The 62,806-nt window shown below is 42.7% G+C and overlaps 1 pseudogene; it reads left to right on the top strand.

Annotated features, from left to right (window-relative positions):
• Positions 1 to 26,925: 26,925 nt before the first annotated feature.
• On the top strand, positions 26,926 to 28,826 carry LOC128590687 (YTH domain-containing family protein 2-like; annotated as a pseudogene).
• Positions 28,827 to 62,806: the final 33,980 nt, after the last annotated feature.

The following is a 62,806-nucleotide window of genomic DNA, read 5'->3' as shown; positions in this document are numbered from 1 at the left end:
CACTCACAGCAGCAAGGGATGAAGGGTCTGGGAGTGCATCTTCTTGTTCATCTCAACAGAGGGCAGAACCTTGAGAAAATGCAACCGTTCCTAGAAAGACACCTGAGAAGGAGCCCAGGAAACATTCTCTTATAGATAGAGGTACTGGACATCGAGGGACCCCCCTGCCTCAGTGGAACTGGGGGCAGGGTCATCTGCTGAAACAGGGCTGATGCTGACCCACAAAAATCCAGTCAAGTGGTGCAGAGGGTGATCAGGGCATCCTCCCCAGGCTCTGAACTCCAGGGTTCAATTCCTGACAGTACCCAAGAGAAAAACAGAAGGACTTTGGAAACACCTGTCTTCTCAATTTTTTCATTTTGTATGTTCAATGGGACACTGTGTCTCACAGCAGGCATCTAAAATGTGTTTTCAGACTCAATAGATTAATTAGTTATTAATGACGGCTTAACTCCACCGTAACAACAATCAAGTTATAAACAAACCAGAAAATCAAAGCTGAGTTCGTTGGAGCCATTGAAGTCAATGCAGTATATTTGAAGCAGAGTAAAAGTGAACACTAATACATTAGCCCATACAGAATAATGCCAAAACTATAATAATGCTGATAGCAACTCCAGTGTAGAGGCGAAGTATAGTGTAAAAGCCTGGGACATAGTAAGTTGCATGTGCTAGCGGTTACTGTGACCATCGGGGGTCCCCACACTGGTCTTCAGTGAGACATCCCCAGGCTCCCCTGGTTTGGGTCTGTTCTCCCTGCTCCTCTTTAACCACACTCTGGAGTTGTGAGTAATATTTGGTGGTGTTCTCTATGGAGAAGAGGTGCTCCCTTAAACATTTGGGAGCCTCTGAAACTATCGTGGTATTCATATTAGCATAGTGACTCAGAAAGAGGTCTCTGGCTTGTTAACTGACATTTGGCAAATTTTCCAGGGCAGAAGTAGAGACCCACTGACATGCTTATTAATGTCACTAAGGCCATTAATAAATTTTACCAACAGTAGGGCAGCTAACTAACTGCTTAAAATCTTTCTACAAATTTTATGGGGGGGGGTGCCATTTCTCTTCTTAAACATTCATCTCTTGAGGCTGTGTCCACTGCTTAGTGTGGAATGCTGAGTCTTGCTGCCCAGCCCCTGGATTGGCAGGTTATCCCTCCCTCCGGAGGCTCGATGCTGTCCAGAAAGGGGAAAGAGTTATGAGTTTAGGGTCTTGTAAAAGGGGTTGACAGTCAGCCTTCCCATGGAGATTTTCATAATGAACGTGAAAAGGAGAGCCAAAGAAGCAAAAATACAGAAAGAGCCTGGGAGAATGTGGCTTGACAGAGGAAGCCACAAGGTGCCTCTGCCGAATGGGTTGACTGTACTCGTCAATGACCTCCTGTCCTCTTCTAGAGCACAGACTATGGGTTGAGAGTCACAGGATCTGAATGGAGGCACATTGCCTCTTATTCAGAGAGATCATCTGGGAACCTTGTCAAGAAGTTTGGACTTGGCTCTGCAGGCAGTGGAAACTCTGGAGTGTTTGAACCGCAGAGCAAAGAGTTGGAGCTGTGCACTGCAGCAGCCAAGGACCTGGATTTGAAGGGAGAGAGTTCCAGGGATGAGAGTGTGGCAGTGGCCCAGGGAGAGACAAGGAGAGGTTACACTGTTGGTGCAGGAGGTGGGGCAAGGCTGAGAAGCAACATGCAGTCCCAGGATGGGCTCCTTCTCTATCTGCAGCACCGTCTCCCCAAGGCTCTCGCATGGGAGTGTGGACCTGAGCCAGATGAAGGGCTTACTCCACTTTGGGTCTCAGTTTCAGAGTTTCTGATTCAGAAGGTCTCGGATGGGGCCAAGAATCTGCATTTATGAGTTCCTAAGTGATGTTGATGTTGTTGGTCCAGGGACACATTTTGAGAACTGCTGGGCTTGAGAACCATTGGAAAATGTATCAGCTTTGCTGAAAACCTAAGACCCTTTGCAAACCTCTCTTGGTCTCACAGAAATGTCGTCCCTAGTACAGGTATGTGCTGGTATGCAAATTAGTGCATTGACTCAGAACCACAGGTGATCGCATGGCAGAGTCTCTTGAATAGAAAAGTTGTCATGGGCCTGAAGGGTTCAGTGGTACTTGTTTGATCTCGGTCTCAGACTTTTCAATGTCAGAAGCATGCTGGAAATGTAACTGGCCCGTCTTTGGGTTGGCTGACCACTAGGAGGTAGCATAGACTCTTGGGAAGGAAAGATGTCTAGGTCTGCGGAGATGGTGGCAGCAGGGGCAGGGGTGGAGGGAGAGTTGAGGGCACCAGGGCTAATTTTACTGACTTGTCAACAAGTGCCTGAGATTTAGGCCCTGTGGAGTGAGGGAGGGGAAGGAGGAATCCAGAAGAAGAGAAGGGGTTCAGCAAAGAGAGGAGACCAAAGAGAAGAGGAAGATGAGGACAGAAAAGGACAGAAGAGGACAGGAAAGAAAAAAGGTGGAGAGAGGAGACAGGGAAAGGGAAAACTGAGGGAGGGCACGGCTGGCTGCAGCCCTGTCTGCACAAAGACTGAATTTTCAAATTCTAGAGTCATCTCCCTCTATAACCACAACAATATTAAAACAAGTGTGGCTGATATTTCCTGCTATGTGACAGGGGTTTATATCAAAGTCTCATATAGGAGATAAATTATTTCCCACACTTCACAAATAACGAAACTGGAGCTGGGAGAGGTTGGAAATGCTGGATCAACCTGCATTTCCCCTAAACCCCAGCAGCTTCTCTCCCACCTCTCAGCCCAGATGCAGGCTCCTGGGCCCAGACCAGGGCAGGGGGCCAGGGGCCAGGGGATGCCCAGCAGCACCACGGACAGCAGCTCCCAACTCAGCAGGGACTGCGGCGGTACAGAGCAGTGGGCAGGAGTAATTCATGCAAAGGAACTTGTCAGAATAACTCGGGCACTTTAACTACATTTCTAAGACCCATAGGACTTAGTCTGGGGCCATGTGTTAGGGTAAAGGGAATGAGAAATAAAAATAAAATCTTAAGCCCCAACCAACTGAATAGACCCCCTCTTGGCCAAAGCGACCCCATAGAAACGTTAAAGCCTCAGTTCCCCACCATAACAATATGGGAGGTCAGACACATCTCATTATACCCCCTCCCTCACTAACCACTATTAGACATTTTTTTCCTAGGGGTTAGACAGAAACCTTTTCTTTCCAAAGACTGCCCTACCATTTTGCCGTTTCAACACAGTAACTGATCAGCATTACTTCCTAATCAGAGTCCACCAACCCTGGACTGGCTTTGGCTGGTTCACAGAGGCTGTGCACCAGATACCTCTGAGTCCCACTCAGCATAAATTCCTATCTCATCTTTCCTTCCTTAAAGTGCTGCCTCCCAAAGGCTATGCTTCAGGATGGCCAGTCTAGACTGCAGCCCCTTATAAGAAATAAAACTCTCCTTTCCAAATGAATCAACCTTGTGGTTCTTCTTCTGACAGGAAGGAGGACAGAAGTGGTACACACCACACCTGGCCCTGGTCCATAAAAATCCCCCCCCCCCACTCTCTTTCCTTCTTGGTAGCACTGATGGCCACACTTGAAGACAGTAGAACCACAAGATAGGGGAACAGGGTTCTTGATCTTTGGTTATAGATCTTAAAGAATTCTGAACAAAAGGAGAGTTGGCACCATATTGTGACACTGCAGCTTTAAGAACTTTTAAAAATTTACAGGAGAGGTGGTGCCTGTAGCTCAGTGGATAAGGCACCAGCCACATACACCGAGGCTCATGGGTTTGAAGCCAGCCCAGGTCAGCTAAAACAACAATGACAACTGCAACCATGACAACAAAAAAATAGCCGGGCATTGTGGTGGGCACCTGTAGTCCCAGCTACTTGGGAGGCTGAGACAAGAGAATCATTTAAGCCCAAGAGTTTGAGGTTGCTGTGAGCTGTGACACCATGGCATTCTACCAAGGGTGACAGCTTGAGACTCTATCTCTAAAAAAAAAAAAAAAAAAATTTAAAGGAGAAGGCTTCCCACTGTGCCCATTGGAGCCCTTCTAGGCCCTGATCATCAGACACTGGGTCAGGGGGTATTAAAATAACTGAATAATTCCATGCTTCCTCCTCTCCTCAGCTCTTGCTTCCATTATGCTGCGGTTTATGCAAGAATCCATAAGTGGGTGAGTTCTTGACTTGAGCTAAGAAAGTTGTTGAGCAGCTCAAGGATCCTTTCTGCGCTTACTACTATATTTAATAGAGATATCTCCAGGAACTGGCTGGTAATGGGGGTCTAGAGACCGGTGCCTTGGAGATATAGTAAACTTTGTTGGCTGCAGCTTTGCAGGTGATGGCTGCTGTGATGGCTGCAAGGTTTTCTGAAAGGAAGGGGTGGATGGCCCTGCAGTCTCAAAATCTATGAGTGACTCTGCAGAGGACAACAGGGTTCTTGAATACCTGCAGGGAACAGTTGCTTCTCTAACCATCCATCAGCTACCTCAAATTTGAGCCATTAGTACTGTTTGTGTCCTAGACCATTGAGCTTTGGGGGCTCTGTAATAACAGCTACCATCTCTTCCCTGATGAATATACACTATGAACTCTGAGGGCCTTTTCCACAGTGCAACTGTGATTTGGTCAACCTATGTTTAATATTTTTATGTCAGTATACCCACTCCACAATTTTTAAGCTCTCTGTCTTTGAGAAAATTATTTAACCTGTGATTTACAAATTGCAAAGTGGGACCAATAATACTCAAAAATATGTGGTCATGGGGAGACTCAAATGTATAGCAAAAAAGCCCAGCAGTTGTCCCTGGCTTAGAGTAGGTGCTCAGTTAATGGTCGTTATCTCCCCTGCAGCCCTTCTAGCTCAGAATTTCCACAAAAAGAAATGCTAATGAATGAAGAAGGAAGATAATTGTATTTTTCCTTGTCCCCTTGGGATAAATTGAGTCCAAAATTTTCACAGTTTGCCTCAGTTTGGCTTCACACTTCTGTGTACACCCAGGGATGCTTTATTTACCTGGATGAAGAATGCAATAGGTGTGAATTCCAAGACAACAGCTCTGCTGGGCTGACATTAGCATTTCAAAAAAAGTTGTCAAATGGCTGATGGGAAGTGTTTTCACACACTGCCTAATCTCTTTTCACACATCTATGCTTCGGGCTTGATGCTTTTTATCACCAGTAGAAGGAATTGAATAGCTGTGAGTTCCAAAGCCACGGAGGCTTACATCATATTTTAGCATTTCAAAGAAATCAAAGAAGCCTGTAGGGAGAAATTCCATATTTCTGAAAGTTATACCTAAGTGTTTTCAGGCTTCTAGGAAGTAAGTTTTTATTTAAGAAAACCTGAAAAATCACAGTTGCACAGTGCAGAAAGCCCTCACAGTCCAGCAGGGATCCTTGTACCACAAGGATGGCACCTGTCACTGTCAGCCAGTATGCAGAGATGGGAATAGGTCCACCAAACTTCATTTGTCAGAAGGCTGGGATTCTGGAGAACAGTGAGAGCACCTCTCCACAACTGTTCTGTTCTTCCACTTCCAAAATTTCAGTTTTATACATTTGAGTTCAAAGTGAAGACCTTGTGTAGGAGACTGAGCACCAGGCTTATAGTAGCAGCCACTGGCTCTTGGGGAAGGCACTAGGAGTGAGACAATCTCCCAGCCAGCACGGAGATGTTTTGCAGCCCAGAGATAAGCCCTCAAGCAGCTGCATGCGTTAATGAAATAAGATTGATAGCTCATTAGCAAGCGTTACACTTTGTCACATTTGTTGAGAGTTGTGCTACACTTTGTCACATTTGTTGAGAGTCTGAGCACTGTGGAAAGAGCACTTAGCAACCATTAAACATGTGATCCTAGCACGTGGGCCCCCACTGCTGTGGTTTGAGGCTTCAATAAAAGGCCAAGAGAGAGCTTTCTCAGGGGGAACAGACGGGAAGCCCACCTCTTGCAGGCATGTACCTTCAATCCGTGTCCTAGCTGTTTTTATTCGTGTGGTGACGGGGTGCCACAGCAGGCACCAATAACTTTGTTAACCCTTATCTCAAACAATAATCTGTAGAACCCATGGCCATAGTAACAATAATTAGTATAACTTATGACCCAAAACAACAGTGATTGGCACCTTCCATCCACTGGGGGTTTCTGAAAAACAACTCAAGAACTTAAGATATTATCTTTCAATTTCTACAGGGAACCAAAACAACTGGGAGTCTGGCTTTCTTTGGAGACTATTGTTACTATCTCATTGCTTATCAGGTTGCCCGTTGACTTTTCAAAGCCAGCTAAGGGAATTTCCCTTGAAGGGACTCAAAATTTTTTCCTTTATTTTCACACTTAGGAGACCTAGCAGGCTCCTAAGAAGGGTCCCTGCTTCATCTCAGTATGACAGTTGATGAACCTACATCATGCCCCAAAGTTCATAGTTTACATGAGGGTTCACACTTGGTGATGCACACTCTGTGGGTTTGGACAAATGTACCATGATGTGTGTCCACCATGATGGCATCATGCAGAGTGGCTTTGAGGTACTGAATGTCCTCTGTGCTCGGTCTATTCATCTTTCCCTTCACCCTGGCTTGGCCTGAAAATGAAACCAACAAAGAAAAATGGACAGAAGAAGAACATCCAAATATCTTTAATAAATTTTACATAACATGGTAGCCTTCACAAGGAAATGAAGACCCAAAGAATCAAGGAGATCTGTGCATATTTATGCTTGAAGTCGGATGAAAGAAGGGGACAGCTGTAGAGACACATGACTGGATAAACAGAATATTATCTAATGGTAAAACATTAGGGGGATTCAGGAAAGCCTGTCTGTTCACATCCTTTGCTGTGTCTCTGGGTAACATTCCTTCCCCTAAATATGGGGCAGAATATCTATTGCATGAGGGTCTTCAGGGAGAAGGGAGAGAGAAGGTCAGAGAGTGATTTTGCTACGTTTTATCACTGGATTCTGGGAAAAGAGATTTGGCAGGGGAAATCAGTGTCTGTGGGAATCAGTGTCTGTGGAGAATCAGTGTCTGTCTCTTCAGGGAAGAGAGGGGCAAGGGAAGGTCAGAGAGACCTTTCTGCTTATATGGATTTCTCAATTTCCTTCAGCTTAAAATACTCAGTGGGCCAACATGCCATATCTGGGGTATTGTGCATGGCACAGCTCCTCATGTTAAGAGGCGTCCATAACAGATTGCATAGCACCATCCCCACTGCCACACAGATCCCATCACTAATACCATTCACACGATGGCCATCAGGGCTCACTTCACTTCTGGTTTCTAGAATGCAAGTGGCACGTCTTTTACTCGCTGATATTAAAGTTTACTGTGTTTGTCTAAGGTCCTCAGTCCCTATCATATGAAATCACCATTCTGTCACTTTTCATAACCACGATCCTACCCAGATTTGGGTCTTTCTGCATTGGGTCAATATGCCTTATGAGGTGGAACTCAAAACGGTACTCACACCTTACTGTCCACATTAACGTGCCCTTACGTGCCAGTCTTTGCTGGAGGGCCTAACGCATCCACACATGACCTCTTTCCCCTCTTCCCCCTTCACGTCCTCCCCTTCTTCCTCCAGACAAAGACACAAAGGACCTAGTTACCACCCTCAAGAAGTTCCCACCAAAGAACCCTAACTCACCAAAGCCTTTCGCGCAAGCTGTGGGATTTGCCCATGCCCTGTGGCCCTGTATAAAAGGGGTCTCTAACTCCTGTCTCATTCCTGGGTGCCACCTCTTACACATTTCGCTCTTTTTGGTTGGGGGTTCATTAAGGGTACAAGGAATTAGGTTACACTGATTGCAACTTTCACTCTTTATCACTGTAAGTTTACTATTCTGGTAGGCTCTTGCCCAGGAACATAAAGGTTGCAAATAACTTCATTGTTCACTCCAGTAACTTCCTGAAAGACCCATCAACTCTTCAGTAGCCAATAATTTACACTCGACTCATTGAACACAGTGCCTTAAAATTTTTCTCCTTGCAGTGTCCATTCATACTAAATCATGATTCTTACCCAAACCTAACCAAGCCTCTCATTAAACCAGATTTCAAAATCTCAACGTTCTCCAACTTTGCCCTTCCCCCTCTGAGACACTCAGAGGCAACTGTCAAAGTACTATTCTCCCTATCACAGTAAGAAATAAACTTGTTTTTCTTACAAAAAGATTATTTTGGTGACAGTAGGAAGCCATTATTTAACAGTAGAGTAAGGAAAAGGATGTCCATTTCATGAGACCATTGGGAGAATCCAATTTTCTTAATTTTTAAAAGAATATAAAGTGCTCAATTTGGACTTCAGCTCCATAAACACAGGGCCTGAAACACAGTGGGCACCATGAAATTAACTGATAAAACTAATAAGAAGCATAGCCTTAAGACTTCCCCTTCCCAGAGCATCAGGTCTGGGAAACAAAGGGAGGAAGGAGGGAGAGATGTGAGGAGAGAGAGAGGAAGCGAGAAATGCGGTGCTTTCACTCCTTTTAGCACGGTGCCAGTGTGTCAGCACACCAACACCACCAGAAGGCTCGGATGTCTGCAGCAGTTCAGGCCAGCTGTCCACCTGGTTCACGCCCCCCTTCCAGAGATGGAGGTGTGGCTGGAGAGCAACTGCCCCCACGACTCCATCACCCAGACTCCATGCTTTGTGGGGGCGTGGCCCTCATTCCTATCAGTGGGGTGAGATGAGGCTCACATCCAAGACAAGCGGCCTAAAAGGCGGTCCTCCTTCACTTTGTCCTGCCATATTAACGCAGACTCACACCACGGCTTCATCTCACCCCAGCCCAAGGCAGCAGTGTCTTTTCCCAGAATTACACAACCCTGAGGAGTAGGATAAACACATCTTCTCTAGCCTGAGTGCTTTTCTTCCAGCCCGGCCTGGAGCCCAGACTCTTTTCTGTGTCCTGGATCTGCATATCCCACAGACTCTGGGTCACCTCTGCCTGTGGGTCCTGAAGGCACCGCCAACTCCACACCACCTTGCCTGAGCCCCATTCTTCCTATTGAGGCCCCCCTACTGTCATCCACACAGGCACAGAAGCCAGAAACACTGGAGGTCTCCGCTTTCACAACATCAGAACCCATTCCCATCACTCGTGTTATTAACCAACCACCCAGGTCGAGCCATTCCTTCCCCAATTCTCCTTACTCCCATGACTCCTCCTCAGACAGGGTGCCCCTCCCCTGGAGACCCATGGTGTGAGCTCCGATATTACATATCCTCTACATGGGAACTGCCTGATCACAGGTGGCACCAGCCACCACCGTGAAGGTCCTGGGCCAAAGACCAGCACACAAGAGCATCAATGGGGGCTATGCTGAGGTGGCCCAGCCACACTGGCCTAAGGGAGAAGAAAGGAAATAAAGACCAGGCACAATCCTCAGTCCGCCTTAACTGGGAACATCCCCAGGTCCCACCAGAGGGAGGCAGGATCCAAGGTCAACATCAGCACGTTGCTAGGCAGTACACATAGTCTAGAATTTATAATTATGCCTAGGCTAGTTGTGCAGAGAGCTGTGGGTTTTCTCATTCTCAGTGACTCCCTTGACTGTTATGTGTATGAAGTTGGCCAAATTCCCTCCAGGTAATGCTGCGGGCAGGCCCTCCGCCACCTGGGCAGGATCCCAAGGTCCACAGGAAAGACCAGCTGAGCTCCTATATGTAGAGAAATGGCTGAACAAGATTGGTCCTTTTCTTTTTCATTTTAGTTTTGTTGGGTTTTTCTCCAATTGCATTCATAATATATTTTCACTCAAAAAAGAAAAAGCTGGGAGAGATTAAAGATGGCGCCCGAGTAACAGCTTCCCTGCAACTGGGAACAGCGAGTCTGGGGAGACAAGACTCCAGGCATCTCTGGCCAGTGGGATCTGCCTATAATCATCCCTTTGAGGATACAGGGAGCCAGCAAGGGACTTCTGGACCCCAAGAGGAGGACAAAAACATTGGAAAACTGGCAAGTGGTTGCGTGTGTTCGATTGACCTAATCACGCCAGCAACCCTAAGTACAAGAAGCAGTGAGACTGCAAACTGGAAAAGCCTTACCTGTGAACTGTTTCCGTGTTCTTGGACTTGGCACTCAGTTGAACTGCCTTGGGGAGAGCTTGAGGAGGAGTGTGGAGAACTTTGGGCATTGTCTGGGGCCCCAGACTGAGCCACTGAGCTGGGTGCAGGAAGCCATTGTGAAAGAACTGCCCGGGCAAACTCCGCCCTCAGGGTCTCAGAGCAAGGATAGGGCGGGTCAAAATAACCTACTGACTGAGCAGCCCAAAGGTGGGGGCTGAGCTGCCTTACAGCCTTAATCCTTAGGGGCAGAGTAAGATAGTTTTGGCACACTGGAGCCTTGGGCTGTTGCCCTGGGTAGAGTGCCATGAGGTCACAGCTCATAGCAACCTCAAACTCCTGGGCTTGGCACCGCCCAGACCTCCATAAGAGCTGTGCAGCGACCCCCGACCAGTGACCCGCACCCACCGGGCCTCCACATTCCCTGACCAGGAACTGCGGGAGCCATACAACCCTGCGTCCTCCCTCCTGTGTCCTCCCAGCTTCCACACTAGCCCGTTCATCTGCACAGGGACTCTGGTAGCTGCGTGCCCTTTGGAGCCCTCCCTGCCTCTGCGTAGAGCTCTCCTCCTGGCCCGAGTCTGCTGGAGCCTTGGGCTCTCTGTGCCAAAGTCACTGGGCACCTGGCACTCCCAGAACCATGTGCACCACCCCCAGCCCTGTTGCTGGATCCGGGTGTGTCACAAACCGGAGCTGCTTCCACAACCAGAACTCCCTAGCTAGAGCAGCCCCAGAGGAACTATACAAGGTCACTCCCTACAAAGATCCAGGAACAATAGAGTGATCCCGCTGGGGTCTAATCTTGGAGAGACACCTCCCCAACTCTGAGGACAGCCAGAGGCAATGGTGAAAAACAATCATGAGGCAAAATCAACAGAAAAACTCTGGCAATATGAATAATCAGAGTAGATCAACTCCCCCGAGGATCAATGGGGCAGAAACAGCACAAGACCCCATGCACAAACAAATAGCTGAGATGTCAGAAATTGAATTCAGGATCTGGATAGCAAATAAGATAGAATTAGAATTCCAAAAGTTATCTCAAGAATTCAACGGATTCAAAGACCAAATGACCAAAGATTTCGACACATTGAGACAAGAAGTTGCATCCCTCAAAGATCTGAGAAACACAGTAGAATCCCTCAGTAACAGAATGGAGCAAGCAGAAGAAAGGATTTCTGACATTGAAGACAAAGCTTTCGAATGCTCCCAAACCTTCAAAGAAGAAGAGAAATGGAGAGCAAAAACAGATGACTCTCTCAGAGAGCTCTCGGATAATTTGAAGAAAACCAATATTCGTCTTATAGGGATCCCCGAAAGTGACAAAGTGGCTTCACAAGGCACAGAGTCTCTTCTCCATGAGATTATGAAGAAGAACTTTCCAGACATGCCAAGAGATTCCGAAATTCAGATAGCAGACAGTTTCAGAACTCCAGCATGACTCAACCCAAATAAGACATCCCCCAGACACATCATAATCAATTTCACTAAAGTTAATATGAAGGAGAAAATTCTGAAAGCTGCCAGACGAAAGAAAACCATTACCTACAAGGGGAAGAATATCAGAATAACTGCAGATCTCTCTGCTGAAACCTTTCAAGCTAGAAGAGGATGGTCATTGACATTTAATCTCCTAAAACAAAATAACTTTCAACCCAAGATCCTGTACCCAGCTAAACTGAGCTTCATTTATGATGGAGAAATTAAATACTTCAACGACATTCACATGTTGAAGAAATTTGCCACAACTAAACCAGCTCTCCAGGACATTCTTAGACCTATCCTCCATAAAGACCAGCATAATTCTCCACCACAAAAGTAAACCCACCCAAAAAATTTTTGATCAAATTCCAACTTCCACAGTCGCAAAAGGATTAAAAATGTCCACCGGTCTCTCGAAAGGCTTATCAATACTCTCAATTAATGTGAATGGTTTAAATTGTCCTCTAAAGAGGCATAGGTTGGCGGACTGGATACAAAAACTCAAGCCAGATATCTGCTGCATCCAAGAATCACATCTTACATTAAAAGACAGATATAGACTCAAGGTAAAGGGATGGTCATCTATATTCCAGGCAAATGGAAAGCAGAAAAAAGCAGGCATTGCAATCCTGTTCGCAGACGCAATAGGCTTTAAACCAACCAAAATACGTAAGGATAAGGATGAACACTTCATATTTGTTAAAGATGATACTCAATATGATGAGATCTCAATTATTAATATTTATGCACCCAACCACAATGCACCTCAGTTTATAAGAGAAACTCTAACAGACATGAGCAACTTGATTTCCTCCACTTCCATAGTAGTTGGAGAATTTAACATCCCTTTAGCAGTCCTGGATAGATCCTCCAAAAAGAAGCTAAGCAAAGAAATTTTAGATTTAAACTCAACCATTCAACATCTGGACTTAACAGACATCTACAGAACATTTCATTCCAACAAAACTGAATACACATTCTTCTCATCAGCCCACGGAACATACTCCAAAATTGACCACATCCTAGGCCACAAATCTAACTTCAGCAAATTTAAAAAAATAGAAATTATTCCTTGCATCTTCTCAGACCATCATGGAATAAAAGTTGAACTAAATAACAACAGGAACCTGCATACACATACAAAAACATGGAAGCTAAACAACCTTATGCTGAAGGATACATGGGTTATAGATGAGATTAAGAAGGAAATCACCATATTTTTGGAACAAAACAACAATCAAGACACGAATTATCAGAACCTCTGGGATACTGCAAAGGCAGTCCTAAGAGGGAAATTTATAGCACTGCAAGCATTCCTCAAGAAAACGGAAAGAGAGGAAGTTAATAACATAATGGGACACCTCAAGCAACTGGAGAAGGAAGAACATTCCAACCCCAAACCCAGCAGAAGAAAAGAAATAACCAAGATCAGAGCAGAATTAAATGAATTTGAAAACAAAAGAATTATACAACAGATCAATAAATCCAAAAGCTGGTTTTTTGAAAAGATCAATAAAATAGATAAACCTTTGGCCAACCTAACCAGGAAAAAAAGAGTAAAATCTCTAATTTCATCAATCAGAAATGGTAATGATGAAATAACAACAGACTCCTCAGAAATTCAAAAAATCCATAACAAATACTACAAGAAACTCTACTCTCACAAATATGAAAATCTGAAAGAAATCGACCAATACCTGGAAGTACGCCACCTACCAAGACTTAGCCAGAACGAAGTGGAAATGTTGAACAGTCCTATATCAAGTTCTGAAATAGCATCAACTATACAAAATCTCCCTAAAAAGAAAAGCCCAGGACCAGATGGCTTTATGTCAGAATTCTACCAAACCTTTAAAGAAGAACTAGTACCTATACTACTAAACCTCTTCCAAAATATAGAAAAAGAAGGAATATTACCCAGCACATTCTACGAAGCAAACATCACCTTGATCCCCAAACCAGGGAAAGACCAAACAAGAAAAGAAAATTATAGACCAATATCACTAATGAATATAGATGCTAAAATACTCAATAAGATCCTAACAAACAGAATCCAACAACACATCAAAACAATTATACACCATGACCAAGTCGGATTTATTCCAGGGTCTCAAGGCTGGTTCAATATACGTAAATCTATAAATGTAATTCAACACATAAACAAACTTAAAAATAAAGACCATATGATTCTTTCAATTGATACAGAAAAAGCTTTTGATAATATCCAGCATCCCTTCATGATCAGAGCACTTAAGAAGATTGGTATAGAAGGGACATTTCTTAAACTAATAGAGGCCATCTACAGCAAACCCACAGCCAATATCATATTGAATGGAGTTAAATTGAAATCATTTCCACTTAGATCAGGAACCAGGCAAGGCTGCCCATTGTCTCCACTACTCTTTAACATTGTAATGGAAGTTTTAGCCATTGCAATTAGGGAAGAAAAGGCGATCAAGGGTATCCACATAGGGTCAGAAGAGATCAAACTTTCCCTCTTCGCAGATGATATGATCATATTTCTGGAAAACACTAGGGATTCTACTACAAAACTTTTAGAAGTGATCAAGGAATATAGCAATGTCTCAGGCTACAAAATCAACACCCATAAATCTGTAGCCTTTATATATACCAACAATAACCAAGCTGAACAAACAGTCAAGGACTCTATTCCTTTCACAGTAGTGCCAAAGAAGATGAAATATTTGGGAGTATACCTAACTAAGGACGTGAAAGATCTCTACAAAGAGAACTATGAAACTCTAAGAAAAGAAATAGCCGAAGATGTTAACAGATGGAAAAACATACCATGCTCATGGCTGATAAGAATCAACATTGTTAAAATGTCCATACTGCCCGAAGCAATATATAATTTTAATGCAATTCCTATTAAAGCTCCATCGTCATACTTTAAAGATCTTGAAAAAATAATACTTCGTTTTATATGGAATCAGAAAAAACCTTGACTAGCCAAAACATTACTCAGCAATAAAAACAAAGCAGGAGGAATCACGCTACCAGACCTGAGACTGTACTATAAATCCATAGTGATCAAAACACCATGGTACTGGCACAAAAGCAGAGAAGTAGATGTCTGGAACAGAATAGAAAACCAAGAGATGGATCCAGCTACTTACCATTATTTGATCTTTGACAAGCCAATTAAAAACATTCAGTGGGGAAAAGATTCCCTATTTAACAAATGGTGCTGGGTGAACTGGCTGGCAACCTGTAGAAGATTGAAACTGGACCCACACTTTTCACCATTAACTAAGATAGACACTCACTGGATAAAAGATTTAAACTTAAGACATGAAACTATAAAAATACTTGAAGAAAGTGCAGGGAAAACTCTTGAAGGAATCGACCTGGGTGAATATTTTATGAGGAGGACTCCCCAGGCAATTGAAGCAGTATCAAAAATACACTACTGGGACCTGATCAAACTAAAAATCTTCTGCACAGCCAAGAACTTAGTAAGTAAAGCAAGCAGACAGTCCTCAGAATGGGAGAAAATATTTGCAGGTTAAACCTCCGATAAAGGTCTAATAACCAGAATCCTCAGAGAACTCAAACGTATTAACAAGAAAAGAACATGTGACCCCATCTCAGGGTGGGCAAGGGACTTGAAGAGAAACTTCTCTAAACAAGACCGACGCAAGATCTACAAACACATGAAAAAAAGCTCATCATCCTTAATCATCAGAGAAATGCAAATCAAAACTACTCTGAGATATCACCTAACCCCAGTAAGAGTAGCCCACATAACAAAATCCCAAAACCAGAAATGTTGCCGTGGATGTGGAGGAAAGGGCACACTTTTACACTGCTGGTGGGAATGCCCACTAATACGTTCCTTCTGAAAGGATGTTTGGAGAACATTTAGAAACCTAAAAATAGACCTGCCATTCGATCCTATAATTCCTTTACTAGGTTTATACCCAAAGACAAAAAGTCACAATATAACAAAGACATCTGTACCAGAATGTTTATTGCAGCCCAATTCACAATTGCTAAGTCATGGAAGAAGCCCAAGTGCCCATTGACCCACGAATGGACTAGCAAATTGTGGTACATGTATACCATGGAATACTATGCAGCCTTAAAGAAAGATGGAGACTTTACCTCTTTCATGTTTACATGGATGGAGCTGGAACATATTCTTCTTAGCAAAGTATCTCAGGAATGGAAGAAAAAGTATCCAATGTACTCAGCCCTACTATGAAGCTAAATTATAGCTTTCACATGAAGACTATAACCCAACTATAGCACAAGACTATGGAGAAAGAGTCAAGGAAGGGGAAGGGGGGGGAGGTTTTGGTGGAGGAAGGGTAATGGGTGGGGCCACATCTATGGTGCATCTTAGAATGGGTACAGGCAATTGCACTAATGTACACAGCTATGATTTAACAATAAAAAAAAATGAAAAAGCCAACAAGTAAGGAAAAGTATAGAATGAAAAGTAAATATTGTCTGACACCCTCCATGGTGACTGTCCTTTCGTAAGCTTCTCCATGTGGGACTTTAAGCCCAGTATTCAGACACTGATGCTCACCTTCCCATGAGTGGAGACTTGGCCAAGAGCATGTGCCCTGGAGCCAGACCTCCTGGGCACTTGCTGGATGTGTGACCTGGGAGAGTCATCAGACATCTCTGCGCCTCAGTTTCCTCCTCTACAAGATGGAATTAATAGGGTGGTATCTGTGCACAGGGCTTTTGAGAGGATTAAGGAGTGCCATAAGAGACAGGTATTTGACATTTACTTTTGTCTTTTAAATACAGTGTGAGCGCCTCTGCACACTCAAGCCATGCCAAAGTGTGCAGATCCTGTCCTGTCATTCTCTGTGACACCAAGAGCCCAGTGCCCAGTGCCCAGGGGACCCTGGCTTCTCCTCAGGTCCCCCGGGTTCCCATCACACACAGCTACTCTTAGAGGCCCTGAGGCCATGGCTGCTGGTCAAGGTCAACCCTATAGAATCTCCTTTTCTGCTGTCTATACCTGTCCCTCTTCAGTCCCAGCACCCTGGGGTGCTTTTCAGCTGGAGCTCAGCCCGCCTGGGCAGGAAGCTCACTCTGTGGGCAGGCCAGCCATGGGGGCCGTGCATTCACCCTGTAAGGACCCACACCCCTAATACTACTGCTCCGCAAACCCCAAGCCCAAGAAGGATGAACCTCCCTCCTGATGGGCCCTAACCTGCCTCTGCACCTGGCCCCAACTGGGCCCTCAAGCTTAGGACCAACTCTAGGCCAGCCTGAAAGCCATGTCCCCACAGGCAGCTGCCTCTCACTGCCTCTGGACACCAAGGAATCTGTCACCCAACTGTACTTTAATTTACCAGACTATAAAATGGAACTATTGCATGAAAAGGCCTCTCCTGGTCCCTTTCATCCTGATGTTCCACATCTGAGACTCTGCCCTAGGCTGTGACATAGACCCTGACCCTGCATTATGGCCCTGGGAATGGTCCTGCCTTTGGCCTTCATCCGCTGGGCTGTGCTACTCCCCCCACCCAAGCATTCATGCTTTCTGCCCTGGCCTTTCCCTCCTGGTCTCAAAACCTCAGCAAGGCACCCAGCACCGGCAATGCCAGGCTGAATATCCAGGTCTTAAGATGGACATTTATGCTCAAACACAAATAAGTCCACAGCCTCCCTAAAAACGTGCAGACACCCCCAAAGCCAAGGAGGATGGCAATGTTTTAGCTGCTTCATGGGTTTTAGTCTTTACAACTAGTCTGTAAGCAGAGACCTAGGAGCCATGTCACCTTCTCGTTGGTCTCAGGCACTCTATAAACTCTCCTGACAGGGCAGATGGGGGTGCCAGCCCTCTCCCACATCTTTAAATGGTGTGAGGAGGCAGTGTACACAGCTCTGCTTTGTAAAGGAGGCAGTGTACACGGACCCCTATAAAGGATTAACAGAAAGGACTCAGCAGTTTAGCAAGGTGAGCACACCTTTGCACTGTTGTTTCACGGGGGTGAACATTTGTTTTGATTTTTTTTTTTTTTGGTAGCAAGTGAATGTTTTTAAATACATTCATACAGTCATAATTAGATGATTAAAATTAGATGCTGCAGTGAAGGAGGTGCCTGTGCTCAAAATGATCTCCACTGGCTTTCTGACTTCGAAACAACCCTCTGTCCCAGGCCCCCTCCTTCAGATGGGTAGGAGAAGCTGCCTCCTAGGTTGGTTTCTTCAGAACACTTGTGAATTTCTTGCAGACCAGTAAGGGACCAGTCCCTGCCAGCTGCAACTTTGAGTTTGCTCAAGGCCATTATCCTCATGGGCATCAGCCAGTGAGATTGTCCCTGTATAGTTAATTTGCAGTAAAGGATTCAAAGCCTAAGCGCTCATCTCAGTGCATTTTGAGAAATTCGTGCACTCATGTGAGCACCACACAGATGCTGGGTTAGAACATTCCTTTGGCCACAGAAAGTCCCCTGTGCCCCTTCAGACACCCTCCCACACCCCTCCCCAGGCTTTACCGTTCTAATTTATGTCACTCCAAATACATTTTGCAATTTTCGCAGTTCACTAGAATCATACAGTTGTTGTCCTCCATGTCTAGCTGCTCGACAAAACAATTGCGAGATCCATCCACTATTGTGCATTGAGTGAAGATGCAGGGCTGCGCACCACCACGGAGTGTGAAGATGCAGGGCTGCGCACCACCACGGAGCGTGAAGATGCAGGGGTGCACACCACCACAGAGCATGAAGATGCAGGGCTGCGCACCACCACGGAGCGTGAAGATGCAGGGGTGCATACCACCACGGAGCGTGAAGATGCAGGGGTGCGCACCACCATGGAGCGTGAAGATGCAGGGGTGCATAGAACCACGGAGCATGAAGATGCAGGGGTGTGCACCACCACAGAGCGTGAAGAGGCAGAGCTGCGCACCACCACGGAGCGTGAAGATGCAGGGGTGCATAGAACCACAGAGCATGAAGATGCAGGGGTGCATAGAACCACGGATCTTGAAGATGCAGGGGTGTGTAGAACCACGGATCTTGAAGATGCAGGGGAGCGCACCACCACGGAGCGTGAAGATGCAGGGGTGTGTACCACCACGGAGTGTGAAGATGCACGGGTACGTAGAACCACAGAGTGTGAAGATGCAGGGGTGTGTAGAACCACGGAGCGTGAAGATGCAGGGGAGCGCACCACCATGGAGAGTGAAGATGCAGGGCTGCGTACCACCACGGAGCGTGAAGATGCAGGGGTGCGTAGAACCACAGAGCATGAAGATGCAGGGGTGCGTAGAACCATGGAGCGTGAAGATGCAGGGGTGAGCACCACCACGGAGCGTGAAGATGCAGGGGTGCGCAGAACCACGGAGAGTGAAGTTGCAGGGCTGCACACCACCACGGAATGTGAAAATGCAGGGGTGCACACCACCACGGAGCGTGAAGATGCAGGGGTGCGCACCACCACGGAGTGTGAAGTTGCAGGGGTGCGCACCACCACAGAGAGTGAAGTTGCAGGGGTGCGCACCACCACGGAGCGTGAAGATGCAGGGGTGCGCACCACCACGGAGCGTGAAGATGCAGGGGTGCGCACCACCTCGGAGCGTGAAGATGCAGGGGTGCGCACCACCACGGAGCGTGAAGATGCAGGGCTGCGCACCACCACGGAGTGTGAACATGCAGGGGTGCGCACCACCACGGAGTGTGAAGATGCAGGGGTGCGCACCACCACGGAGTGTGAAGATGCAGGGCTGCGCACCACCACGGAGTGTGAAGATGCAGGGGTGCGTACCACCTCGGAGCTGTGTGAGAGGCCTTCTGTGTGTATTTTTGTGGATGCAGACACTAATTTCTCCTCTACCTATCTCTAATATTGAAACTATTGGCCCATAGGGTGTATGTTCAACATCATCAAAAACAGCCAAATAATTTCCAAAGGCCTTGTACCATTTCACACCCCCACTAGCCATGTGTGAGATTTACAGCTGTTCCACACTTTTATTTTAGCCACAAAAGTGGATGTGTGGCGGTGTCTCGTGTAGGTTTGCTTGTTTGTCTGGGGTTTTGTTTCGTTTTGCTTTGTTTTGATTTCGCATGACTTATGAGAATGAGCACCTTCTCACATTCTTATTGGTCATTCTAGTATCTTCTTTTGTGAAGTGCCTGGTGAAGTTTTCCCACATTTGATAAACTGAGTTATGCCTTTTCTTCTTATTTAGAGGAGTTTATTATATGTTTGTATGTGAATCCTTTGTCAGATATAATTTGCAAACATTTTCTCACAAGTCTACAGCTTGCCTTTTCCTCCTTAGTGGTGTCTTTTGATAAGCAGACATTATAAATTTTGTTTGTTTTTACAAACAGGTTCTTGTTATGTTGCCCAAGCTGGTCTCAAACTCCCAGCATCAGGTGATCCTCCTGCGCTGGCCTCCCAAGGTGCTGGGATTACAGGCGTGAGCCATGACACCTGGCAAATTTTTATGAATTTATAGGTGAAAAGAAATATCTTTTTCTCACCCATCACTAGGTTCATGGTTGAGGCCCCATAACAGACACTATTAGTAACAAAGAAAAGCATACAAATTTATTTAACATAAATTTGTGTGACATAAGAAACCTTTTGAGAAGATCACATGCCTTGTTAAATATTATTTAACTGAATAATATTTAATTCAGTTAAATATTTAAATATGGTTAATATCAGGTTTATGTAGTTTCTATAAAAGAAATTGAGAAGTATTTCCTTTTTTATCTGTTCTTTAGGGGAAAAATTGAACAATTGGCTTTTTTTCTTCCTAAAATGTTAGGGAAAATTCACCAATAAAACCATTTAGTCCTGAAGGTTTTAAAAATAAAAAGGTTTTTTGGACAGCACCCATAGCTCAGTGGGTAGGGCGTCGGCCACATACACCAATGCTGGTGGGTTCAAACTTGGCCTGGGGCCAGCTAAAAAAACAACAACTGCAACAAAAGAAAATAGCCAGGCATTGTGGCAAGCGCCTGTAGTCCCAGCTACTTGCAAGGCTGAGGCAAGAGAATCACTTACACCCAAGAGTTTGAGGTTGCTGTGAGCTTGGACCCCATAGCACTGTACCCAGGGCAACAGCTTGAGACTCTGTCTCAAAAAATAAATTAATTAATTAAAAATAAAAAGGTTTTTATCTGTGACTTTTATTTCTTTAACATGTATAGTACTATTCAGAGGTTTCAGGTCTTTGATTAGAGTGTTGTATTTTTCAAGATATAAAATTTCAAATTATTAGTATGAAGTTTCCCATAGTAATAGTTAAAATATCTCTAAAAGACTGTAGGATGTAGAATTTGTAGTGATATCCTGTTTTTCATTCCTTATTTGTGTGTGTGTCTGGAGCATAAGCTGGAGTACCACAGCATCAGCACAGCTCACAGCAACCTCAAATTCCTGGGCTCAAGTGATCCTCCTGCCTCAGCTTCCCAAGTAACTAGGACTACAAGTTTCCACCACAACACCTGGCTAGTTTTTCTTTTTTTTTTTTTTTTGGTAGAGACAGAGTCTCACTTTATGACCCTCGGTAGAGTGCCATGGCCTCACACAGCTCACAGCAACCTCCAACTCCTGGGCTTAAGCGATTCTCTTGCCTCAGCCCCCTGAGTAGCTGGGACTACAGGCGCCCGCCACAACGCCCGGCTATTTTTTGGTTGCAGTTTGGCCGGGGCTGGGTTTGAACCCGCCATCCTTGGTATATGGGGCCGGTGCCTTACTGACTGAGCCACAGGTGCCGCCCCTGGCTAGTTTTTCTATTTTTAGTAGACATGGGATCTCATTCTTGCTCAGGTTGGTCTTAGACCCCTGAGCTCAAGTGATCCTCCCACCTTGGTCTCCCAAAGTACTAGGATTACAGGTGTGAGCCACCTCTGGCCTCTCTTTTTCATTCTTTTCTTTTTTTTCTTTCTTTTTTTTTTGAGACACAGTCTCAAGCTGTCACCCCGGGTAGAGTGCTGTGGTGTCACAGCTCACAGCAACCTCAGACTTTTGGGCTTAAGCAATTCCCTTGCCTCAGCCTCCCAAGTAGCTGTGACTACAGGCGCCCGGCTATTTTTTTGGTTGTAGTTGTCATTGTTGTTTGGCAGGCCTGGGCTGGATTCAAAACCGCCAGTTCTGGTGTATGTGGCTGGCACCCCAGCTGCTGAGCTACAGGCACCAAGCCATCTTTTTCATTCTTGATACTGAAAATTTCCTTTATCTCTCTCCCCCTCGCCTTTTATTTTGGAAGATAGGGTGGGTGTCAGCATTTTCTTTTTTAGAAATTGACATTACATTTTTCCTGAGTTCTGCACGCCTGGAAAATAATAATCATAAGAAATATCCCCACTGGTCTGTTTCAAAAAAAATGGCTGATTGCAAAGAAACACCCTTCTCCATGTGATTTCTGCTTTTAAATTTATTTCCTTCTTCTACCTTCTCTGTGCTTCATTATTCTTCTCTTTCATAACTTGAGATGAAAGCTTCAATCATTTCCATTCCAACATATGCTCTTAGCCTCTTAGCGCAGTAAATGTTACGTTACCTCGTTATTTCCCACAAATGTTGATACATTTTGCCTACATTTTTGCTTAGCTCAAAATAGTATCTAATTCCCTTGTGATTTCTTCTTTGCTCCACAGGTTATTAAGAAGCATTTGGGCGGCGCCTGTGGCTCAAAGGGGTAGGACGCTGGTCCCATATGCCGGAGGTGGCGGGTTCAAGCTCAGCCCCGGCCAAAAACCACAAAAAAAAAAAAAAAAGAAGCATATTGCTTTTTTTTTGCTAGGGTGGCACCTGTGGCTCAGTGAGTAGGGCGCTGAACTGCAACCAAAAAATAGCCAGGCGTTGTGGTGGGCGCCTGTAGACCCAGCTGCTCGGGAGGCTGAGGCAAGAGAATCGCGGAAGCCCAAGAGCTGGAGGTTGCTGTGAGTCCTGTGACATCATGGCACTCTACTGAGGGCAGTAAAGTGAGACTCTGTCTCTACAAAAAAAAAAAAAAAGAAGAAGAAGAAGCATGTTGCTTAATTTCCAAATGTTTTATAATTTTCTAGGTTTCTGGGATTTAAACCCATCATAGTCAGAGGACATCATCCTCTGTATGATTTCAATCCTTTAGGTATCACTGAGTTGATACCTAGACATTATAGTCTATTTTGTTAAGTATTCCACATGCACTTAAAGAGACAATTAATTGATAGGCAATTTTCCATGGGTCTCTCATGTCTTTGCATGTCTTATAAGCAGAGAGCATTATGGCCTTTTACATCTTTTCAAAGATATTTGTGTAGCAAACAGCCTTTGAAGATGTGTGTGCATCTGAGTCAGAGAGCAAGTTAATCCGCCTCCACTGTAATAAAGATAGTGTTTTCCTCTGAGGCAAAAGTTAACTTGCTTCCACCCATTGTAACCATCCCCCTACTGAACAAATTGCAATGACCCCTGAATAATCCTCTCCCTTAACTAACTACCTGACCTTTTGAGTTGTTTTCCAGAAATGATGATTTTCTGAAAGACAAAGGAGCTGAGATTCTGGAGGCCCTGGGCAGACTTCCTCATGACTCAGTAACCCCCACAACCTACCCGCAAGGTGCTTGACCTGCCCCAGGGCACAGCCCCTTGTTAACACCATTACCTAACCCAAGGCATGTGATCCCTCCTTTAAAACCCCAGGATCTTCCTTAGATTTATTTGAGGCAGCTTCTCCCATTCTCCTGATGAGACATCTACTGTATTAAAAATTCCTTTCTTCCATGGCAATCTTATTGTCTCAATAATTGGATCTTCATATGACGAGCAACTGGACCCAGACAAAAACTCTCTTGTGCTTTTGACAACACTATAATGAAAGGGTAACAAGACTGAGGTTTCCTAAGCTCGTGATTCCTGAGCTGGGATGTATGGCTGCTGCTTGTGTGGCATTTATCTGGGCCAGATCAGTCACCCCAGTGGTTGGGGGAGGAGGCACAAGGAACCTATGAAAACAGGGAACTCAGTATATGTGCCATGCCACGAATGATAAAAGTCCTTTGTCTCTGACCTAGGAATCTCAGACCTTCTCCAGCAACCATGAACCCTTAAGAGGCTAAATAGCATGTGCAACGTATGTGGGATAAAATCACAAAGTTTTCACTGTTCTTGACATGTATTCTGCAGTTTGGGATGAAATGTTCTTTCTATGCTAATTATTAGGTTAACTTTGTTAATCAGATCATTCAAATCTTATATATCCCTACTATTTTATATGTCTATGTTTTAGTTAGGAGAGAAGGGTATGTGTGATTGTCTATTTGTAGATTTGTCTATTTCTTACTATACTTCTGCCTTGTTTTGCTTCATGTATTTGAAGATACAATATTGTGTCCATATATTTTAGGATGGCTTCTCCACTTGAAGAACTAACCCTTTCATCATTTAAGATAACCCCACTTGCCTTTGGTAATAGCTCTTGTCATTAATTTACTTTTATATTGATATAGCCACACCAGCTTTCTTAGGCTTACTGTTTACCTTGTGTACATTTTCCATCCTTTTCCTTTCAGCAGTTGTTTTATTATAAAGTGTAATTCATAAATAATTCTTATTTCAGCAGTCTATATTTCAATCACAGTACACTGGTGGTTTTAAAATATGTCCACAGGTGGGACATCAGCAAAATGAAGAAGCAGAAGACTCTAATCTCTCATTCCTCCACAAAAACAAATAAGCAAATAAAAGGAAACTATATGAGTCAAGTTTGTCTGAGCTATGGAGAATAGTAGAAGCTTGACAGCAACTAAGCAAATTCCCAATCAAAAAGAAGTCATCTTCACAATGGTAGGAAAGTTTCATGGTGCTTTTTAACTCACCCATTCCTCATCCCCCTCTTGGTGTGGCAGCAACCATGGTCTAAAGTGGCAGGAGCTTGGTTTCTACTATTCTCCCCCAAACCATAGGGAATAGAGAAGACCTTATTTGCTAATTATTATGTAAATCTGCTCTAACCCATCTAGGAATACCTACAGGAGTGATGTGAGATGTTCATCTCTGATGGCATAACTCAGAATGCAGGTGGTGAAAACAAAAAAAGCAGTGGGTACTATTTGCAAAACTACAAGGGGACTATAAATGTACAGTTGCCTTGTACAAAAGATAACAAGTGAAGACATTCAACAGACTATCTAAGACCCAGAGGAGAAGTTGGGGTGACAGATTTTGGGAAATTAGAACATACAAAAGCAGCCATATATGTGGAGGAATTTAGTATTCCACACACATGGCCAGATAAGATACATGCTCAAAAAAGACCTAAGAAGACCTTAAGCTTTCACCTCAGGCTGATTGTTAGACTCAAAGTAAACCTATCTAAGGAGTGAAAGGGTGCCCCAACACAGACCCAGTCTTCAAAGACTTGGAAAGGAGGTTGTTCACTCTTTTGGGCTTCTGTTGGGGGGGAGGATGGTAGGCAGTTATTTTGCTTTTTTCAAATCTTAGCATTCAAGGAAATCTCTGCAAAATGTTAGCTGAACTCAGCTAACATAACAGAGACTTCAGTGATCACACATGTCAAAGAATAGAACTTGCAAAAATAGTTTGAAAACTCTCAAAACAAATTGGTTGCTACAGTCTTTGGCAATCAGAAAAAAGAAACCAAATGCTGAGAAAGGAGAGGAATCTATTTTCCAGAGTTACCACATTATAAGAATAAAATGCCAAATATTCAATGAACAGTCACAATGCATAGAAAGAAACAAAAAAAAAAACACAGCACATTCAAAGAAACAAAATTCAAAATAGAAACCATCTCTGAGGAAACAGTTGTATTAAGTATGCTTAAAGAGCCAAACAAAACATGGGGAAAAAATTAGAAAATCAGTAAAACAATATGTGAGCAAATGAGAATACCAATGAAAAAACAGAAATGATAAAAAATGAACCAAAGAAAAATACTGGAGCTGAAAAGTATAATAAGTGAAGAAAATCACTAGACAACTTTAACAGCAGATTTGAACACACAGAAGAATGAATCAGCAAACTCGAAGATGGGACAATTAAAATTATCAAGTGTTAGGAAGAGAAAGAATAAAACAAATGAAGGAAAGTGAACATAAATTAAATAACTTTGGGGACACATGACATAGGCATATATATGCATTATGAGAACTCCAGAAAAAGAGAGAGAAAGTTGCAAAGATTATTGGAGGAAACAATGGCTGAAATTTTACAAATCTTATGAAAGACATGAATCTACAAATCCAAGAAGTTCAATAAAGTCCAGGAAGGTTAAGCCAACACCAATACACATAATCAAACTATAGAAAGACAAATAATAAAAGAGGATCTTGAAAGCAGCAAGAGAGGGCAGCACCTGTGGCTCAAAGGGGTAGGGAGCTGGCCCCATATGCCGAAGGTGGTGGGTTCAAACACAGCCCCAGCCATAAACTGCAAAAAAAAAAAAAAAAGAAAAAGAAAAAAAAGAAAGAAAGCAGCAAGAAAGAAGTGATTCATCATGCACAAGGGATTCTCAGTACAATTATAAGTAGATTTCTCTGGAGGCCAAAAGGCAGTGGGATAGTATATCTAAATGCTAAAATTTTAAAAACTATTAGCCAAAAATTCTATACCTGGCAAAGATATGCCCAGATAAACAAAAGTTGAGAAAGTTCATTAATACAAGATGTGCCTTATAAAAAAATGCTAAATTTTTTTTATAAAAAGAAAAAAGAATTTTTATTGTATTTCAGGTTAAGATGAGTTACAAACAACTAGGTTACAATGTTTCCAATGTTTTTGAAATGCCAAATCCAAGTAATTATTCAGCAGCACTACATTATAGGAGATACATTCCCCAGGTCTCTGGCCACAAACTCCCAGCCAACCTTCTGGCTGAGATAATGCTGCGATATCCCCTGTGAGACCCCTGCATTCACAGTGAGCATTACTCTTATCATTTACTAAAGCTGAACCAAACCTGAGCTTAAGGCACATCTAGTGCCAAAAAGGAGGCAGCAGCCAAATGAAGAAAAATAAATAAATTCAACATAGTAAATTGCAAAGAATCCTAAGAAAACACATTCAATGAAAATAAAACAAGCCAGACAGAGAAGACTGGAATAAATAACTAATACCTCAGCGCAAAGATATAGACATACATCTACAAGAAACAACAGCAAACGAGAATAGACTATGCCCCTCCCCAAACAGACAAAGCTAGAAACCAGTGACTGATCTTAACAAGATGGTGACAAATTAGCTCTCTCACCAAGAATTCAAAAGAATAGTTTTAAGGAAATTCAGTGATCTCCAAAATAACACAGGACAGCAATTCGGACATTTATCAGAGAAATTTAACAGAGATTGAAATAATTTTAAAAAATCAAGCAGAAGATCTGTCACCATCACCACACTGGGGAAAGTTTGCAGCCATCTCCACCCATGAGAATACAAGAGCCATGTCAGCTAGCGGCCTCTTGGAGCAGGTCAAGGAAACAAAGTACAAAATGGATCTGTACATTAAAAGGATGGATTGAACAATGATGATTTTTTTTTTATTTTAGTTTTTTCTTTATTGTATCTATTTTAGGAGTACACCACCATGTTTTGACACATTTACACACAGTGTAACGGTTATTACAATCAAGCAGATTAACATAATCTTCATCTCAGATAGTTACCCTTTAAATACAAATATTTCTTTTTTTTTTTTTTCAATGATTTTGAACCTTACTTGAGTCCACAGGCGAGGCCCAATAATGCATATTCTGCCATGGCAGACTCCTACTTACCCAGTTACTACAGTCCTTCCATTGGCTTCTCCTATTCTTTGGGTGAAGCTGCTTAATTTACTGGGAGTGACACCATGCTCTATTAACGTTTTATGAACAACTGAGCAATAGAGAGCACTTCCTACCAGATGCAATGTTTGGGCAACCATGACTCCTAAGTAGCACTTCATTTCTTGGTCAGCATGGTTTCAATTTCTCTCCCAGTGGGATTGACTTCTCAGCATGGGGAAATAACAGTTCTCAGGGACAGTCTACCAGAGCTCTGGATACAGTATCAATTATGCTTATGCACCTAGCTCCTTAGGTGGAGCCATGATTGATGGACAATCAGCTTTTGCCTCAGACCCTCAGTAAGGCTCCTGGCATGAATACCAAGGAATGGAAGAACTGAAGTTGGGTAGCACAGAAATTGCAAGCAACTTTCCAAAAGTTGTAGGCTCTGCTATTGGTAGTGAGTCCATTACTAGTAACATTGTGGGCTTCAAATAGTTTGCCTCCAGCTACCATTGCTCCTCCAAAACCAGCATCTTGGGCTGACATTGCTAGTAAGCCTGAAAAACAGCAACCTAAACTGAAGATCAAGAATGGCATTGAAGGGTCAAGTCTTCCACCACCCCAATAAAGCATAACATGGATATTGGAACTTGGGATAACAAGGGTCCTATGGCAAAAAAAAAAAAAAACCTCACAGGCTTTGGTTCAGAATACAGGACAGCCAACCCAGGAGTCTCCTCAGCCTGTAGGTCAGCAGGCTAACAATAGCCCACCAGTGGCTCAAGCATCAGTAGGGCAACAGACACGGCCATTGCCTCCACCTCCACCACAGCCTTCCCAGCTCTCAGTCCAGCAACCAACAGTTCAGCCAACCCACTGGGTAGCACCTTGGAACCATGGCAATGGGTTCGGTCGGTCATGATGGGGTGGATGGTAATGGAGTAGGACAGCTTCAGGCTGGTTCTGGATCTACTCCTTCAGACCCCCACCCTGTATTGGAGAAGCTGCGGTCCATTAACAACTATTACCCCAATGATTTTGAATGGAATCTGAAACATGGCTGGGTTTTCTTCATTAAGAGCTACTCTGTAGATGATATCCACCAGTCCATTAAGTATAAAACTTAATGGTGGAGCATGGTACCAGAGCCTGGTGACAAGAGACTAGATGCTGCTTATCATTCTATGAACAGGAAAAGCCCCATTTATTTTCTTTTCAGTATCAATGGCAGTGAACACTTCTGTGGGGTTACAGAAATGAAATCTGCTGTGGACTACAACATAGGTGCAGGTGTGTGATCCCAGGACGAATGAAAGGGTTGTTTTAATGTCGGGTGGATTTTTGTGAAGGACATTCCTAATAAGCAACTGCAGCACATTTGCCTAGAGAACAATGAGAATAAACCAGTGACCAACTGGAGGGACACTCAGGAAGTGCCTCTGGAAAAGGCTAAGCAGGCGTTGAAAGTCATAGCCAGCTACAAGACTTCCATTTTCAATGATGTCTCACACTAGGAGAAACACCAAAAGGAAGAAGAAAGCGTTTAAAAGGAACATCGGGGTCATGAGAAATGAAGGGCAGTTCTGCATAGACTTAAGCCATGGCTGCATCTACATACCCTAAATGGGAAAAAATTACCTTCAAGAGAATTAGGACTTTTTTCTTAATTTCATTGATTTCAAAGATGATTGCAGACTTGCAGTTTAAGTATTGGAATCCACAAAAGACATAGGACTTAACTGGAAAATGGAAAAAAAAATCACTCTTAGCTAGTTTAGGTGAAAATGCCCCTTTTATTTTGGTTTTGGCTGTGATTTCAGAGCATAATGCTTTGTCTTTTCACTATATTTTTTATATTTTTAAGTCCATAAGTAGATATGGACTTCTCTAATTTTTAAACACTTTCCTCCTCCCATTTTGACATTTGCACTCGGAGGACACTTGAGTTGCAAAGGTTTTGGGCATCCACCCCAGAAAGTGGGAAGTTGATTTTTCCCTTCTGAATTAGAAGAACATTTTTATGAATAATTTTTGTCTTAGAGAATTTAACAGTGTTACCCTACAGTTGTGTCTTTAAGGGTGGTTCAATTTTCTCTGATCTCTTGTTACTCAACGTACTAGGAATCCTAAGAAATGTTCTGTTCTTGTTCATTATACTGATTAAGTCAGGAGTAATTTAGTTTCAAAGCTAAGAACAATGGTTAAAAACTCATATACAGAAATGCATTTTGGAGGAGAAAAACATTGTAAAACGTGTAGCGAATGTTTCTTCAGTTTCTAGTTCAGCCAAAGAGGAAAGGGCATTACCTTTCTTTTTATCATTAATCACTTCTCAGTAAACATGAGATCCTGTTGAGCATCACCAAAAAAAAAAAAAAAACAGAAACTGAGAAATACATTTGCTAAATTAAAAAGTTTATAGAAGACAGGCACACGGCCTACAGACATATGAAAAAATACTCATCATCTTTAATCATCAGAGAAATGCAAATCAAAACTACTTTGAGATATCTAACTCCAGTAAGACTAGCCCATATCACAAAATCCCAAGACCAGAGATGTTGGCATGGATGTGGAGAAAAGGGAACACTTCTACACTGCTGGTGGGAATGGAAATGAATACATTCCTTTTGGAAAGATGTTTGGAGAACACTTAGAGATCTAAAAATAGATCTGCCATTCAATCCTATAATTCCTCTACTAGGTATATACCCAGAAGACCAAAAATCACATCATAACAAAGATATTTGTACTAGAATGTTTATTGCAGCCCAATTCATAATTGCTAAGTCATGGAAAAAGCCCAAGTGCCCATCGATCCACGAATGGATTAATAAATTGTGGTATATGTACACCATGGAATATTATGCAGTGACCCGGCCCGCGGGTCAGTCGATAGGGGGTGAGAATGGGAAGGGGCAAGGGGCGCGAAGAATGGAGACAAGACAGGAGTCTGATCAAGTCTCGTTGATTGCAAAGTTCTTCCAGGGTATATAAGGGTAGGTGAAGGAGAAGGTTTACGTCACCAGGTATCCAAGCAACCTGGCCTTGGTGGAGATAAGTTCCCAATGGCAAGTTTCCAAGTTTCACTCACGTGATTTACGAGAAGAGGCCTGGCGTTTGCAGGGAAATAGAAACTTAGGCCTAGTGTTTGCAGGGAAATAGAAACTTAAGTCTGTTAGTACCAGAAATAGCACTTGGCCTACAAAATAGATGCTGTGGTGTCAGCCTTCCACAATGCAGCCTTAAAGAAAGATGGAGACTTTACCTCTTTCATGTTTACGTGGATGGAGCTGGAACATATTCTTCTTAGCAAAGTATCTCAAGAATGGAAGAAAAAGTATCCAATGTACTCAGCCCTACTATGAAACTAATTTATGGCTTTCACATGAAGGCTATAACCCAACTACAGCACAAAAATATGGGGAAAGGGCCAAGGGAGGGGAAGAGAGAGGGGAGGTTAGAGTGGAGGGAGGGTGATTGATGGGACCACACCTATGGTGCATCTTAGAATGGGTACAGGCGAAACTTACTAAATACAGAATACAAATGCCTACATACAATAACTAAGAAAATGCCATGAAGGCTACGTTGAACAGTTTGATGAGAATATCATATACTTCAGATTGTATATGAAACCAGCACATTGTACTCCTTGATTGCACTAATGTACCCAGCTATGATTTAACAATAAAAAAATTAAAATTTAAATTTAAAAAAAAAGAATTATCCTCACCAAAGACCCCAAAGGAAGTTGTGGAGCAGAAAAAGAAGGAGCATGATTTTGACACAGACTGACGCCTGAAGGATTCAAAGTCCAGCAGAGAAGGGAGGTGGAAGGCTTGGCTCTTCCTCCCTTCACATCTGTGGCCGTCTGCCAGCTCCTGGTCTGTTGGAGAAACCTTCTACCCCCTTCTACCATCACAAATGCAGGGGCTGCTGCTGTTCACAAACCAGAGCCTCTCTAGAGCAGAGCACTGGGCTGCAGGTTTGCACAGCATTGTTCCCCCCAACTCAGACCTGAGCTAAGGCAGCAAGCACTATATTGTTTGTGTACAGGTGGGGTACCTCTATCCTGCCAGGGAAGTCACAGTCGCTCCTTATCTCCTTATCACCCGATCCCACATGAACTTACATTCAATGAAAAGTAAAAAAAAACAAGCAACAAAATGATAAGTAATCATTATCAATGACTTACTTATCAACGGCTCTGAATAAAATTGGACCCAGTTCTTCAATTAAAAGACACAAAGGAACTGAATGAAAAAGAAACAAAGCCCAGTTGTCTGCTGGCTACAAGAAACCTATTTCACCTACAACACAGAGACTGAAAGACAAAGAGGTTTAAAAAAGGAAAGATATACCATGCAAGTCAAAAACAAAAAAGAGCAGAAGTAGCTGTATTTATATCAGATAAAACAGACTACAAGTCAAAGACTTTAAAAAGTGACAATGAAGTCACTATATAATGATACAGTGGTCAATTCGGGAGAGGATATAGCAAGTATAAATATCTCCATCCCCAAAACAAGAGCACCCAAATGTGCAAAGCAAACATTAATAGATCTAGAGCAGTGGTTCTCAACCTTCCTAATGCCTCCTAATGCCGCGACCCTTTGATTCAGTTCCTCATGTTGTGGTGACCCCCAACCATAAGATTATTTTCATTGCTACTTCATAACTGTAATTTTGTTACCGTTATGAATCATAATATAAATATCTGATATGCAGGATGTATTTTCATTGTTACAAAGGGGTCACAACCCACAGGTTGAGAACAGATGGACTGCAATAAAATAATAGCAGGAAATTCAACACCCCACTCTCAGGAATAGATAGATCATCCAGACAAAATGTAAACAAACAAAACATTGGAGTGACACTACACACTAGACCAAGGAGCCTAACAGACATTTACAGAACATTTCACCAATGTCTGAAGAATGCACATCTTTTTGTCAGGACATGGAACATTCTCCAGAATATACCATATCACAGACCACAAAACAACTCTCAACAAATTCATGGAAGTAGTAATTATATCAAGTATATATTCTGACCACAATGGAATAAAACTAGAAATCAATAACAAGAACCTTAAGGTGGGGCCTGGGGCTCAGTGGGTAGGGCACCAGCCCCATGTACCGAAGGTGGCGGGTTTGAGCCTGGCCTCAGCCAAACTGCAACAACAACAACAACAACAACAACAAAAATAGCTGGGCATTGTGGCAGGGCCCTGTAGTCCCAGCTACTCGGGAGGCTGAGGCAAGAGAATCACCTAAGCCCAAGAACTGGAGGTTGCTGTGAACTGTGAGGTTGCTGAGGGCAACAAAGTGAGACTGTCTCTAAAAATAATAATAATAATAAAAATAAAAAGAAGAACCTTAGGGCAATGCCTGTGGCTCAATCAGTAGGGCACCAGTCCCATGTACTGAGGGTGGCAGGTTCGAACAGCAGTGACAATGGCAACAAAAAAAAGTGGCCGGAAGTTGTGGCAGGTGCCTGTGGTTCCAGATGCTCAGGAGTCTGAGGCAAGAGAATCACTTGGGCCCAGGAGTTGGAGTTGCTATAAGCTGTGACACCACAGCACTCTACCAAGGGTGACAAAAGGAAGACTCTGTCTCAAAAAAAAAAAAAAACAGGAAGAACTTTGGACATTACACAAACACATGCTCCTGAGTGACTAAAAAGAGGAACGTTGGACGCTGTACATACATGCTCCTGAATTACTAAAGGGCTAATGAAAATTTTAAGAAGAAAATTTGAAAATTTATTAAAGCAAATGAAAATGAAAATATAAGATATCAAAATCTACGGAATACCCTAAAAGCAATACTAAGAGGGAAGTTTGTAGCAATACATGCCTACATCATAAAACCAGAAAGACACCAAAGTGCCTAATAATTTACCTTAAGGATCTAAAACATCAAGAACAAACCAAACCCAAAACTGGTAGAAAGAAAGAAATAAATAAAACTGAGGCTAAGAAAACAATGTAGAAGATCAATGGGGAAAAATGTGGTTGTTTGAAAATGGAAACAAAATTGACAAATCTTTAACTAGACTAAGAAAAAGAGAAGATCCAAATAAATACAATGAAAACTGTAAAAAGCTATAAAAACTGAGACAACATAAATACAAAGAATCATTAGATGATATTATGAAAAACTCTGTGCCAACCAATTGAAAAACCTAGAAAAAAATGGATAAAGTCCTCGACACATAAAATCTACCAAGATTGAGCCAAGAAGAAATAGAAAACTACACAAACCAATAATGAGTAAAGAGATCCATAAGAGAGCCATAAAAAAAATCTAAAGAAAAGCCCAGAACGCCCAGAGCTTCACTTCAAAATATCTAAACATTTTTTTAAAGAGGTAAATATGCATTTTTTTATTATCCTCCAAAAAGAACACATATGAAATATTTTTGCATGTGTGAAAAACATCACAATAAATAGAAAATTAATGAAATTCATGCATCCTTTTTCTGTGTTATTTATAACACAAGTCAGAAACTTGGGAGTCACCCTTGACCATGCTCTCACCAACCAAATCCAATTAATTATCACTTTCTACCCTGGCTGAAGCCACCTTTGAAGCACTAAAATCCATTCCTGTCCCTTAAACCACTGCTCTAATGCAATTTCCAAACTGCAGCCCAGGAAAACACCTTAAAACAGGATTAATTTCATCTCTCTTGCTGTAGAAGCAACAGAAAGAAGTAAAGTGCCCAAGGCTACGTGGCCAGGAAATGGCAGAGAGAGGATTCAAATCCTGCCCGTTTTAGTTAGGAGTCAAGGTCTTACCCGCCCACCATCCCACCTTGGGTGATGCTGGAAAAGGCTCAGCACTGCCTCGCATAGGGTAACCTGGGTAAAGACCGATTTATTTCATTCACCACCTCACCTCCTTTATCTAACTCCTAGTTATCCAGACTCTGAGCTCAAACCACTTTCCAAGAACTGTCTTCCTAACACCTCTGCACTACGACAGCATATCCTAGTATCTGCTCTCCCTGTATCTTCATACACTTCTACTAACGTATGTCCTCCATGAGACTGTGACCTCTACAAGAGCAAGGGCTTGCTTAGCCCACTGTTAACAATGCACCTTGCCCATCCTGGTTCTCTCCCTGTCCATTCCTCAGTGAATGATAGGTCACCAATGACAAGATCTCTCATCTTTCCTTCCAACAATGGGCAATCTGGCCTCTGACCCCACCCTCAGGGCTGTGTGTGAGCCAGATAGGGGAGGAAAGAGACCAGCCCTGCCCCACCAATCCGAGACGGCCTGCTCCATGGAAAAGAATGAAAGAGATGTTAAGTGCTCAAGACCTCAAACCCTGGGGCCAGTGAATGGATCACAAACAAGCCCCTTCTGCCCTTGAGTTTCATTTTTATTTTTCATTTATGCATAAATATGTATACTTAAATCTTTAATTCATAGGCTGGCTGAGCAACAGTGGGGGTACAACTGGGGGGTGGCTACACTCAAGCACTGGGGAGCTGGGCCAGGCACACCCCCAGACTTCAGCTTCTCCTCTTGGGGTGTGCTGAGGTCTACTCCCCCTGCCACAAGACAGCCAGGGGACAAGGAAACAGCCCCAGTAGATCTACCTCCTCCTGTACCTCTAGCAACATCTTGTGTCACCTCAATCCCAGCAAGTCCTGGGCTCCAAGTGTCTCCTGGAGGTGGGCTGAGGGCTCAGTACAGCCTAAACTCCCCGCCTATGTTTTTTAAATGATGTCTTCTCCCCTCCCTCCAGGCCTGGGTGTCTACCTTTGGTACACTGAGGTCATTAATGACACAGACCAAGGCTGCCAAATAGGACAGGGTCAGGTCAGGAGTACAAGGGCAGAGGCCGGCACAGCCAAGGCAGTGGGGCTTTCCCAGAGGCCCAGAATGGTCTCCAGAGATCCAGCTTCTGTCCTTGGTAGCACTGAGCATTCAGAATCCTCTACTCCACAACAGAGGCAGGGTGCCTGCAGGCACCTCTGAACCCCTAGTGTGCCACACAGGTCACACCATGTCCCACAAACAGAAATTCCCACAAGTCTTCAGGTCTGACTCAGGCACCTCCCTGAGAACTCTGTCCTCCTGGCACATCCTGTAGTTGTCTTCATACTCCTCACCATGGGTCCCCACAGCCTTGGAGCTCTCTGTGTGATGGCTCAAAAACACTTGCTGAATGAATGGAACTTGAGGCTGGCTCTCCTCTGAGCTGTTGCCAGATCCAGTGCCCTCAGTCTAGAATCCTCTTCCCTCTTCATTCAGCTGCTTCAGTTTATTTCAACATTTGAGGGATTACTAGATGTTGTTGCATTACTGGGTTCAAGGGTCACCTCTGCCAGAAAGCCTTGCTGACCCTCCTCTTTGGCAACTTCTCTTCCCTAAGGCTACTACACTTAAGGGGTCACTCAGCCCCTAGGCCAAGATGATCCCTTGAGCATAGAAACCAGACCTGATTCATCATGTCTCTGTGCTTGGCACAAGCTAGGTTCAGAAAACACCTACAGAAGGCACAATCTCTTAGAGGAGAGACCACCTCTGGACCAGATATGACTGCACTTGATAACTTGGCCAAGTTCTCTTCTCAGGCCTGCTAAGTCCAGAAACAAGGTTCTACAAAGTATCTCAGTTGCCAGGTAGTCAACCCCAGGGGAGAGCAGGGCGGGATCAGCCCCTTAAAATCTGGTGCTTGGTTTTAGGTACCTGTGGTGGGTAGTGGTAGTTGAGGAGGCTTGTCTTTATCTGCCCCAGTCCAATGTCCTCCTCAAGTCACCAAAGAGACAAGCTGCTCAGAAGCAGGCAGGATCTGGGGGAGGACCACCCTTCTCTCTCTCATGGACCTGTGGGCCTGAGGGTCCTGGCCTCTGCTGATGAATCTGTTGGTGTTGCCTGAGATGGTCAGATCTCATGAATTTTCGGCCACAGTGATCACATCTGTATGGTCGATATCTGGTGTGTATCTGCGTATGTCACGCAAGCTCATCAGAACAGTAGAAAGCCAAGAAACAGCCTTCCCAAGAGCATTTGTAGGGCCTCTTACCTGTGTGTTTATGCTGGTGAGTCACAAGGTGGGAGCGCTTGGATAAGCTTTTCCACAGTTCTCATAAGGGCAGCAGGAAGGCCTTAGCGCTGAGAATCTGCATCTGTGAGCCCCTTCCTGGGCCCCAGAGTTTGGCTCTGCTTTCTGCGAAGCTGGGTAGGGCTGCTCAGGCAGGATGGAGCCAGCATGGGAGTCAGGCTGACTCATAATAGAGTCCTGAGATTCTAATGCCAGCAATGATTGGGTCTCAGCTGGGGACATCCCATGGTTATGGGGATCTCTGGGGGGGCAACATCTGCTCCAGAGACGGGAGCACAGCCGTGGCCTCAGTGGCAAGTGCCAATAATATCTCAGGTGTTAAAGAGGCTCTGTTAAAAGGTGCTGTTGAGGGTTCAGAATAAGGCATTGCAAGCCCCCATGTGAGACATCATAGGCATTCTTCTACTGGAAATTGAGACTGGCAGCCCAGTGGGAGACATCCTTAGATGCCCAGTGAAGGTCGTGGCCACCCCTGTAATATTGGGCACTCCTAAGGGCATCACCGGGGGCCCCCTGAAAACCATCATCTCTGGCTGGGAGGGAGATGCTCCCTGACAGTAAGTCATCAGGGAATGAGTGGGAGTCACTTTGGGGCCATAGCCCAAGCCAGGCTCATGGAGTGTCATACTGAACTGTGGCCCCACTTCATTCACATTCTGCCTTAGTGCCTCAGCAGACACCCAGGGGATCCTCGACATCTCTCTTCCCCCAGTAAAGTGTTGAATGCCAGGTACAGCACGGTTCCAAAAGGTGAGCTCTCCACTGTTTCCAGAGCTGGAGGCATGTCCAAGGACATTAACCTCTCATTACCCTTGAAAAGAGAGCGAGTCAGGTCAAATTCACCATGGCTCAATTTCCAGTTCCACATGTTCCTACTCTTCATCCCAAGACCCCATCCTAATCCAACTCTCCATCATCTCTTGCCTGACTTATCCTGCTTCCAACCATTTTGCAACCATTTTTTCAGATTGGGCTTTCTAAGATACAGAAAAAAAAATCTCAAAAAAAAAAAAAAAATCTCAAAAAAATCTCAAACCAGCAAAATGAGTACAGAAACAAAGCCACAAAGACAGGAAGAATGGAGGCTTCAGATGGGTCTTGGCTTTAGCAAAACTTGGAAATCATATTCAAACAGTTGCCTCTAGAACAGGGTCTTCCATGAGTGGAAACTGCTAGGACAGTTGTAAGATCAAGCATTGAAGGAGATACGGGGAAATGGCAGATGTGAAAAACACTTCTGGATGGATGAGGGTTGTCTGGGAAGTCGGGAGCAGTATCCCTTGATGACTGTGACTTGTATCTGGGTAGACGGGTGTGCAACTGGCCACTTGCTCAGCTCCTCAATCTCCTGCTCCATGGCGGCCTGGGCTCAGGTGCGCATCAGCTATGTGGGGTCTAGGCCAACTTCAGAGCCAGACAGTGAGGCGTTGCCAGCAGAAGTCCCTGCACTGTGTCGATCTAAACATTTAAAGAAGAACTGATAAAAATTCTACTCAAATACTTAAAAACAGCTGAAGAAGAAGGAATACTTCCAAATGAATTCTATGGACCCAGGATTGCCCTAATACTAAAACCAGACAAGCATACCAAAAAGAGAGAGAGAAAGAGAACTACAAGCCAGTATCACTAGTGAAAACAGATGCAAAATCCTCAAGAAAATATTAGAAAACTAAATTCTACAACACATGAAAAAGATCATTCACCATGGTCAAATCAATAAACCAATAAACATGTTACATTCCATTAACAGAACCAAGAACAATGTGATCATTTCAATAAAGGCAGAAAATGCCTTCAATAAAAGTCAATATTCATTTATGATTAAAACTCTCAACAAACTGGGTACAAAGAAACATAAGTCAAAATAACGAAGGCCAAATATGACTAACTCACAACTACTATAATACTGAAATATTGAAGATCTTTCCTCTAAGATCTGGAACGAGACATGGATGCCTACTTTCACAACTTTCATTCAAGATGATATGATAAATCCTGATCAGAGCAATTACACAAGTAAAAGAAATATAGTGTGTCTAAATTGTAAAAGAAGTCAAATTAGCTTTATTCACAGATGACATAATTTTATACCTAGAAAAACCTACAGAACACACCAAAAAATGATGAAATTGACAAGCAAACTTAATACAGTTACAGCATAGAAAATTAACATATAAAATTTATGTCATTTATATATGTCAATAGCAATTTGAGAAAGAAATGAAGAAAGCAGTCCCATTTACAATAACTTCAAAGAATATAAAATACCTTGGAATTAATTTAAGCAAATAAGTGAAAGCTCTATACAAGGAAAACTATAAAACACCAATGAAAGAAATTTAACAGGACACAAAAAAATGGAAAAATATTTTATGCTCATTGGTTTGAAGAATTAATATTGTTAAAATGCTAATACTACCCAAGTCGATTTACAAATTTAATGCAATCTCTAATAAAATACCAATGACATTTTTCATAGAAATAGAAAAAATTCTAAAATTTATATGAAACCATAAAAGACCCTAATGACCAAAGCTATTCTGAGCAAAAAAGAACAAAGCTGGAGGCATCACACTATCTGACTTCAAAATATATCTTCACAATACTGGCATTTAAAAAAGATATGTAGACCCATGGAACAGATTAGAGAACACAGATACGAATCTGTGTATTTTCAGCCAGCTCATTTTTATCAAAGGCACCAAGAACATAAAATGAGGAAAGGACAATCTTTTCAACAAATAGTGCTGAGAAAACTGGAGTAACTATATGCAGAAGAATGAACCAAGACCTATCACCATAGGCAAAAATTAAGTCAAAATAGATTAAAGATTAAATCTAAGAATTGAAACTATCAAACTACTAGAAAAAAACATTGGGGAAATTCTCTCAGACATTTGTCTGGGCACACATTCTTTGGATAAGACCTCAAAAGAACAGACAATAAAAGCAAAAATAGACAATTGGGATTACACTGAACTAAAAAGCTTCCATGCAGCAAAGGAAACAATCAAGTGCAGCGATATCCCATAAAATAGGAGAAAATATTTGCCAACTATCTATCTGACAAGGGCTAATAACCAAAATACATGAGGAGCTCAATCAACTCAATAACAAGAAAATAAATGATCTAATTTAAAAATATGTATGTAGTCTGAAAAGACATTTCTCAAAAGAAGACATACAAATAGCCAACAGGTAAATTTAAAAATGTTCGACACCACAAATCAGAAATGCAAATCAAAACCACAATGTGATATTATCTCATCCTAGTTAAAATGGCTTTTATCAAAAAGACATGGAATAACAAATACTGGTGAAGATGTGAAGAAGGGGAATACTTGAATGCTGTTGGTGGGAATTAGTACAGCCCCTGTGGAAAACAATATGGAGGTTCCTCAAAAAACTTAAAATAGAATTACCATATGATCCAGCAATTTCATTACTGAGTATATAACCAAAAGAAAGGAAATCAGTATAACATATGCTGTCTATTGCAGCATAAAATATGGAATCAACCTAACTGCCCATCAATGATGAATGTATAAAAAAAATACAATACATGTATACAGTGGAATATTATTCAACAGAAAAAAAGAATGAAATTCTGTCTGTTGCTGCAGCATGGATAGAACTGGAGGTCATTATGTTAAATGAAATAAGCACATAACCAAATAAACACATAAACAAATATTTCAATTTCTTGTTTATATGTTGGAACTAAAAAGAAGAATCATATATAAAGGAGATTGATGGTTACCAGAGACTGGTACAGCTTGGGAAAGGGGGAGGAATAAAGAGAGGTTGATTAATAGATATAAATACACAGTTAAACAGTAGAAATGAGAACTAGTGTTCAATAGATCACTATTATAGTACAGTGACTATAGTTAATAATAATCTATTGCATATTTAAAAATAGCCAGAAGATAATAATTTGAATGTTCCTCACATAAAGAAAAGTTAAATATTTAAGGCCATGTATACCTTAATTATCCTAATTTGATTTTTTTACACATTATATGAATGTATCAAAATATCACATTATAATCCCTTAAAAAATTATAATCACTCAAATAAATGGTTTTCCAATACACATGAAAAAACAGAGATTAGCAAAATGGATTTTTTTTAAATGACCTATCTATATGATTCACCTAAGAGCTATGACACAAATGAGTTGAAAGTGAAATAATGAAAAAAGATACCCATGCAAATAGCTACGTAAACAAATTTAAGGTACCTATATTGACACTAAACAAAACAGATAGTAAGTCAAAATCAGTTATGAAAGACAACAAAGTACTTTATATATTGATAAAAGGTTTAATTCACCAAGAAGATATACCACTTATAAACACATATGCACCAAACATCAGAGCCCCAAAATCTATAACGCAAACTCTGACAGAATTAAAGGAAAAAAAAATAGAAAGTTCTATAATAATATTTGGAAGTTTCATATACCTACCTGATCTTAATGACAGAGCAACCAGACAGATGACCATGAGCAACATCGTAAACCAATTTGATCTAAAACAGTCCACCAATAAAATAAGAATAGAAATTCTAGTCAAATGCATAAAATATCCTCCAGAATAGGTCATGTTAGGACACACAAAAAAAGTGCTGACAGATTTTTTTTTTTTTTTTTTTGTAGAGACAGAGTCTCACTTTATGGCCCTCGGTAGAGGGCCGTGGCCTCACACAGCTCACAGCAACCTCCAACCCCTGGGCTTAAGCGATTCTCCTGCCTCAGCCTCCCGAGCAGCTGGGACTACAGGCGCCCGCCACAACGCCCGGCTATTTTTTGGTTGCAGTTTGGCCGGGGCCGGGTTTGAACCCTCCACCCTCGGTATATGGGGCCGGCACCTTACCGACTGAGCCACAGGCGCCGCCCAGTGCTGACAGATTTTAAAAGTATATTTTCTAATCCCAATGTAATGAAACCAGAAATTGATGACAAGAAAATGAAAGGAAATAAGCAGAATTAAACAGACATGGTTTATGAATCAAGAGACTAAAAGTTCTAAAAGTCACTGTGGCTTCTTTGCTTTGTCAATTGGAGTGCTCCCTCTGGGGAAGTTAGATGTCAAGCAGCCTTTAGAGAGATTGGTGAGAAACAAAGGTCTTCTGCCAGTAGCTACGTGAGTGAGTGATCTGGGAACAGATCCTCCAGTTTCTACCAAGCCCCAGATCACTACAGCCCTGCTGATATCCTAATTGCCAGTTCATGATAAATCTTGAGCCAGAACCACCCAGCTAAGCCCCTCCTGAATCCTTAATCTATGGAAACTGTGAAATAATAAATGTTTGCTATTTTAAGCCTCTAAGTTTGGGAAAAAAATTGTTTTTCAGTAATAGCTAGTTCATGCAAGTTATAGTTCAATTTTACTTAATGTAACTACGGATATGATTTAGTTTCATTCCACCACCTTGCTTTTCTTTTCTGTTTGTTCCATCTGTTTGGCACTTTGTTTTCCACCCTCTGTACCTTCTTTTGAATTAATCAAGTAGTTTTATACATTTCATTTTATCTACTCTTTTGGCTTTTTAGCTGTAACTTTTTGTGATTTTAAGTAGCTCCTTCAGTTATTACAATAGGCATTCTCAATCCATCACAGTCTGGCTTGAATTAATAGTATAGTGTGCATATAAAATATAAGAACTTTATAATAGCATAATTTCAGTTATTCTTCCATTGTTCCCTTTGTGATTTTGTTGCCATAGGTTATACTTCTATATATGTTATTAATCCCATCACATATTTTATTAGTGTTGTTTTAAACAATCTATAATCTCTTAAGAAAAAACTATAAATGCCCTTTTGTAGTTACTCACATTACAATTTCAAGTGTTCTTTCTTGTTTTGTTTTGTTTTCTTGTTAACCTGGGATCTTTTGTATTTATTTCTTTGACATTTTTTAGAGCACAATTCTGAGGGCCACAAATTACTCAGATTTGTTTTTCTTAAAAAAGTCTTTTTGGGGGGGAAGATTGAGGGGTGGAGGGAGGGTAATTGAGGGGACCACAGCTGCGGTGCATCTTACAGGGGTACATGTGAAATTTACTAAATGTAGAATATAAATTTCTTAACACAATAACTAAGAAAATGCTGTGAAGGCTATGTTAACCAGTTTGATGAAAATATTTCAAATTGTATATATAATTTGAACCAGCACATTGTATCCCATGATTGCATTAATGTACACAGCTATGATTTAATTTTTTTTAAAAAGTCGGTTTTTTCCCTTCATTTTTAGAGGATGTTTTCGTTGGATATAGTATCTCTTCATTTTTTGTTTTATTTCATTTAATTACCTTCTGCATCCATTGTTCCTAATGAAAAGTCCGCTTTCATTCTTCTTATTGTTACCCTAAATGTATTAGTGTGTATACACACAGTCCAATTGCTTTTAAGATTTTTTCTTTGCCTTTGGTTTTCAGCAGTTTGACTACGATGTGCTTAAGTATTTTTCCTGTTTGGTACTTAGTATTTGTTGAGCTTCTGGGACCTGAAATTAATTTCCCTCATCAACTTTAGAAATCTTTAACCATTATCTCTTTCAATATTTTTTCTCTCTCCTCTTATTTCTAAGGCTTCAATTGTCCATAAGTTAGACAGCTTGACTTTGATCAGTTTTAGGTGCTGTATTTGGGGATGGTTGTTTGGGTTTTGTTTTTACTATCTTTTTCTTCTTATTCTTAAGTTTGTATAATTTCTAATGACTTGTCTTTTAACTCACTGATACTTTCTTTGACTATAATCAGTGCAGTACTAAGTCAACCCAATGATTCTTAAGTTTCAGGAGGATAACTTTCAGTTCAAGAATTTCTTTTTTAAGAAATGGAAATATTTTTTTTTTTCTTTTCCTTTCCCTCACCCCTTCCCTCCTTCTCTGCGCTTCCCTTCCCCCATGCCTCATGCACAAGAAAAAAAAATAGTGACTAATTCTCACATAAATTGGATTTAATTTTGACCGAAGTACATTACTTAAACATTAATTTTTAATTCAACTTGTTAATATGTTGCTTAGGATATTGCATCCTCATTTATAAGTGACATATGTTTGTAATTTCCCCTATATAATGATATATTTTCTCCAATTTTAATATCAGGTGCACCCGGATGAAGTAGAATGATTTTGAAGTATTTCTTCTTTTTCTATTGTCTATAAGATTTGGCATGATCTGTTTTTCGAAATTATCTTTTACTTTTATTTATAAATATTAGTTGTCTATTTTTTAAGACTAAAAAAATAAGAAGTTAACTGATGACTCTATACTATATCTCAGAGTCCAAGCATTCTATAATAGACATACTCTTATTTGACAAGGTGAATGTTACTTTCTTTTCATTTTTATTATTATTATTATTGCTTAATATTTCGATGCAGCAATTGTCTGATTCCTTTTCTAAATATATTTGTGTTCGTTCCTTCTTTATGAGGTTTTTGTTTCTAGTCCTTATCTTAAACATTGTTATTGTTATTAAATTTTAAGCCTTTTTAATTTTGTGAAGGCAAAAAAATGGAAACCTAATAAACACATGTATATGTAAAAATTAAATAATAATAAAAAAATTAAAATCATCAGTAATCACAGAAAAAAAAAGAAAGAAATGGAAATATTGGCTTGGCACCCATTGCTCAGTGGTTAGGGCACCAGCCACATACACCGGAGCTGGCAGGTTTGAACCTGGCCCAGGCCTGCTAAAACAACAATGACAACTACAACTAAAAAACAGCCGGGCATTGTGGCGGGCACCTGTAGTCCCAGCTACTTGGGAGGCCGAGTCAAGAGAATTGCTTAAGTCAAGAGTTTGAGGTTGCTGTGAGCTATAACGCCACTATACTCGACCAAGGGTGACATAATTCAAAAAAAAAGAAATGGAAATATTTCAGCCTGAACAAGGGCAAGATATTGTCTCTACTAAAAAATATGAACTAATCCTTATGGTGGGCACCTGTAGTTCCAGCTACTCAGGAGGCTGAGTCAGGAGGGTCACCTGAACCCAGAAATTTGAGGTTGCTCTGAGGTAGGCTGATGCCACAGCATTCTAGCCTGGGACAACAGAGTGAGAGTCTGTGTCAAAAAAAAAAAAAGGAAAGAAAAGAAAGAAGAAATGGAAATATTTTGATAACATTTTTCATTTATTCGCCCATTTTGTTCACCTTTTGTATAATATTTTTTAATTGTTTATCACAGTAATTTTATATTCTCATCTGCTAAGTCCAATCTCTGGGTGACCAGTAGGTTTACTTCTTTCATTCTTACTATTGTCAATGAGATCTGTAGAAATTCTGTATTTTTATCTACTTCCAAGTAATGCCAAGTTTTGTTCTCTTGGGTAGTTAAATTACTAGTAGGGAGTGTCTATTTCAGGTTTATTATGAATGTTATATTATTTTCCTATAGAGATGTTGTCTTCACACCTTAGATGTGGTGTTTCTGGGATTTATACTAAATGTCCAGTTCAAAAAAGTCATCCTACCAGTGTCAGAATTCCAGCAACTCACCAGCACTTTACAACCTCATAAAATTCTACTCAGCTCTAATTCCACGTTCAGGCTATTATTGTTGTGTAACAAGTTGTTCCCAAAACTTAGGAACTTAAAAATCAGGTTATTATGCTCTCAGATTCTGTGGGTCAGGAATTTATGCAAGGCAGAGTACAGTTGATTGACTTTGCTCTACAAAGCAGTCACAGTCTATCAAGACTCAAAATGAAACAGATTCCACTTCTTGATGGGAGCATGCCCAAGTCACATTTTTGAAGAACATGTGGGATAGCAGATATTGTTTGACCATCTTTATAAAATACAAGCTGCCATAATCCCCCAGAAGCTGTTATTGGCTTCTCGTAGTCTAAACATTAACTAAATATGAATAAATTGGGATTTGGCCAAGCTCCTAGGGGATTTCTGAGGCTTTTTTGTGTTTCTCTCCTCTCTGGCACCCTACCCTTCAAATTCCAGCCAACTCACAGCCCTAAATTCTGATCTTTGTTCACTCTGCTCAGCAAGACCACTTTCTACTTAAGTTCTAGTTTTCTAGGCTATGGCTTAAAATCGTCCCTGGAAGAAGGCCAGGGTAAATATTAAGCTCACTTTCTATGCTTCTCTCAATGTGCATAGTCCATACTGTCCTCTGCTCAATTCCTGAAAACAGTTGCTTCAAACATTTCACCATGTAATTGTTGTTTAGCATGAGATAGTGTGGTGATCTGACTCCAGGATGGCCCCAGTGACTTTTGCCCCTTAATATTCATGCCTTTGTGTGGTCACCTTCCTATGTGTGAGAGAAGGATCTATTACCTCCTTTTAGCCATATGGACTGTGTGAAAGATGATGGGATTTACATGCATACAAGTGAGTACATAATTGCTGTATATGATGATGCTACATAAGGTGGTTGCACCAGTTTTATTGCAGTCTCTCTCTTTCACTTGCTGGCTCTAAAGGAGCAAGCTGCCATACTATAACCTGCCTAGGGAAAGGATCATTTATCAGGGGACTGAGGGATAATCTCTGCCAAGAGTCAGTGCAAAACTGTAGGGTCCTTAGCTTTCAGGAAACTGATGAGACCCTAGCCATGGCCAATACCTTGACTGCAGCCCTGAAGAGGTCCCAGCTAAAAGATGCTGACCCACAGAAACTATGAGATAATAAGTGGGTGCTCTTTCAAACTATGGTACTTATAGTAATACTGTTATGGAGAAAAAAGATAATTAATACAGATATTAAGTCAGATCTCACCAACTCCTTTCTGAGCAGAACTACAAACCATCCTTTGTTATGAGCCATAGACCTCCATGGGTCTGGGTTGAAGATGAGATATCTTATGCCATTAAATTTCAGTCAACTAGAAGAGACTTCCAAGCCTTGAAGCATCCTCTATTGTCCCAGTACCCAATTGTCTATCTTTAGAACTTTATTTTTTGAATTAAATATTCATCCATTCAACAACATTGTATTAAATCTACCATATAACAGTCCTTGTTTTTGGCACTGAGGAACTGAAGATGAGGTAAACACTGTCCCTGCCTTCCAGAAAAGCATAATACTATGCTCTTTATATACACTGTCTTATTTGACACTCACAATAAACCTATGAGATCAGTGCCATTATTGTCTGCATGTTGCAAACTAGGAATTAAACTCAGAAAAGTTGAATCATTCACTATAGACATATGTCTAATGAGTGGTGGAATCAGAATTTGAGTCCATGTTTTTTTAATTCCAAAATCTTCCCATTATCTCATGCTAAATTACTGCCTAATATGGAAGACAGAAAAATTTAAAAAGTTATCATAACTCAAATTAATAAGTACTCAACTGGAGGAAACAGTGGGAACTGGGAATCATAGAGAAGAAGTTTGGACTCAAGAAAGGCTATAGATTGTAAAGAAGTTTAATGATACACAAGAGAAATTTGAAAACCAATTCAAAAAAAATCAGAAAATCAATTTACCAAAGAGATAGATATTTTAAAGAAAAACCAACAGAACTTCTAGAACTGAAAATGCATTGAATGGACTACAAAATACAATTAAAAACTGAAACAATAGGCTAAACCAAGCAGGAGAAAGATTCTTAAAATAGACATATTTCAAATTAATCCAGTCAGTTAAAAATAAAGACGATAATTTTTTTAATGAACAAAACCTTAGAGAACTATGGAATTATATAAAGTATCCAAACCTACAAATACAGGCCAACAGCCAATGAAAGAGAAGAAAAAGCAAAAACAATTAGAAAACATATTTGAGTAACTAATTGAGTAAAACTTCCCCAGTCTTTCTAGAAATTTAGACATTCAGATACAAGAGGCTCAAAGAATTCCAGAGAAATACAGTGCAAGAAAGACTTCATCAAAACAATAGTCATTGGACTATGTAAAGTCAATGTGAAAGAAAAATTACTAAAATCAGCAAGAGAAAAGTATCTAGTCACTGATAAAGGAAATCCCATCAGATTAACAGTAGACTTCTTAGCAGAAACTTTATGAAACAGAAGAGATTAGAACCCTGTTTTTAGACTTCTTAAAGCCAATAAAAAAAAAAAAATCTGTCAGTAATGGATTTTGTATCCTGCTAGAATAAGCTTCATAAATGAAGGATAAATAAAATCTTTCCCAGACAAGCAAATGCTGAATTTGTCACCACTAGACTGGTCCTGTAAGAAATGCTCAAGGGAGTTCTAAACATGGAAACAAAATAAACTGTGGTATATGTACACCATGGAATATTATGCAGCCTTAAAGAAAGATGGAGACTTTACCTCTTTCATGTTTACATGGATGGAGCTGGAACATATTCTTCTTAGTAAAGTATCTCAAGAATGGAAGAAAAAGTATCCAATGTACTCAGCCCTGCTATGAAACTGATTTATGGCTTTCGTATGAAAGCTACAACCCAGTTATAACCTAAGAATATGGGGGAGGGGGAGAGGGAGGGGAAGAAGGGGGCAGGATGGGTGGAGGGAGGGTGATTGGTGGGATTACACCTGCGGTGCATCTTTCAAGGATACATATGAAACTCAGTAAATGTAGAATATAATTGTCTTAACACAATAACTAAGAAAATGCCAGGAATGCTTTGTCAACCAGTGTGATGAAAATGTGTCAAACTGTGTATAAAACCAGTGTATGGTGCCCCATGATCGCATTAATGTACACAGCTATGATTTAATAATAAAAAAATAATAATAAATGTTGATATTTGGCAGCATCTATGGCTCAGCGGGTAGGGCGCTGGCCCCATATACAGAGAGTGTCGGGTTCAAACTCTGCCCCAGCCAAACTGCAACAAAAAAATAGGCAGGCGTTGTGGTGGGTGCCTATAGTCCAAGCTAATCAGAAGGTTGAAGCAAGAGAATCGCCTAAGCCCAGGAGTTGGAGGTTGCTGTGAGCTGTATGACACCACAGTACTTTACTAAGGGCAACAAAGTGAGACTCTGTCTCTACAAAAAAAAAAAAAAAAGTTTCTATTCACCATTGTAAGAACACATGAAAGTATAAAACTCACAAGTCTTATAAAATAATACACAAATGAGACTACAGAGCAAATAAATAACAATTAACATTATGACAGGAACAAAGCCTCACATACCAATATTAGCCTTGAATGTAAGTGGATTAAATGCCTCATTTAAAAGATACCATGTCAGGATGAATAAAAATCATGATCCAGACATATACTGCTTTTCCACCTGGCTGGAAAAGATGTACAGGCTGAAGATAGAGGAGCAGAAAAAGATATATCATGCAAACAAAAGCAAAAATCAACTACAGTAAAAATAAGACAAAGCTCATCATATAATAATAAAGGGATTAATTCAACAAGAAGGTATAACAATCTTAAATATATATGCACCCAACACTAGAGCTCCCAGATTCATAAAAAGAAATTACTTGACCTAAGAAAAAAGATAAACAATGATATAACAATAGTAGGGGACTTCAACACCCCACTGACAGCACTAAACAGAAAATTAAGGCAGAAAATCAAGAAAGAAATACTAAACTTAAACTGGATTTCAGACCAAATGGACCTAACAGACATTTATAAAACATTCTACACAACAAATGAAGAATATACATTCTTCTTATCAGAACATAGAACATTCTCCAAGATAGACCTTGTATTAGGTCACAAAACAAGTCTTAATAAATTTGTGTGGAAAAGAATCTGCTCAATCATAGGAGTGGAAGTGTGTGGAGAATAGTGTGGAGGAGAGGATCCCTATTTCTAGGACAAAAGTTCAAGAATAGGAATTGGATAGTGTGGGTCTCTCTTAAGGCAGGAGGAAGTTTGGCAGAATGACTTGAACTACTGAAGACCATGGGACTTCTGACCATGAAGAGAATCTGGGGCATCTGGTGTCAGCCACTCTGCACCAGCCATGCCGTGGCTGCCTCCCTACAATATCCACTAAGAGAATCTGCTCCACCATGGCCTCTGCTAAAGGGGCAAGGCCTATACCCATTTACCTCATGCCTCTGGCCACAGATGACTGACCTAGGAATGGACATCTGTTTTTGCTTTCCTCTCAGATCCAAGTAATTAACATACCACACCAGGAAACAGATCAGCTGAGATACAAACCCATATGCATCAGGGCCACTATAGGCACCTAGACTGGTCAAAGCCACGGATGATATTAGGTACAGAAGGGTCCAATAAGTCATAGAGGAAACTAGTCTGCAGAGGCAAAAAGAAGAATAAAGCACAAACCCCGAGGGAATTAGATATGAAGGAGAGAGAAGGAAAGATGGCTTGAAGAACTGCCTCACGACCTCCTACTTTTCACAAGATCTAGTTGTACATCTAGACTAGGACTAGATGTACTTCTAGGACTAGTACATCTAGGACTGCTGCTCAAGTCCAGTATAATTCCTTTGGTTCTCACAAGAAACCACCTTTATTCATGAGTTAGTTTTACTAGGTAGTTGTCGGTTATAACAAGAGACTCCTGTACTGATCAGGATTTTAATCGCAAGTGACAGAAACCTTACACTAACTTGCTCCATCAAAAAAGGGATGGAATTATTCCTATAACCAAGAATGATGAGGTGGGAGTGGGGCAGCACTGGGGGACCACACAACTGAACACAGAATGCAACTGAATCCATAATCTGCATTGACCTACATGCCTTTAGTGAGGTCTCTTGCCACCTTCTGGCCCTCTACTCTGAGCCTCTTCCCCTCAACCCTGATAAAAAGCTTACTCCTCAAGGTGGAAAGATGCTGCTAGCATCCTGGAATCACTTCCTTCCTGCACTATGACCCCACGGAAAGCAGCAATCTTTCCACCATCAATAGGAGAAAGACACACACAGAGGGAAGACCACGTGAAAACAGAGAGAAGATGGTAAGGAGAAAGGCCTCAGGTGAAATCAACCTTGCCAGCACCTTGATCTTGGACTGCCTTTAGAATTGTGGGAAAATAGATTTCTGTGGTTTAAGCTACCCAATATCTGTTCTGTTACAGCAGTCCAAGCAAACTCACACAGTTCCTCTAGCAAAGTCACAGCTCTAGCCCAGGCTCCCTCCCCTAGAGCCACCCCTCACTTCATGGGCTCATTCCACACTCTCCTTTACCCCTTCAAGCTTAGAGGAAAGCAGTAAGGTCTCCCTGCCATGGCTGGTTTCCCTGATCTGATTCCATGCCTTTCTTAACTGCCTTTATTAAGTCTGCTCCAGTTACACCATCCAAGTGTACCAGGTGTTACCTGCAGGAACTTAGACAGACCCACTTGTTTCCCTCACCATTTTCCTGTTTGTAAAACGCAATCCTACTTAGCAGAAACGAACCAAAACAGCTCATCAGATGAGAACCATTCTGTCACCTTACTGTGTGAAAAACACTTTCTAAAATCTCCATGGTGACAAGAAGCTGTTGGAATATGCAGTCTCACAGTTAGCTCTGAAAAAAAACAACAACAAAAAAAAAGGACACTAAATTTGTCCAGCCGTGGTAACATTGACATTGTGCTAGTGAGTGACTTCTTTGAAAAAAGGAATTCATGCCGTAGAGAAAACACTTTGACAATGGATAATTAGAATTATTTCCACCATTATGTACACATTTAAAAAACTGAGAAATTAAAAATTCTGTTATTGTACACATTTGAAAAACTGAGAAATGGGATATTTCTAAATTATTTTAAAATCTTCCAAATGTAAAATTTTGGAGAGCTTTGAGCATATCTATGTAAAAAAGCATTAACCAGATTTCCTTGCTTTCTGACTTTTTCTGGGTCTAGCCAATGGGAAGCACTTTTGATTAGATTGACACCAAAGCAGATGAAAATTTATTAGTAAACTTTCAACAGAACCTTTGCACAGCTAGTGGAAAGGATGGATATGGTTGAAAAATTGAGTCACAACTCAGAATTACAGCGAATAATGCCCTCACTGCATTAGCCATAAAGTATTGCTTTAGCCATGATACTCCCTATACCCAGGTATCAAAATAGACTGAGTCTCGAAGCAGACTTTTGAATCATATCACAGAGTGTTAAACCAAACTATTCAAATGAAGTATATTCATTTCAGTCATACATAAATATAAAATGAGCACACAACTTCAAAAATAGTAAAAATCAGAGTTTTTGTACCATCATGAAAATAAACAATATCATTTCATCTTTGTATGTTTTTAATTATCATACCTTAATATATTACTTCAATAGTATATATGTGTAATTTACAAATAAATAACAAACATTGAAAATATCTGCTTAAAATTTTTTACTAAATCAGCTGAGCCATCCAAAAAGTTTGGAAACTGCTGAGCTTTAAACCATAAGGAGCTGTAAAAAAAAAAAATAAATAAATAAAGATCGACTGTACCCAGAATCTTAGAACTTCAGTTTCACAAATTCTACCTTGTTCAAGCTGACTTCAAAGGAAATTAAAGGGGAATGTGAGGGATGAGAATGAAACAAACAAACAAAAAAAACAGGAGAAAAATTCTAGAAAAGGACTTTCATTGGCTGGGTGGACCAAGTTAATATCCTAAGAAAATCACTAAGACCAGGCATGGGCCACATGCCAATTCCTGTGATCCCGAGGACCCCTGAGGACCATATATGTTACCCAAAGAAGGAAAGAAAAGGGAGAGCCCTCCTGGGCAGCCCAATATAAAGCTACCACATTCCTAAACTAACTTGGAACCAAAGGAACAGGCACCCTATTCACCATAAACAACATAAGATACACAGGGAATCGATCAATACCTGGTCCCACACAACTCTAGTGTGTGAACAAAGGGAGAGCACCTTTATTTCTCTGCCCTCAAACATCAGACCCGGTTTATGAAGCAGGCAACACAGCACAAGAGTTCAAGCTTAGCCTCAGAGACCCAGCTTGGAGTCAATTCTGCTGTTACTGGCTCTGTGATCTTGGGAAGGCTACATAACCTCTCTCAGACTCGATTTTTCATCAGTAGAAGGAAGGAAAGAAATATTACACACATCACATAGTAACTGTGAGGATTACATAGTAACAAAGAGGCTTAAATAAAGAAAAAAGACGTGCAAGAGGCAATTTATACATCCAGCTAGGCTGCAGATCACTAAGAGGACTTCGTTTCCTCATCTATAAAATGGAGCCAATTTTACCCATCTTACAGGGTTATTTGGGGATTCGAGTAATGAAAATAGATTATACAACCTAGTACACTGCACAGTAAGCTTTCCATTGGTGTGGGTTTCGTTCTCTGGCAAAAATAACTCCTTTCCAGCCAGCCCCTAGCCCACCCAACACGAGCCTCCCCAGCACCTTTTCCGAGCCACACCACCAGCCTGCTCTCTGCTCCTGAGACTCCCTGTGAGAGGTTAAAGGTCTGTTACAATCTCATTAAATAAGTGACAACTTTTGTAGTTTATGGCTTCTTTTGACCGAGGGGAAACTGAGGCCAAAGATGACGAGCGCTCGGGTTGGTTAAAGGTGGCCTCCAAGTCTTCATCACTTTTCCCACCAAGGGGCAGCATTTGCCTTCGCTCTCCTTGAGTCTGGCTGGGCTTAGGCAGCTGGGGCTGAGCTCCCAGTGGACAATTGCCACCCAGTAGCTACACGGTGTGTCCCCCACCCCCACCCCCACCCCCCCGAGCCCGCAGCGACAGCAGCCCCAGCAAGCGCCACCTGAGCAGCCGGAGAAACTCAGAGATGAGAGCCGTGATAAAATGGCTGTGACCCAGACAAGCGCTGTGATGAGAGGCCACACAGCTCTGGTCCGGGCCTGGGGGCCCCGCGGGTCGGACGGCCGGTGTGTGAGGAGGGTGTCGGATCCACAAACCTGGGTCCGGGACGCGTCTCCGGCCAGAGCAGCCTCAGAACCGACGGGGCCTCCGCGGGGCACACGCGGGCTCTGCCGGGGCCTCCGCGGGGCACTCGCGGGCTCTGCCGGGGCCTCCGCGGGGCACACGCGGGCTCTGCCGCCCCCTCGCGGGACACAAAGAGATTTCTCTTCACTAGCAGGAACCCTCAAGACCGGGTGGGAACAGTCAGAGACCAAGAACGGGGCTCGCAATCCTGCGGGACTGCCTGCCTGCCCTCTGCCCACGGGAACGCCACCCGAGTGTAAAGTCTAGGCTTGCACTTGTGTGGTGAAATACACGTATGTAAAGCTTACCATTTTGGCCGTGTGTACCCGTACAGCTCAGGGGCAGTAGGTACATTCGGGACGTTGTGCAGCCGTCACCTCCTTCCACCGGCAGAGCTCTTGTCACTTTGCAAACTGAAATCCTGCTCTCACTAAACTCAAACTCCTCGTCCTCCTCCCTCCAAGCCCTGGCAGCCTCCTTTCTACTTCCCATTTCTATGAATTTGCCTATTCTAGGGACCTTCGATAAGTGGGATCACTTGTCATAATGTCCTCAAGGTCCTGGATACTCCACTGTCCACACAGGTCACGCCGTGCGCTGTGCTCATCTTGGTGTAACTTGGGTCACTTCCCCCTCTGACTGTTGTGAATAATGCTTTGGGGAGCTTCCCGTTTGAGGACCTCCTTTCACTTCTTTCGGGACATTTTAAAAGTCCTCCTCTTTTCTCTCCCTTTGTTCACTATAAAATGAATGGACGGAAATCTGCCCACCTGCCAGGGGCCTGTACCACAGGCGCTGCAGACTAAGGCCCTTGGTCCTGAGCGCCCCCTGCCTTTCCATCCGGGGCGACGGTGAGCGCTCACCTCCGTGCTGCTGCTTCACAGACACCTTCGTTCCACAGCAGCCCTGGAGGGAGGTGTTCCCTTCCGCCTGCTTTATCTGTAAGAAAACTAACTCCTGCCGACATCACCAGCTAACACGTTGCAGTCATGCTTGAAGCCAGGGCCTGTGAGTCCAGAGTCCACACCCTCACGCTGCCCCACTTCCTGCCCAGTCCCTGACAGGAGAAACCCACCCTCTGCGGCCCCCTCTTACCTCCCAAAGCTGAGGATTCATCCTAGTTCTCCATCTTTCATCTTTTTCTTCCCTTCCTGAACTAAAACTCAAGCAGTTCCTCCCTCTAAGGGGGACAGTGTGGTACATGACTTGTCCCCCGCCCCAGACAAGCACATCCCAAATCACCCTTGGAGCCCAGGCCAGGCCCCACCAACTCTCCTTGCCCCCTGTCATGATGACAGTGGGAAGATGCCCCTTGCAGTGGCATCCAGATGATGTCAGGAAGAAAGGAAAAACAAGGCCTTTCCCAAGCAGCTCTTACTCTCATCTCTCAGGCAGACCCATGTCTTTGGATGGGTCCCCTTTGTCAAGAGTCAGAGCCCCTGCAGTGACCTGCAGCTCCCAAGCCTTGCCTTGCACTCCCTGGGAGTCAGAGAGGACAGGTGGGTCTCATGGCCTACTGGGAAGAGCTGTCCCAGTCCTCCAGGGCAGCTCTCTGAAGAAAGTCCCAGGTGACACAGTACTTTGTCCCACTTGACTCAGGATTTTGTGTTTGGTCTCCTTTGGGCAGAAGCCAGGAAAGTAGGGAGGGAGACACTAAATGGATGGTTCACACATGAAACACCCTGGGAGCCTCCACCAGGAGGGGATCCACCTGGGACGTGACTGGGCCTCACACTGAAAGGGAGGACACCTTGACGGCCTGAGGTTGACCACAGGCACCGCCATCAGGTAATAAGGCTGGCACCTACAAGCCAGAATCCCCTGTCCAAAGAATGTAGTTATTGTCCCAATGCTGAGAGAGGTGAGAGGGGTGGATGATGGCAGACAGAGGCCAACTTCTGCACAGTTCTAAGGAATGGGCTGTGTGGTCTTTGCTGTCAGCCTTCAGTCTTAGCATCATGAAAACCACAGAACCTCAGAGCCATAAATTTTGAAGACTATCTAGTCACAGGTTTTTAATTAGATGATCTCAGGGAGTCTATGAATCCCTAAACCCAAACAGAGTGAGGCACAGTAGGAGTTTCCTGGGCAGAGTCTGCAGCTTTCATCATGACCAAAGTGGTTCATCGTGGCTAATCCAGTCCAGCACACCCTTTCTTCTTCTGACAGAAAGGCTGCATGCCCGGGAGGGAAAAGGGCCCATCCATCATCTCACAACATGTTGCACAACAGAGGTGTGCCTAGCTCCAGGTGGCCTGGCCTGGTGGGGTACAGGGACACCCCCACCGTCTGGTCTGGGAGCCCAGAAGTAAGAGGTGAGGTGGAGGGGGAAGGACCCCCACAGCAATCAAAAGTGTTAAAAGTGAAAGAGAAGAAATGAAAACTGGGGACAGCAGTCCAGATCCCTAGAAAACAGTTTATTATTCCCAATCCAGAGAGGTACCGTTCCTTCCACTGAGTGCAAAGAAAAGCCAAGGTCTCAGCCCAATGGGGGTGGAGGGAGCAGGAGCCTCAGGGAGCACCAGCCCTGCTGCTCCTCCACAGGTCCTGAGAACCAACACAGTCAGCCCCTGCTCCTGGTCTGAGGTCACTCTCAAGTGACAGCTTCTGCCCCGACATCCCCAGCTGCTCCGGACAGGGACTGGCCCTGCCTGACCATCAACACATTTATAAGAAGCAAAAACAAGTGCAAGGTGTGATTTTTTTTTTTTTTTAAGATTGCCATTTTTAGAGTTTTCTCAGAGACCTCCCCAGCCTGGGTGGCCAGCTCTCGTGGGCCCAAGTCAGCCTTCCAGGGCAGCTCATCCATCTCCACCACACAGGCAGCTTTGACTGCTTCAAAGGGGCTTTAGGGGTGATTTTCCCAGGGCTCTAACCTTAGCTGATACTCTAGGAGAGGAGGGAGAAAGTGTGGCCCAGGAAATCCCCGTGGGTGAGATCCTCTCACACCCAGAACAAATCTGCTCCCCAACACAGGTCCTGTCCTGTTTTCTCCCAGTTCCTCTCATAGACTGGTTGCCCAGGGCAGAGACATCCCAGGGGGTTGAGACTTTTGACAGCAGTAGGCATTTTAATTTAACTCTGACAAGGTCTGGGTGCCAGTATTCCTGTGTCTGTGTAGCCCCCAGGAACTTTGGAGGGCTATAGGGACATGGACTCCAGACAGTCCCCAAGGAGACCAAGGAGTGGAGATGCCTGGGACTGCTCAAGGGAGACAAAACGAGACTTCACAGCAGGGGCAGCCAGCCTGCCCCCTCCCCATGCAGCAAGGCACTCTGTGACTGAAATGTGATTAGAATGTAATGAAAGCCAGAAAATTACATTCCCAGCCCCAGCCTGGTTCATCACCCTGCATGCTTTTATAGTTGCCATAAGCAGGACCACAGAGTGGGCCCACCTATGCCACAGAGCCACTCTTGGCCGGGACATTTCTCTCCTGGGAAGTCAGGAGGGGCATGTTGAGGAGGGGTCTTAGCCGAGACTGCTCTGAGTTTCCACTGCTCCATGAGGTTAGGATTCATCCTGGGAATCATGGTGCCTACCCCGGGGTCAGAGTGCCCCCTACTCGCTGCATTCACATGGGCTGGGGAAATGCACATGAAGTGGGAGCCCCACACTGGGCCAGGCCAAGTCCAGACCCCTCCACACACATTCTCTCCACTACCCTCTGACATAGTTTCTATTTTTTTGAATGTCCATTTCATAGGTGAGAAAACTGAGACTCAGTAAATAGACAACACATCTGCCGGAACCATCCAGCTAGCTGGGGTTTGAACACAGGAACTGTGTCCTCTGTAAGATACGCTTCTTAGGGCCATGCTGGGGCAGGACGTGGACAGCTACAGTGGACAGCTCCCCAGCCATGGCATGGATCCAGAAGACCGCTGACCCAAGCCGTACAATGCCAGGCTTCCTCCCTCAGGTAGGAATATTGAAGGGACAAATACTAAACTTGGGAGTTGTTACCCACAGCACCCCAGGTTCCACAAGCACAGCTGCCAAAACCTAGGAGTTGGCCCTTCTGACTTTCCTTGGTTTCTGTGGAAGATGTGATTACCCTTCCAATATACTGGGAGATATGGGGAGTGGGGTATTTGATTACTTCACTTAGACAGAGTACGTTTCTTTTGCTTCAACCAAAGAACTTAAAATAACTCTTTCTAGAGAGATCTGAAAAGCCCTACAAAGGCCTTTGGCATCCTCCCTCCCCTCAGAGCTTACCTGGTCCTCTTCACAGCAGACCTCCTCTCCTGTCCTAGTTTTTTATGAACTCCTTAGGGGAAGAGCCTGAAGCCATGTGAACCGTGTTTCACTAGTGCTGTGATTTCTATGCTGGGAAAGTGTATCTCGGGAACCACGCACAAGCTTCTCTCTTTCTGGTGGTGTCTTCATGGCAAGACATGTAGGTCAGACCTTCTCCATTAAGTGGCTGGTTGGATAAGTAGATTTGGGGTCTTTTAGGGCCAAATTCCCTACTGAATCATCTTCAGGCATGATGAGGAAAAACATAAAGTGACAATACCAAGAATAACTAGGTGGGTGGCTGGGGGTCTAGCTCACATAGAGGGGCCAGGGAAAGCCTGTTGAGGGGGCTGCATTTAATCTAAGCCTGCACGGTAGGGAGGTGTGGGAGAAGAGCTTTCTTGGCAAAGAGAACAGAGAGTCAGTCCAAAGTCCACAGTATGGCATGTCATTGGAATCTCACAGAATTGGGCAGTCTGGCCAGAGAGCCAGGAACAAGGCAGAGTGAGTTTCAAGACAGGGTTTGAACAAGGGCAGGGACCAGATCTTATAGGGCCTTGGGAGCTGTGAATGAGGAACTGGGTTTTATTTCAAGGGAATAGAAAGATTTTTCACTTGGGGGTTGACAGGATGTTTTAAAAGATAACTTTGGCTAATGGAGTCACCACCATGTGGCAGAGGCTGCTAGCTACTCCCCAATATCCATCTCCCCTTCTTACGCTCCGGGTGGAATTTTTTTCAGTCACAAGGCTACCCAGTGAAAAATGGTGGCCCGAGATGCTGGCCAATGAAATGTGACTGGAAATGTCACCTGCAACTTCTGCCAAACCGGCAAACGGAAGCACATCTGTCTCCTTCCACCCCACTCCCTGCAGATGGTGGGAGGTGCCCTTACAGTGCAGGGAGGAGCTGCATCTGTGGTGGGGGTGGCCCGTGACAGCCTCAGGCTCTTCTCTGGGGGTCGAGTTCTTTAAAAAATAGGAAGACAAGGAGAGGAGGTTGGCTGTGAATAGGACCAGGAATACAGCTCCCTGCAGCTAGAGATTTGGGTGGATGAGAGAGCAACACCAATGCCAGAAGTGGAGTAAGGGAGGCCCCTGCTGGCAGAAGACTGTGAGCCTCGGTTACAACCGTCAGAGCTGCTGGTCTCAGCTCACGGAGCAAACGAGTGTAAACTAAGCCACCTTGCCGGGCAGCAGCCTCTCCACCCTGAACTATGATCTCTAGGGTCCGTTAACATTCTGACTGTCGGGCAGCACCCTATGGCTCAAGGAGTAGGGCGCTGGCCCCATATGCCAGAGGTGGTGGGTTCAAACCTGGCCCCGGCCAAAAAAAAAAAAACATTCTAACTGTCCTTGAGAGGGAGGGCGTTCTTCATTAGGCTCAAAGCCCACTAAGCTCTGCACAGAACAGGTTCCCTCCAGGCTGCACCTCTGAGTGACAGACGTGACATTGGCAAAAGGATCTGAACAGAGGATCCCCTTACTGGTCTGGCAAGTGGGTATCTGCGAAGCAGCCAAGAGTGGCTTTTTGCCTTCTCTGGACCCTTCGCCATAGGAAGGCATGCACACTTGCAACAGCTCCCTGAGCAGCCAGCCACCCGGGGCCAAGATCTGCTTGCTCGAGAAGCAAAAGACTCTTAACATTTTGCAAAACTCTGTCATCAACATTCCTTATAAATGCTGGGTTAACACTGTAAGTAGCATCCCTTCTGATTTAGAAAAAACATAACTCCAAACTATTTCAGGAGGGTTCCCATCAGGGTTTATCTATAGAAAAAAAGAGAGAAATGAGAATTGTGAGGATGTATAACACGCTCCCTGGGTGAGGGGCTCTTCTACAAATGGAACTTGACCCTGGAAGTGAGAACATTGTAACTGAAAAGTTGTACCCTCATATTAATTTGATTTAATTTTTAAAAATTTAAAATACAACAACAAAAAAAAAGAAAAGAAAAGAAATTCCAGTGAGAGTTGGGAACAAAAATGTTGAATATCTGTTCTAAGTCTATTGCTAGACTAGATGCTGTGAACGAGGAAGCCCAGGATGGAGAGACAGCTTTAAGCTATAGCACTCTAGAAAAAAAAAAAAATATATATATATATATCTCAAATATCTAGGAAGCCATTTATGCTGTGTTAGAGCCAGCGCATACCAGTTCGTGAGAGCCAATTGAGCACATTGATAATAGTTTGCTGTTGCAGCATAACAAAGCTCTGTAGCTTAAAACAGCTGTTTATCACATAGTTCTATGGCTTGGAAGTCTAGCATGGTGTGTTTGAGCTCCGCTCAGGGTATCACTAGGCTAAAATCAAGGTGTTGGCTAAGCAGAGTTCTCACTTAGAGACACTGGAGAAAAATAGCCACTTCAATCTCATTTTATTATTAGCAAAATTTGGTCCTTGCAGTGGTAAAGAGGAAGTTTCCAATTCCTTGCAGGCCAGGTTCAAGGGTCACTCTCAGCAACGCAAGAATATCTGGATTTTTTGTCACTTGGTCTCTCCAGCAACAGAGAATTTCTCCCACATCAAATTTCCCTTGCACTTCAAATCTCTCACCTCCTGTTCAGTGACCTGCCAGAGAAAACTCTCTGCTTTTTTGTTTGTTTTTGTTTTTGAGACAGAGTCTCACTCTGTTGCCCAGGCTAGGGTGCCGAGGTGCCATCATAGCTCACAGCACACTCCGTCTCTTGGGATCAAGAGATCCTCTTGCCCCAGCCTCTCGAGTGGCTGGGATACAAGCATGCACCACCATTCCTGGCTGTTTTTTTCTATTCTCTTGGGGGGGGGGTCTCACTCTTGCTCAGGCTGGTACTGAACCCCTGAGCTCAATGATCCAACAACTCAGCCTCACAGAATGCTAGTATTACAGGCCTGGATCACCCAGCCTTCAACTGTCTGCTTTTAAAAGGCTGGCATGGTTAAGTTCAGATCCACCCATCTCCCAATCTAAAGCCAAACTCTCCTTCACAAATGTAAAGTAATTGAATCACAGAAGTAAAATCCTTCATTTTTATAGTCCTAGGGATTATTCAGAGTATGTAAACCAGAGAGAATTTGACCTTGGGGAACATTTTCCAGTTCTGCCCAGCACAATCCATCCTCTGGTGCCCAAATATTTTAATCTCTCTCAAATGCAAAAATACATTCACCTCCTCCCACGGTTGGCAAGGGTCTCATCCCATTAGAGCATCAACTCAAAGTCCAAAATCTGATATAAATCTCATTAGCTCAAAAGTCCAGAGGATCATATTATAAAATACCTAAATCAGATGTGAGTGAGGCTTCTGGATATAATCCATTACTCCCAGGCACATTCCCTCTCCATCTCTAGGCCTGTGATGCTACAGACAGTTACCACCCCAATATTTCCATTGTACAATTGTGGGACAGGAATAGGATAATAGTTAGAAACATGCTCATTCTTAGACCTGCCACCAAAAACACCAAAAAATAAAAATTGATAAGTTGTATTTCACAAAAATTTTAAACTTTTGGTCTGTGATGGATTGTGTTAGATGAAAATACAGTGAGAAAATGTTTACAAACCACTCATCTGACAAAGGACTAGTATCTAAAATATATAAGAAATTTTCAAAACTCAATAGTAAACAAAGAACCCAATTAGAAAACAAACAAAGGTCATGAACAGACTTTTTGCCACACAGCTGGAGAAAGCATGTGCCCAGCAGCCTCATACAGATGGCAAACAAGCGCATGAAAAGATATTCAACATGCATTAACCAATGCAAATTATAACTGCAGTGAGGTATCACTATCCACCTATCATCATAGCTAAAACAAAAAATTGTGGCATCACCAGATGCTGGCAAGAATGCAGAGAAACTCAATCACTCAGTATTGCATATGGGAATGCAAAATTGTACAGCCAGCTAGAAAACAGTTCAGCAGTGTCCTAAAAGAAACTACCACATAACCCAGCAATTACACCCTTGGGTATTTATGTGAAAATTTGTGTTCGCATAAATCCATGCACAAATATTCATAGTCACTTTTATCATCAAACATTGAAAAAAAAATCCAGATGTCCTTCATCTGGTGAATAATTAAACAAACTGCGATGTGCCCATACCCTGAACACTACTCAGCAATGAAAAGGAGTGATACACACAACTTGAACGAATCTGCAGGGAGAACTATGCCAAGTGAAAAACAGCCCATCCAGAAATGTTACATACCCTGTTTCCCGGAAAATAAGACAACCTCCGAAAATAAGACCTACTTCCAGGAAAGATAAGACGTCCCCTGAAAATAAGACCTAGCGCGTTTTGGGGAGCACACCTTAAAATAAGACACTGTCTTATTTTTGGGGAAACGGGGTACTATGTGATTCCATTTATGTAACATTCTCTGAACACTAGAACTGTAGAAATTGAAAAGAGACTCGTGGTTTCCAGGGATCTGGGAGAAGGGAGCTGGATGTGGGTATAAAAACATGAGTGTCACCATGGCGAGGGAATGTTCTTCATCCTGACTGGACATGTTATCATATCCACATGGTATTTTGTAAGACACAATCCCTGGGGGAAACTGGATAAAAGCACCTGGAATCTCTCTGTATGATTTCTTACAAGTGAACCTTCAATGATCTCAAAACAAAAAGTGTAAATATAAACACTGAAGTGGCTTTGGAATTGGGCCGTTGGTAGAGTTGAAAGAATTGGGGGGGGGGGAACAAGGTAAGAAAAACCCTTGATTCCTCTGAACAAACAGCAGAAATATGAACATTAAAGGCGCGTTGGTGAGTGCTCCCGAGGAGGCAGGGAGTGTAATTCAGAAATCGCAAACGGTCTTAGAAAAAAGCCAAATCTCTGTGAACAGCTCTTAATAGAAATCTGGAATTTAAGAACACTTTTGTTGAGGGCTCAGAATTAAGTAAGGAGACTACTATTAGAAACTGGAGGCTAAGCACCCTTGTTAAGTGGCGAATAGGATCTCAATAAAACTGCTCCCAGAAATGCAGAAAGTGGTGCTTGTAAGAGACGGTACTCGTGTGACTAAGGAAATTTCAAAGCAAAATGCTGACGGTACTTTCTTACTGCTTATAGAAATAGAAAATGAGAGAAAAGAGAGATGAATTCAGGGAAGAACTGTTAAACAAAAGGAACTGGGAATGGATGCTTCTCACCTCCAGATGGCAGAGATGTGAAATGTCATAACGAGCCCTGAGAGTGTGGCTTACAGCCTCGGAGGACCATTCTCAGGCCATGAAACCTAATGGAAAATCCCTTGGATTGCTGACTCCTTTTTCACCATCCATTTCTTCCTTTTTTGAACCGGAATGCTTTTAACTATCATCTCATACTTGTCCCACAGTTGTATGACAGGAGCGTTGTGGCAAATAACTGTCTCTCCATCTCTGGACCCTG

The sequence above is a fragment of the Nycticebus coucang genome, chromosome 7 (genome assembly GCF_027406575.1).
Source record: "Nycticebus coucang isolate mNycCou1 chromosome 7, mNycCou1.pri, whole genome shotgun sequence".
NCBI lineage: Eukaryota > Metazoa > Chordata > Mammalia > Primates > Lorisidae > Nycticebus > Nycticebus coucang.
The sequence above is the reverse complement of the archived record's forward strand: the minus strand, read 5'-3'. Positions and strand labels throughout refer to the sequence as shown.